Below are 72,089 nucleotides of genomic sequence, written 5' to 3' on the forward strand. Positions count from 1 at the left end.
TTGTCTTTAAGGGCTGACTTCGCTGACATTTGTGGCATGATGATATTACATCCCTAATTATGTTTCGATTGATTATGCAAAAATTATTTTTGCAATACTCTTCCATTTTATTAAATCCATAGTGATAAATTGAATGAATCCTTTCACAATGCAGTTTCATGGATTCGAAATCATTTGAGGCAATTACCAATATTTTGTTTCCATCAGATTGTTTATAATATAGCACACCTATCATTAGATTTAATAGTACCTCCAGAATTTACGAAATTTCTACATTTTTTGAGAAAACGAAATCTTTTTAGTCTTGAAAAATCTTCTGGTATTGTATTATTTATTAAAAAATCAAGAATATTCTTATACTCCTGATCATCCTTTACAATGTTGGCAAATCTCATTTCGATAATATTATCTCAAAGTGCGCAATCATCTTTAATATTGACTTGATAATTGTCAAGAGCTTAATTGAAGGTTAAATTCAAGGTCACGGCGTTTCACTTTAGGCACGCGTTTCATTTATGGCGCGTGACAATAATTTATATTTTATAATTAAATCATTTATCTCAAAAAAAGATATGTAAAAATTTAAAAATCGATAGGGGGTATGCGGGATCCATTTTTAACCCCAAGGAGTACAATTTATCAAAAATTTGAAAAAGGTTAAGAACCGCTGATCTAGGTGCTACCCAAGTTAATGTGAAGGAGTTGATCAAACTTCAGAGGGAATCGCTAATAAAAAGATCAACTTAAAAATCATTTACAAGACTCTTTTTAGAAGTCTGGGAACCCCCCACATTGACGTATCGTCGTCATCAACATGGCTGAAATATGGGAATAACTCTCCCCGATCAGAAGGGTTATTCTCATATTTGCAGGATAGAAACTTTAAATGGTCAACAGAAAAAATGAAAACCACTGTAAAGAAAGCCGATGACCGTTTAGCCATGATAAAGAATTTTTAGCTAATCTTGAGAATGAACATGAAGTTTTCCTAATTTTTCAATTAACAAATTACAAAGCATATATTGGAAAATAACAATTAGAAAGCACATTTTATTTCAATTAGACTAAAAGTCATTTTTGTTCATTAAAGCCATTTTTTTAATTATTTATATTCTAAAATTATTGATTTGTTTTTTCAAATTGGCCACAAAATTTTAAGGGCCAATTTCTTATCTACATAAGAAGATATCAATTATAAGAGATTAAATTTTTATTTAATTAAAAGTAATTTCTTGAACTTATTTATTCTTCATTTTCGCGATTCCCCAAAAAAATCGACACTCGGTCGCGAGTTTCTGATTGATTGTGAGACTTCTGCAAAATAAAAGCGGGGCTCAACCATGTGTACAATCTCAAAAAACTGCACAAAAATTGATGTAAATAAGGACAAAACGACGTACATAAAAAAGCATATAAACACGATCTGATAAATGTCCGAAAATAATCTGACGCGTGAATCCTCCGTTGACACCATAAGATCATTAATTATATCCCCGTTCATTATTGCAAACAGAGAAATAGCAGATGAGTAGAGAGTTTCAAACTAAAAATAATTGACAAAACTAGCATTTTCATTATAGGGATGAAGAACTATCCACCCACAAAATACAAAGCCCATATACACAATGATTATGCAGGACATGAAACGGAGGACCAAGAGGGCCGACCTAGTCAAAGTCATCATCAGAATCTTAAAATTATTTAAGCGGAATATACGTTAAAACCCGAAAAGAAACTAAGATAGCGAAGGAGACCAGTCCAAATGAGAAGAATGTTAATTCCATAAGCAATAGCGAGATAAGGAGAATAAAATTGCTAAAAAATAAGCTACAGAAGAACGTGAATTTGAGGAATGTAAATTCCAGTGACAACAATATTACTTATGTCAGTGAAAATAATTATGAAATTCCATATGTCGAAGTATATTGATAATTCTGAATATGACAAACTTTCTCCCTCTATGCGAGAAAAGTGAGAATTTGTAATCTTAGCCAAATAAAAGGATTTTAACACAGAACGGACACATGTGATGAGAGATATAAAACTCACCAATAATGCCAACGAGGATACTATAAGGTGCACCGTGCGGGTATAATTGAAGACTATGGTCGAGGTATGACACTTACGATAATATGCATAAGAACGACGTTGTGCCGAACTATCAATTTGGTAAGCTTCGTTCAAGTTTGATCGAATTATGTTGACCTAAAAAGTAATTAAATAATATTACATTGTATTCAATTTGCTCATTCACGATGTGCCCTAATTTATTCATCCAAGTTGTTGACATCGACATCAATTCCATTGTAAGACTTATTTTGAAGGTTCTTTAATATTCATTGTTTATCCTTACTTTGATATTAATACATTGTCAGTAAATTTTGTTATTTTTGAAACGTCAAAAGTAGTCATATTGGACAATATATCAATTTCCTCACATACTTGAATTTATTCATAAATTAAAATCAACCCCATTTAAAACTGACTTTCAAGAAATTGTTCTCTAAGTCGAATTTTTTGTTTTTATCATCGATATGATAGTAATTTAGACAAATTAGAACAGGAGAAAGATTGGTCGAGCTCAGTTTTACGGGATTATAACCAATCACTGAGTCGTTTCCAATACTGATATACTATGAATACTCATTAAATAGTTTGTCACTTTATTTAATGTGTAGTTGATATTATTCAACATTTGAGGTAAGCTCACCACAAATGGCAAATGTTCATGTGAATAAGACGGATGTTTAACAAAATCTTTGATAAAGTAACGATCAAGCGACAAAGTCGGAATATTCGGCAGTCGAGATTGACCATAAATATAAATCTACAATATTAAATAAATTTACTTGAACGGTGAAGATTATGACTTTGGCCAGTTGTGCAAACATTTTTATTGGAAGCTTCCGCCTTTCATTCCATTTTCCCACCGGATCTTTTAAATAGTACGAAGCATAGGTCTTAAACTGATCGACATCTTCATTTAAATGAATTTTTTCTTCTAATTAGACATATTGCACAATTAGCTCACCATTGGGTAGTCCAATGAATGCGACATAGTTGTTTTTTTGTGTTTTTTGACTTGACATATTTATATTAGAAAGCGACTAATGGAATTTGAATTTTATTATTAAATAAATTGAATTTAATTATTTTTATTTAATATATCTTTTTATTAAAAATTAATCTCATCACTTCAATTTTTGAATTAAATTTTATTTATTTAGCCGCCAAGACCACGGTAAGAGTCAAAAACAAAGATCACGTGATCCCGATGCACTCGACCAGGGACCTCATCTTCGCCCGATGATCTTTCCACGAGCCCACACAAGATCGCACCGGGCGGCAGCCCGTTTTTGGCGGAGCATTCGCTGACGGGCCGAGGTTCAGCTTGATGAGGTCTTCCATAGGTAGAGTGCATCGTCCTGGTACGAAAATGTCACCAGGGGGACGAGTTAGATTTTATAAGAAGGTGTATGAGAAAAAGATTTCTCGATAGTCAAATTTGCAATCACTAACACCGATTTAGTTCTCAATTTTACTTTTTGAACAAGTTTAGATGATGCTCGAAATTCATAAATATGTAATATTCCCAAATTCGCATTCTGATATTTGCCTTTTAAAAAAATCTAGTTTTAATAAAAATTCGCCCTTCTATGGAATGGGTTCAAGATAAACAATTTGAGGATAGCAAACGAAACCAGTTGTGAGTTTGTAACACTCAAGTTATTGTATCGGCGAAGACTGGATACTGATTGGAGATATGTACTTTAAAAAATTAGCGAAAACAAAAACTTAATTATTGATTTATTCAAACGCAACCAATTTTCATCAATTTCATGTGACCTAAATTCTTAATCCCTATCTTTTGGCTGTCCAAAGAAAACCGAGATAGAAAGAACAGATGAGTACATTAGAAGTCTGTTGAGAAATTTCACGGAGAACTTTGAAAAATTTACTCAAAACAGAAAATCCAAATTACTCCCGGAGTCTATGAAAACCATTGTCTTTAAAAAATAGACTCACGTTGAAGCTCAAAAAATCTTAGGATTCCCTAGACAGAACTTTAATGAGTGAAAGAATAAATGCTATTTCCAAATTACTTTGTTATACAACTCAAATCGGAAAAGAACGTGCTTGGTTACGACAATTGAAAATGCTATATCCAAAACGTCCCACATTTTAGACACCTTATAACAAAGTAACTGGAACTCAAACGAAGGCTGAAGTAATTCGCCTACAACTTCCGAGAGGATCCCTGTCCAGTCAAGAGGCGACAACCGAACTTGCAACTGTTCTGGAAGCAAATCCATCTGCCTCCTTACTAGAGCCTCCTTCTGTAAACTACACATGCATATTGAGACCCTAAAACCAATAAAGACAACTAAAAATGTGTCCCCAGAGTATGACAAGATTCCAATGGCCTGTTTCAAGCTGCTGTCACAGCTTACAAACCTTTTCAATTCCAGCCTACAGAGATAATACGTTCCAAAATCATTGAAGTTCTGATGGTTTGAAAACCTAAAAAACCTAAAGAAGAGGTCTCAAGCTATAGGCCTATAAGCCTAATTTGCTCTACATTAAAAATAAAGGAGAAAATCATTTATAGAAAGCAAGTGTTGCACATAGAAAAGAATCATTCTAAAATTAAAACCTTTAGAATCATTATCACAAATGAAAATTATGACACACATAAAAAAAGCTATTAATGCATTGAAAGACAATTTTTAAAATGCTTTACTTCGCGGTATATTTACCGGTTTCCCTTTTTTACTAACAATTTAGATGATGACGATGGCATGAAAATCTGGATTTTCGGATCCAGCATTACCATCGAGTTTTCGGGGCACATGGATGTTTTTGACCATCTGATCAAAAAAATGATGAAAATATGTAGTAATTTTAATTTGCAGGTTTTATATTCAAAATTCAACTTAGATTTTCAGAAAAACATCCAGAACTTGAAATTGTTTTGAAAAAATTCCCATCGAATTTAAGAATTGGTCCCTGCATGTTAATAAAGAAAAGACCGAGCACATAAGAATCACAAGGGAATTAAAACATATTGATTAAAACTGAACAAAAAAGAAAATGCACAAAATATGGAGTCGACCAAAGCTAATCAAAACAAAGTTACGAATAATGTTATAAAACTTGTATATAATCCCAGTACTTGTGTACATCTCAAGTACATGGGGAGTCGCAAAGTTAAAACTCAAAAAATGGACACATTTTATCGAAAACTATTACGCGATTTACTCGGCCTAGATTGGCCAAAGAAGATTTCCAACAATAAATTGTACTCTATGACACAATCGGTTGCAATAAGTACTGAAATTATCGAATCAGAATGGAGGCTATTTGGGCTTAGAATGGACATAAACACCCCCGCAAACATTATAATGGACAATTACTTTGACAATGAAAAAAAAACATCGTTCAAAAGACGACCTAAGGGCACTCTATCTGTTGTTCTGAATGAAAATTCCGTTCATCCCCTTGTAAAAAGATCATAAATAGCCCTGCCACAAGACGTAAATGACATGTTGACATCTCGCTCAGGTCGGCCACACTTTTTTGTAAAGATTTCGGAATACTACAAACCCTTCAAGCACTACATGACCCGTTGTCGCCCTGTGTTCGTATTAAACTCGCTAATTTGTATTTAAACCATCAATTCACTAGTTTAACAATCGTTAATATGCCATGAAATACGTACAAGGCTATTCTGTTCTATAATCTGAAAAAATCTTTGGGAAAATAATGTTATAGAAATATAAGTAACAATTTAATCAGAAATTAATAATTATCTCAATGTATCAGGTCGCATAAACATTATTTCGAATTGAAATAATGCGTGATTACCTGAAGTTATATTTTTGCTGAAAATACGATCAAATAATAAAAAAATATCAGCATAAAATATTTAAAATGAAATGTAAACTTCCATAATGGAGTTATTCTAATATGGCCTTGCAACGGGGCTGTGAGTATACTGACAGCACAGATCAAGGCAACAGCTACCAGATACAATAAAACGTGGCGATTTTAATTATTTATTAAAGATATGATTTAATTAAATATAATAAAGTTATATATAATTAGTCAGATTTTTGATATACCATAACTTTGGAAGATCAACAAAATTAGTTAAAGCCAAGAAGTTGTAGTTAAAATATTTTTTGCGGATATCTGAGATTCTGAGATTAAATAGCAATTTTAGTTTGGAATTTTTTGGACTATATTGGTTTGATATAAAATATAGTTCTTGTTTTAGTTTTTGGTTTTTTTTATTCGTTAACAGTACTCTAATTATGATACTTGTTTTGTTAGCATGGAATTAGTTTGGAACAAAAAACGTGTTTCCATGCTATTTGAAGTTAATCCCTTAATAGTGACAATATTATAAGACGAATAACATTGAAAATATTCAAATTTTGTAAATTTTTGTTAGCTTATCAAGTCACTACGTTAAAGTCTTGGACATATAAAAAAGACAGTTAAAAATTTAACGAAAAAAAAGAAAGTAAACCCAAAATGAATTAGTATATTCTCTGGGAAGGACCCATAGTGGATTTAATATAGAGAGCGCCCACATTTTGCCACTGCTTCTTTGTAAGTGATACCAGAAAGTTAGTAGCCATGATAACATTCTCACAAATGTCTTTCTCACTCATACCAACATTGGCAACTGCAGTATTCAATATTTTGACCTTATAATAAACAAAAAAACAAACTTTTTTCAACTGAAACTTTATCGAAGCCCTCAGATCATTAACTCGAGAAATAACCGTCTCATTCGGGTTTATGGCAAACACCAATCTGCCATACCTCGAAGGAGTAGGACCAAGATGACGAGTCACTGTCCTCATCAAATCTTGAGTGACAATAAATCCAGAATATTTTTTGACTTGAATTATTTTTAATTTTAAACCAAATTTTTTTTTCTCTCTAGGATTTTGAGCGAGGAGACTTGTTTGGTTTACGCTCACACCATCAATCCCGAGTTCCTTCGCCTGTTTAATGTGCTCCTCGTCCCCGATTACACACACTCGTAGCTTTGGCCTTGGAACGTGTCGAAGTCTGAAGGAATGAATACTTTACATTACCTTACAACTCCTGAGAATCTCTTATCTCTCGTTGTGTCGTATCCTTTGAGCAGGACTTGAAGTTCAATGGTCTCCAGGAAGTTTCGCTTTTTTTCCTCGGACTTTTCAAGTACCTTGTTTACTTTTGATTTCAAGTTATTCAGATTTATTTTACTAAATTAGTTTAAAAAGGGATAAAATTAATAAATAAGACAATTTTTGCAAATGTCAAAAAAAACAAAACAACCTCATCAGAAAGTACACGTGTATTATTAAAATTCAAATTATATTTTAATAAATCACACAATTTTATTTAACTAAAATTATCATGACATTAATGGATTTATTTTTATACCTTATGATTAACAGACTTGTTGAGGCCGTGACGTCTATTTCTTGCACTATGTCTAAACACAGACATATACAACTGGATGAACTATCTTTTAGCAGATCAGATCTGGATTAATGCCTTCTGCTGTTTGAAATGCCACGTCTACCATCATTCACCTGGGTGCAGACAAATACGTCGGAAAACAGCCGCAGAATAAGCACTCTATCAGAATATGTCTTCGCTCTATCGTCTGACGAAAGGAAGCTGTTGATCGAAAACACTAAATACCATCCGCACATTGAATACCTGACAAGGTACTACTGAGAAACGGTATAAAATATGTCCGAGATATTCTGAAGATATTCTGATGATCCCTAAGAAGATTCACAAACCCGGAGAGATTTAAATCGGGTGAGGATAATGCGGCTCCCTTCACCAACAAACTGATAAAGTTCTACGCTGGGATCAGCAACATCCCCCACAGGAAATATGATGGACCATGCTTGAAGTCGTTGAAACCTCGAAGATGTCGGGACATGATAATCCTCACTCAAGAGGAGGTGTTTCAGACTATCAGAAATTTAAGAAGCACTGGCTCTTGTGGACCTGACGGAATTCCTACCATTCTGGTGAAAAACCTAGGACAGGTGGCAATATCAGCTCTTTGTCAAATTTACAACTTCTCTATAAACAACAACGCAATACCCACATTATGGAAAATGGCACACATTCGCCCTATTATGAAACCAGGGAGACCAAAAGACAACCCGGCGTCCTACAGGCAAATTTCTCTCCTCTGCGTCTTTTCCAAAGTTCTGGAAAAACTTATACTCGATCACATCAAAGAATATCTACCGGATTTGGATTTTCAACATGGATTTAAATGTGATAAATCAACTACCTCGTCACTTTGACGAACTTCATCTCAGATGGACTATCTACCAAACCGTATAACCAAAAAACGGTTATGTGCTCAGTGGATATTCATAAGGCTTTTGACTTTGTTCCCATAAAAATACTGACCAGGAAAATATACCTTATTGGAATTCACCCAAGGCTGAAAATGTGGCTAGCTAACCTTCTCAGCGGCCGAAGAGGCAGGATCCAACAATACAAGATTGATGTCACGATATTTTCCAAACGGAATCCCTCAAGGCTCACCCCTTTCACCAGCTCTTTTTAACTTATTCTTATCGGATCTCCCGCTACTAAGCGACAAAGACTCAATCGTATTATCACACGCTGACGACATTGTAATTGCTACCCGGAGCCGTGAGGTGAACACGGCAATACAAAACTGCAGAACTACCTCCACAATCTCGAAAGTTGGCTCTCGTTAAATCGACTATCAACGAGTCCTGAAAAATCGGTCACTACGCTTATGACTTCAGCAAGGAAGCTTGGGAAAATGGTGGTGAACTTATATCTAAACAACATGGAAATCCCCTTTAAAAAATCCCAGAAAATCCTCGGCGTGACTTACGATAGTCATATGTGTTTCTCCCAACAAGTTGAAAATGTTACTACTAGCTGCATGAAGAAACTGAACATCTTAAAAGTGTTTCTCCGAAAATGCAAACAATGGATCAGCTTCCCCACACGCCAATCAATATACCGGCAATCAATATATCGAACCCTCCATTAGTTATGCTTGTGTCGCGTGGGGAGGGTTTATCAGTGAAATCGAAAAAACTCAAGAAAATTTTCGGAAAGCACTACAAGGACCGAATGAGCATATATTCATCGCCCCATTTAAAGAAATCTTGGAAAAAAACCTCGGGTCTACAGGCCCTAAAACTCCACCAGCGCGCCTCACAGAAATTGTGTCGGGACTAGGGAGGAGCAGCGGGCAAATATGAGGACCCTCCTCAGAGAAGCCGGGATCACCTGATTAATTAGTTGTATGTTTTGGACGGTGATCTTGGTTCAAATAATAATTATCTTTTCAATTGATGCACTCTCATCTCTTTATTCATTTTCTATAATAAAGAGAATTCAAATCTACCCAAAGGAAAATCAAATTTTTAATCATTTTTTCTAAAATTATAACGCTTTACTATATGTTTTGGGGCTGTCTTTACCGTCTGGCCTTATGCTGCCAAGACTTTTATACTTGCACGAACATCAAACGCTCAATAGAATCGGATATGCTGAAAATCGCTCGATAGTTCTCTGAAGTTGGCAGCTGAAAAAATCTCTAACATATGCTTTGATGACGCTCGATGGACTTGTTGCAAATCATCTCTACACCCTGTTGAGTTGGACTACGTTCGCCACTGGACAGGACCTTTCCTGCCTTTCTCTCCTCACGCGCCAGCTCCCACGTCCTCATCACCCGAATCCTACGTTAATCTCGCGGATTGGAAGAGGACCGGGTTTTCTCTGGAGCTTGTGAACTCTGGAAGGGATCCAGATTGGCCATTTCATCTAACATCTTTAATTAAAAAAATGATTTATTGTTTGGATAAATTTGAAACAATTTTTAAATTTTTGGGTTTCTACCCAAGGAAGATTGTGTTTAGAATCGTCCTTCAACGTCATCATTTTTGAAACAACGGCATTCCTGAAATTTATTTATTAATAACAAGATTATGTCCATGACGCATATAATTGTTCTTGTGGTGTACGGATGGTTGGTTTTTCGCAGTCTGAAAAAGTCATTCCCATTGACGGATCCACAGAAATTTTAACAAATGGAACTCAAGAAAGTGTGGACCTGACAGTTCATGGTCATCCTGATGCCCTGGGCAATTGTAATTACAATAACGGACCTCCACAGACTCCTTCAACTTTGATTCCCATGAAAGCTATTTGTGAGTCAATCGAATCTTCCAACCCTGAAGAATGGATGTCATCTCTATTGATTTGTGTCAAAGACCGTCTTAAACGAGTCCCAGAGGAGGTTGACCGCTCATTGCTACTTATTTTAATTCCAAATTTGGAAAAAAGAAATCAGTCTATGAATTAAAAATACTCGCTTCTGTCTTCTGGAATAAAAGCGAAATTACCAAAAATGAAAATAAAACGAATAATAATTCCCCTGATTTGGCATTTTACAACAAGGTGCATGTGGAATTATTAATTCAAATTGATGCAAATAATTCTAAAACAATCGATGCGAGGCAACAGACAAGGAAGATACCGTCTCAATATGTAAATCACGAGTTAATCGAAATAATAAATAAATCATTGATCGAATATACAACAAACAACCTACCTACAAGTATTGAAGATATTTCAATGTGTGTATCAACAAATTACAATGAAAGATTCAATTAAAACGAATTGGAAGCAGAGAATACAAAATAAAATTGAGTCTTTGACTGAAAAAAATATATTAATATCAAAATACTTTATGTCTACTATCAAAGACGAAGAAAAGAAGAAAGTCTGACATTTTATGTTCTTACAATTACAAAAAATCCAAAAGGGGAGAATTTGAAAGAATCTCGACAACAATCACAGACCAGATCCGAATCCTAAACAAAAAGGTGTCTATTGCAGATTCAAGACGACAGTACGGAATTATTAATTGGAAGTTTGAGTTGAATCGATGGTCGTTCTACAGAAACCTACATTCTAACTCTGATAATGCTCAGATTGTTTGTTTCGACACATCTGATTGTCTCAAATTTTGGATGGACGTCTGGAAGAAAAAGGACAAAAATGAGTTAAGTTTTGGAGTGAATAAGAAAGTTACTGGTGCTGAGCACCATGACTCCGACATCAATGACGAGTTTATTTTAAACTTAATTGAATCCCTTCCTAACTGGAGAGCTCCGGGATGTGATTGTGTATACAATTTTTTCATCAAAAAATTGGATTCTCTCCACAAATTCCTATTTCAAGAAATCAGAAATATTATTAACGGAACTATAGTCACCCGCAAAGTTGGTTTTATACTGTAATCACTTACCTGATCCCAAAGAAAGCAACCTCTATTGACCCCAAGGACCTCAGACCGATCACATGTATGCCATGTTTGTACAAACTGGTTACAAAGTGTGTGAATGAAAAAATTGCAATATATGCCGACACTTACAATTTGATAACTGAGTACCAGCTCGGAACTAAACGACATTGTCAAGGAGCAAAAGAACTTGCACTTTTAAACATATGCGTCAACAGAGCGATAATAAATTATTTTGTGCATGGATCGACGTCAAGAAAGCGTTTGACTCAGTTAATCATGACTTTCTTGTTGAAATCCTCGAAAACTCTTAGCTGCCTAATTGGATAACTAGTTTTATTATGTCAATTATTCCAAACTAGAAAGTCTCTTTGAGATTGGGAAAAAAAACAGCTGGGAACTGTTAATATAGAACGTGGTATACTCCAAGGCGACTCTCTGTTGCCCCAATTATTTGTACTTGTTTTGAATCCGTTAAGTAGACTTTTATCTCCAAAATATCCAAATATTTCGATAAATTCTGGTGGCATTAATTCCTTAACCTTTTCTACAAATCACTTCCTTTTCATTGACGACTTGAAGCTATTGTCCAAAGAAGAGGAGACATTGGCGTGGATGATGGAAGATGTGAACTATTACTTTGAATCATCTGGACTGGAGAGGAATTTCGATAAATCAGCAACAAATAGTTACCTATTAAGAAATGATGGTAAATTGATAGATGGTCTGGACAGCTACAGATATTTGGGAGTTTTAGAAAACAGATGTAGTAAAGTACTCAAAGAAGACGTACTCAAAAATATTAAAGAAGAAATGCAAAACCGTATTGAAAAGTTATCGGAAACTAAATTGAACTCAGTCAATTTATTTAAAGCAATCAATGAACATGCTCTATCACCGTGCAATTATTATATTGGACTCATTGACTTAGAACCCTGTGAACTCGAAGAAATTGATAAATTAGTCAGAAAGATACTTATGAATTTAAATGTGCATATGAAACCAGCTTGCAAAGAAAGACTACTTACCGAGGAATATGTTTGGAAGGGGATTGATATCTATCACTTTCAAAGCTGAGAAAATGTTGCTTGATTTCAAAACAAGTCTGGAAAGGCGAAAATTTACTTCTCTGAGGAGTGCAGGAATTCTGTGGACTGAACAACAAAGAAAGTCACATATGGCCACAATCACAGAATTCTTGCGAATAAAATATGAATCAACCCAGCACATTGAACAGACACTAAAGAGTCTGTAGATTGAGCGTCTCTTATCAGCTATTAAAAAGAAAACTCTCCATTCAAAATTATTTGAATCACTTGATAATGAGACTTTCGATATACAGACATCCTCAAAATGGATTGTAAAAGGAAATATTTCTCCTAAATCTGAAGCATGTTCTTCTTTCTGCAGGACAGGAATATTTTCTTCCGCGAGCTTGGTTCGAAATGCCCACATTGCAAATCTTCTAATAAGACAGTCGACCATTTGGCAACTCGATGCAATAAAATTTGTTAAATGCATACACATGCACCTATGCAGAAAATTTGGATTCAAAAAATCAAAAGGTTAAAGACTCACTCTATCCAAAGCGTAATTACCAATGATCTTGCTGAATTACGAGTTGACACTACTATCTCTACCGAATCAAAAATTCAATATAACAAGCCGGACATTTTCCTATACGACAAAAAATTAAACCACATATGGCTAATAGAGATTGGAGTGACGTGTGTGGATAATTTAAAAGCAGTTGAAGTTGAAAAACTTCATAAATATGATATCCTGGCAAGTGAATTAGAAATCATTTACAAAGCCAAAATCAAAATACTTCCGATTGTCATTACCTGGGATGCGATCAGCTCCAAGTATTTTAAAATATACATGGATTTGATTGGCATTAAAGACAGTGTTCTGGCATACATCCAAACGATTGCATTAAAGAAGACGTTGGAAGGAATGTTCGTAGAATATAAACATGGTTTCGAAGACGTAATGACTTCTCAACAAAGATTATGCAGTGTAGAACACTCACCAAAGGGGAGCTAACTCGATGAAAAGGAGACATGATGAGGTGACAGAAAACGAATACTCTGAGGAAGGACAGAATAATAGCAAGAGGATCACGAAAGATGATAAACTTTCAACAAACTCAGTGAAATGACCCAACTTTGTTAGTTTTCTTTCACACGGAGGTCTAGACGACGAAGTTCATGGAACTCAAAACCAACAAGCTTACAAAAAGGGTTTGACCCACATTCCTTTTGGGTCGAAACTAACTAATTTGGATACAAGATTAGAGCTTAAATTAAAAAGCAGATTTTTTAAACATAAAAAGCGATAGGCTATGGACAATCCTAATTAAACCCCTAATTGTTGAAGACGTATTTGATACAGTTCCCTATGCGGCCTTCGGCCGCGGTGTGTTTGATACAGACTTTTAGAAAGCTTAAAGATGTGAGATTTCTAGCAAAAATTCTAAAAACAATCCTAACCAAAAGCCTAATTGTTTTCTAAATTCATCTTTATTTAAAGATAGTTAGTTAACTAGTGTTAATCTGTAATTTTTTTTAATCGGGAGATATGTACATTAGCTATTTCTTCACCGTTAAGGCTCTGAATCGTAAACAGATTATCCTAGATTTTAACAACTGTATATGTATTTCTATCCAACTCATCATAGTGCGGATACCTTCTTATATTGGCATCATTGTCCTATTTATAATAAATTTTGATAGAGACTTGTTTCAGTAAAACTTTCGATCCAACTATTATAGGGTCCTCATCGTATCTCCATTTTCGTTTATTTATCATTTTTTCTCCGGCAATAATTATATTCGTGTATGCATGTTCTCGTGCATCAGATATCGCGGAATCGATCTCATATGCCTTCATTCCTTCAAGATCCAGATCTGATATTGTATTTGGATATTCACAGCCCATAAAAATGTAAAAAGGAATTTGTTTCGTAGTATGCATCGTGTTGTTATAATCAAAAATTATATCTTTAATAATTTCTACATAGCGTCCAAATAGACCAGATGACGAGCTTGTTGAGGATATCCAACGTTTTACGCTTTGGTTTAACCTAAATTTTATTTAATAATTGACTCCAGAATTCGATGTCGTCAATCGTTAACTACTTAATCTTAAATCACACTAACAACCAGTTTTATTCTCTTATTTAAAAAAATGACTAATTCAATGTGCTGAGAAAATGGGAGGTATTGGTCAAAGATGACTCACAAAATTCTGAGATGTTTGACAACGGATAGTTTTTCGTTGTATATATAGATCAGGACTGACGTTGAACTGTCGTCGGTCGGGAGTGAATAAGGTTACATATGGTTTTGACGGGGAAGGCATCTTGACTCCATAGAATGGCATTGTCCTCATATTAGAGCCCGAATTCTGTTATTCTCGGCATTAAAACGTGGAATGGGGTATCTCTGCCAATGAAAGTCTATTATTATTAAAACCAAGATCAGCGTCCAAAAAATAGAACTAATTAATCAGGTGATCATGGCTTCTCTAAGGAGGGTCCTCATTTTTGCCCGGTGCTGCTCCCTAGTCCCGACACAGTATCTATGAGGGCGCGGTAGTGGAGTTTTAGGGTTTGTAGGCTCATGCTTCTTTTCCAAGATTTCTTTAAATGAGGCGATGGATAGATGTTCATTTGATCTTTGCAGTGCTTTCCGAAATCTTTCTTGAGTTTTTTCGATTTTTTTCATGGTTCGTTTCACTGACCAACCCTCTCCACGCCCCACAATCATAACTAATGAAGGGTTCGATGTATTGCCGGTAGATTGATTGGCGTGTGGGGAAGCTGATCTATTGCTTGCATTTTCGGAGGAACACTTTTAAGATGTTCAGTTTCTTCATGCAGCTGGTAGTAACATTTTCAACGACATATATGACTATCGTAAGTCACGCCGAGGATTTTCTGGGATTTTTTAAAAGGGGATTTCCATGTTGTTTAGATATAAGTTCACTACCATTTTCTCAAGCTTCCTTGCTGAAGTCATAAGCGTAGTGACTGATTTTTCAGGACTAGTTGATAGTCGATTTATCGAAAGCCAACTTTCGAGATTGTGGAAGTACAGTAAAGTCTCTTGAATCCGCCAATTTCGGGAATCGGTAAAATCTGGCGGATTCGAGAATTTGGCGGATTCGAGAGACTTATCGATTTTTTAATCCATTAATAATTTAAATTATTAAGCCAAAATAATTAATTAAAAACAAAAAAATCAGTAAGTTTCGACTTGTTTCTTCTTAGAGTTTGGATCATTGAAGATCCAATGTTTTCAATATACTCAAGATTTTCTATATTAAAGAATTCTTCTTGATTATAGAACTCTTTTAATTTGTTTAAAGCGATAAAAGCCTCGTTAATGGTAACAACTTTCTGACTTTGTTCACACGGTTCTTCGCTAATTTCTTGTTCTATTTTTTCTGAATTATTTAATTCAAGTTCTTCACTTTCATTATATTCAATCTCAATATAAAGACTTTCTTCTAACGCAGGGGTGTCAAACATGCGGCCCTCAGCGTACTTTGCCAAACATAAGTGCGGTCTGATTTAATGGAGCTCAGGAGTACTGTTGATGCACATAATGTAATGAATTTTTCTCAGTATGAAAGACAACTAGAATCGTTGTTAAAGGAATTTCAAGAAAGATTTAATGATTTTTCGTCTTTTGAACAACAATTTTCATTATTCGCATCACCATTCTCTTTTAATGTTTCCAATGCAGATGAAAGTTTACAAATGGAACTATTGGAAATCCAATCAGATTCTATACTTAAAGCTAAATATTTGGAGGTTGGAATACCTGCTTTCTTTTCATATCTTCCTGGAAAATTTAAAAACTTTAAAAAGTTTGCTACAAAAATCATTGCTATGTTTGGTTTGACATATGTGTGTGAACAGCTTTTTTCATTTATGAAAATGACAAAAACTGCTCAAAGAACAAGACTAACTGATGAACATTTATCCTCTTTAATAAAAGTCGGAACTACACAAATAGCTCAGCCTGACATATCAAAAATTGTATCCAAAAAAAGATGTCAATCCTCTGGAAGCAGCTCTCACCAAAATTAAAGGGCGATAATTGAATAATTTAGTTTCTCTTATTTTGGTTATTCGTCATAATAAATATCAGAATTAATCTCCCTTAATGAGAAATTATTATAAATGCGGCCCTCAAAGCGAAATGAGTTTGACACCCCTGTTCTAACGGATCAATAATATCCATTTTTTCCAAAATATTATCATAATTTTCAATTAAGGGATTTTCATAATTAATATTTTCATTGTTTTGAGTCCATTTTGCATGAATGAAACAATTTAAAATTAAGGAACTTTCTATTTTGTTCCAAGCATAATATGTAAATAATATTGAATCTTTTATGCTTAGTTGTTTGTGTGCAACATAGGGGTTTGTCCCAGCTTCAATTTTTTGAATTATATTAGAAAATTTTAGAGAATTGAATTTACATTTATACGATTTAATTATGCCCTGATCCATGGGCTGTAAAAAAGATGTTGTATTAGGTGGTAGAAATAACATCTCAATTTGTTTTAATTCAATCAATACCTAATGTAAATTTCATGAAATTCACCTTATGTGCAGGAGATTGATCTACAACAAGCAAAATTTTTCTATCTTGTTTTCGCAATTCCATTTCCCATTTTAATAGAAATTGATTAAAAATTCTGCTATCCATCCATGATCTCTTTGAATTTGAATATATAACATATTTTTTGATATCGAAATTCTTGAAACATCTTGGATTTTTAAACAACCCAATTAGTAAGGTAAAATATTGAATTATTTTTGTAATAATTTAATTTGTATATGTACTTTATGTTGTAAAAGAGTAAATTAATTAATTTTAAATCAAAGAGGGAAAACATAAACATTTATTGTTGGATGCATTACTTTGTTAAGTCTGAGGTATAAATAATATAATATTTTCTGCTCGGTTTATTTTGTGAATTGGATAGAAATATTTTATTCACATACAACTTATGCGACTTAATTCCAGATTCTCTTCTTAACGGGTTATACACGACTCAGTTTAATTACCAGGGAACATATCCTGGGATTCTCTATCTGTGGGAATTTCGTAATCTCTCTGTGCCCAGTCAGTCGGACAGATGATATATTTGAAACAGATTTTGCGTTTCACATTTGGGAATTCCGTTTTAGCGATCCAATGAAACTTGTAATTTGATTTTTAAAATGTTATTTCAGATTTTTACCACTTCAATAAACGTCGATTCAGATCACCTCGTGGAGGTGTACCAAGATATTAAAGGATCGAGAAATCTTGTGATCACAGCAAATCCATCCTTTGTGTACGAACAACTGAATATTAAAAATAAAAAGTTCTAGTCAAAACAATTCGGAATTAGTCGATTTTGTGTATATTTTTCTGACAAAGCCAATTCCATTGGAGTCTGGGTGCTCTAATGTTCAAAAAATTCAAATTTCGTGCAAAATGTTGCCCAGTCAAACAAAGCAGAGACAACCCATCATTTTCCACAAATATAAAAATTCAGAGTATTTTATTTGGGAGACTTATTGCGCTTTTTTAATCATTTCTGTGACCAATGGAGACTCCTTAGATTGTGCATTGCTGACATTTAGCAATAATTTATGGAGTTGTGATGACGATCAGTTGATGAATTATTCACGTTTTTTATTATTAAGTTGATTTTTTGATTTAGTCCAGTGGGGAGTTGTTTTGGACACAGTTTTTGGTGATCCTTCCAGCACATTGCAGATTTGGTATGTCCTCACCTCCGAAGAAGTCGTCACTTTATTAATTAAATTTTTTGGAGGTGGAACGGAAGTTGATAATGTCGAAATCATTCAATGATTTTTCTAGAGCGAGACGATAGTCGTCCCAGGAAGCTCTTTGTAATTCGTATAACAACGCCGTTGAATGTCGATGTTTGATTTTAGGCCATTCTCAATAATAATCGGGCTGTGATCAGAATTTAGGTCGTAAATGACCTTCCAAGAAGTAAAAGGGGCCAGAATTGGAGTACACAGCGAGATGTCAGGAGAAGAAATTGCGTCGCCTTTCCTTGACGGTGTTCTGATGTGAGATGAGAGATTGTTGAGGATAACTAAACCATCAACTTGGTCGAATAGTAGAGATCCTCTTGAGTTGAGAAATTGATTTTTTAGCCATATCGGGCTCTTTGCGTCCATATCACCACAAATAATAACATTGTTGAGGGACTGGAGGTTTTGAATAGAAGGGGTCCATCCATGAGGACATGACGAGTGAGGAGGTATGTACATATTGATGAGTCTCCTGGTTGATGACCCTGTAGAGACAGTTATAGCTGTCATTTCAATCACTTGGTCGTTGCCAATTAGCGAGTAAGCTTGGGAGGTACAGTTAGTGAACGGGATAGATTTTTTGATAAGAGTTAGTAGGCCACCCCCATTTACGGAGCCCGGTCTGTCCCGACGGATGTAAGAATAACCAGGGAAATCTGGCAAGCGATTTTTGGCCGAGAGCTTCGTTTCTTGCACCAAAGCAATGTCCACGTCGTGCTTCTCCATGAAGGAATAAAGTTCAGCAGTCTTCTGAGCAATTCCACTGATGTTGATCTACAAGATACGCAATAGGTTCTTCTTGTTGGGGCCAGGATTTGGTTCAATGTCTCCGGAAAGGAGAAGGGTGAGTTTGATAAGCAAAGAGGTCCTTGGAAGCAACGGCTTCGCGCCTGCTCTGCTGCCACCGACGTCGCGGAATCGATCCGATCCGAGTAGTTTTGGGTCTTTTCGTAGTATAAAACTATCATTTGCCACCGCAAGAAGGTGACCCACATCGACAGACTAATTTCTTAGCTAGCGTCTAATTTTTTTTTGGGACTTTCATTACCTCACTAATAGACAAGTCACTATAATTTCTATTTGAAAAATTATAAATAAATGTTTCTTCCAGGAAACACATAGAATATATCACAATCAGAAAACGCTGAAAAGTATCAAGCACAAACATTGGTTGAAAATGGAAACAAACTGTTCAGTAAATGAATATGAATTTATCAATTCAAAAAGTCAGTTTGTTCACTTTCTTGTCCAGGAACAATCATTTTTATAGTAAAATTCGAATTCATAAGCAAATTTAAAAAATAGTTGAAAAAGAAAACATTAGTAATTTCACGCACACATTGAGAATTAAACTAACTCACAACTGAATGTACATCAGTCTTGTTGTAAAGAAGATCAATTAAACTTGGCGAATTTATTCCACGCAAGAAATTCTATGAAATAAGGGGAACTGAGCACACATGAATATATGTAAACGTATCAGCCGAGTCATCCAGTTCATAATCGAAAATATTCATTAATTTAAAAAGCTTAATGATCAAAGCAGTCCTTTCTAATCTAATTTTGAACATAAATTTATCCACCTTTCAGGTCCACTAGATTGGAGAGTGCAGCGAAAAACGTCTTTTGGATCATTTACAAACAAAAGAATATTCGAAAAATATCGGGAAGAATTTAAAAGACTATATTCCCCCCGATTGATGATATCCTCGAAAATTTTCATCAAAAGTGGACCAAATCGTTCGTCTTCTGGCGAAAATTGAGACACAAGCCTATCTAAAACTCTGTTATGAAGTCGCATTTCGAGCAATTTCTTTCGAAATTATTTTACAGGAACTGACCTCGATTTTATACGGCAAAAACAGAGACGGAATGGGATATTGGTGCGAGGAATTGGGATAAAATATAGATTTATACCGATCCATCTCAGTGAGAGATGGAGTTCGAAGTGTCCCGTCAATTTCTCTCTTCACAATAAGAGGAGACTATTATAGTCATATTTACAACACATTCTCTTTATCGAGCTCAACAAACACACAACTGTGTTTTGAAAAAGACGAAATTTCGGGATCTTGAGACAAAATTCTGGGCTCGATTATATGAGGAGGGACGATAGGAACTGGCTGAAGCTGTTTTCTGAGTCTATTTTTAGCAGCAGCCAACATCTATAAATATTCACTTTCTACTTAGACAAACATTGGTGTAATCTTCCGACGACATCAGAACTAATTTCGACCGATTTTTTCCTCCCATTTTTCTCAATTTTGTGTAATCCACGTCGGTTTGGTTGATTTGGAATAATAGAGTATTAATTTCTTTATTCTTAAACCAATTGATGGCATTTTTAAAAGAATCCTTGTCCAGAGAGACGCCAATTTTGCAATAACTCCGAGATGTGTTCTTAACTGAGGTAAATGATTTTTATCAATTATTTTAATTAAAAATATCATTGGAAAGAATAATAAGAACCTAAAGTAAAAACACGCATGTACTAATAAATAAATTAATTTCAATTGATACAAAAATTAATATATATAAATTCCAAATTCAATATTTTGTTAATTTAAAATTAATTAGATTACAATATGTTAAACAAGGCCAAGCCCGAATGCTTCAATCTACTTACTAGCAATATTAGAGCGTATCGTTTGCAGAGTTTTGTACGTTTCTCGTCCTTGGCGTTTCAGATTCTAAATTAAAGAGAGAATTTTTATTTCCGGTTCCCCTCTGTCCTGCCATATTGTTTCCACGTCTATTCATTTAGAAGCCTTCTCCATGTCTCTTCTCTGTTGCATTAAACGAGTTTTCTCTCTTGCATCGATGACTGCGTAGTATAGTTTGATGAATCGTTTTCCCTATGAATATTCCATGTCAGTCAACATAGGTCTGTCCCATTATTCTTCGTCGTTGTTATACACATGCCTTCCTGTATGGAGTCAGTATATTTTGGTGTTGTTCTTGTTGGCGATAGACAAGTACTCTACCTCGAACATGTCCTGAAGTATTCGGTCCAGACTGGAAGTGCAGTTGATGCCTACAAAGAACAGACAGAGGATATGTTGTGAATAAGGAGATGCTTTGAATTGCTCGAACTGCTCAAGGCCCATAAAAAGTCAATTCGGAGTGGAAAATTCGATAAGAAGTCTCCAGTCCTCACAGCGTGGTGACCACTCTAGTCAAAACAGAATCGAGTTTGCAGTAGCATTTGCTATTGTAGCGAATATATGTTTTCCATTTACAGTTTTATCATTTTTGAACTTAATGGAGGCATTCATGTCTGTATGGCCAAGTAATACATCCAAGAACTAATGATTTTGTTCCAAGACACTCAGTTCAGTTATCCCCAGTTCAGTGCTGTCTTGGAATGCGCAATCACAGCCAAGGAATGCGGTGGGCATATTATTTCAGTTATAACTTTGATAATATATTTAGGATGGAGATTGCGTATGTCCTGGAGACATTGTAAAAGCTTTCTCCGTTGGAGCCAGCTTTGTTATGATTGGTGGAATGTTTGCAGGGTACGATGAGAACGGAAGCGTAACCGAAACTGCTAACTCTTCTACAAAAACGATGTTATACCATACAGATCTCCAGCAAACACAATAAAATATGGAATTGATTTAAGTGAAAAATTAGTTCCCACAAACAGTCACAATTGGAGAACGTGTCTTGTGTTAAGTACACAAAATGCCTTATAAGACTGGTGCTATGTCATATCGTCCGTTTCTTATAAAGTCCAACTTTTGCTCCCTGCAACTAAGCCAGTCAACACCCGCGAGTATTTTGGAACCAGAAATTGGTAAAAGAACATTTGTTTGTTGAACCCACAATGTAACGATCAGAAGATTAATGCAGTAGTGAAGGAAAACAAATATATTTTAGTTTTTTTAATACTTTTAGAGTAAACTTTGAATACTTATAGGACAAAGAAGGCTCTTCTTTTTAGAACGTATGGCCAATGTGGAACTACAATTTTGAGAATTACATAAAGTCAGTTTTTGAATGGACAATTGTTTCCAAATTACAATACTTAGATATTCCCAATTTGACCAATGATTCCTCAGCAATGGTTTCCTGGTAAATATTCAATTTATTCGGATCTTATAAAAATGATCTCATAAGAAAGAATTTTTTAGAAAAATGAAAAACAGAAATTTATAAATCAGAAAGAAGCATTCCAAAGACCATCCCCGAGAAAGTGAATCACCTCAATGGCAACTCCTTTATTTATTTTTAAACTTGAAATAATAAAAAAGAACACAAACATGTCCTGACTACTCATCCTGGTACGACCAATTGCAATCGAATATTCTTTGTCCTCAACTTTAATTGAATAAAAGTTAAGGAAATTAACTGCATAGTATTAAGTAATTTTAAATAAGTTTAAAGGATACGACAATTCTGCCCGCCGGCACATCAGAAATGGATCCCCCAGGAGAAGTAAGGCCAGGACACATGATATTTGCCCCAGCAAAAATAAAAGGCACAGCGCCGAGATCAACTTGCATTTCCGGCAATAAAAAAGGATCTCCTTTTTACAAATATAAAAATACATCTGTGGAGCAGTCTCAATGTGGGGTACAACTTGTCTCTTATTTTGAAAAACAAATGTGAGCCATCCTCGTCGATGATTACTTCCACGTGATCTGAACTAATTAAAACTAAATATTTATTCATTTTACCATTTTACGAGTTTTGCTTTTGATTTTTTGTGCAAAATTGTTTCCAAATCATCCACAAATGGAGGATAGGATTTTATAAGCTGTTCTCTTATCGACCTAAGAGTTGTGGATCCAGCGATATTCATGCTAATTACGCACTCCGAAGGCGAAAACCTGCGTCTTTATTGTAAAGTATATTAAATTTAGTGTTAAAATTTTATTTTTATATCACTTTTTGAACATGTTTCTGCTATATCCAAAACCACACAAGTCTTTAGTCGTCGAGACTATTTCTTATTATAAATTACAAAATAATTAAAACATTTCTAATTATAAAGAAACTGCACAAGATCTGTTTAAACAATCAGAAATAACAGAAAGAATTCATTCTCGTTAAACATGAGCTTTGCAGTCGTATTTATTGGAAGGTTAGAATCTGTTCCCAACATCTACCAGACATTTCAAATTCGCCACAAACTTTGACATAAAGAACCTTCCGTTAAAAGCCCGTGTGATCATTCACCACATGAAATCCTTTTAAATTTTACTCAAAACACGTTAACCACTTCATTCACCAACTTGATGATCTGCGTTGCCTGATAGCCCGTGAAATTAGACGGCATCCGAGTGTGACACCAGAATGGGGTAACAGATTCTTGGCTCCAAGTAGCCGAATGGTTACTGCTAAACGAGAGGAGGCGAATTAACGAAGACCGTCCTTCTACGACGGGAGAAAGCGCCTACATCTCTCCCCACTGGGCCAGTTCAATTTTCCCTCGCCGTATTAAGATTTGGTAAACTTTCAGAACAGCAACACCACAGTCGGAATAGAATATACAAAGAACTTGTAATGCGACAGCACGAACTAAACGACCTCATCAAAGTGACTAGTTTTATGAACAAACACAGCAACTGGAATATGCGGATAGACGGTTCGGGTACGATTATTACCATTGTCCTTTCCATTGCTCATATGCTCACGATGACCCGTGTTCTCATTTCGAGTGAGTTATTGTTTTGAGCCCTGAGAGGCACAAGTGTTGCCAATGTGAACATGATAGATGCTGTCAGCAACACCAGCAGGCTTCCCATCCACCAATCGTCAACACACCGAGAACTCCCCGTTCTCTTGTGTTCCACTGCAAGGAAGATTCATTCAAACGAAATATCAAAAGTCACACTGCTTACAAAGCTATCAGACTGCTGATAAAAAAGCAATACGGTAAAACCTCTCGAATCCGCCGATTTTGGTACCGAACAAAAAATCGGGAATTTAAATAATATTTTTTAAGAAGTCGCTATCTGAGAAAGCCAAATGGGTCACTGATTTCACAAATAAGCTCATGTTGCTTGATTCTCACTACGGATTTTTCGTGCTCAGAGCAAACCTCATGTTGCCAAGGCTTCTATATTTGCTGCGAACTTCAAACTGCTCAATACAATCCGACATGCTTCAATCGCTCGATACTTCTCTGAAGTTGGCCGCTGAAAAAATCCTAAACATATCCTTTGATGACGCTGGTTGGACTTGCTGCAAATTACCTCTACGCCTTGGCGGAGTTGGACTCCGTTCACCTCTGGACATGGCTCTTCCTGCATTCCTCTCCTCACGTGCGAGCTCCCAAGCCCTCATCACCCAAATCCTACGTAACTCTCGCGGATTGGAAGAGGACCGGGTTTTCTCTGGAGCTTGCGAATTCTGGAAGGGATCTGGATTGGCCATTCCATCTAACATTTCACGCCAATGGGAATGGGATGATATCTCCAGCAAAGCTAAAATGGAAGCAATCAGACCTACATTGGATCAGCATCGCCTCGCTTGTTTCGGTGCCGCTGCCAGACCTGAAAGTGGAGCGTGGCTTAATGCCCTCCCTTGCTCCCAATCTGGAACCCTTCTCGATAATGACTGTGTGAGGATTGGCGTAGCAATGCGCTTGGGACTTAATGTCTGTTCGGGAGGCCAATGCCGATGTGGGAGTAAAGTCGATACCAAAGGACTACATCCCCTGTCATGCAGAAGGAGTGCTGGCCGTGCTCCCAGACACTCCGCTATCAACGAGACTATTTCGGCTGCGTTACAAGCAGCTGGATTCCCGACAGAACTGGAACCCGTTGGGCTTGACCGTGGAGACGGTAAACGCCCAGATGGAGTCACCATTTTCCCGTGGAGTAATGGGAAATGCCTCGCGTGGGACTCCACGTGCACAGACACCTTCTCAAAGACCAATATAGTTGACTCCGCGATCAGTCCAGGCTCAGCCGCTGAGAAGGCTGAGGTACATAAAGCTCAGAAATATTCCAACCTGCTGGACAACTTTATCTTCTCCCCAATATCTGTAGAAACCTCCGGGGCCATGAGCCAAAAATCGTTTGAACTCGTCGTTAAAATCGGGAATCTGATCTCGAGAAGACGGAGAGAGCCTCGGGAGAAGCAATGGTTGTTCCAAAGAATATCCATTGCGATCCTGAGGGGCAACGTCTTCTCGATCATCAGCAGCTTAAGATTATGATAATCATTTTCACTCAATTTAAAATAAAAATTGCTCATTTTAAAAAACAAAAAAAAAATAATAATAATTATTTCACGGACAAAAAATAAGAAAGAAGGAAAATTAATTAAAAGAAATGTATTATACAAGTTATTCTAATGACGGCCAGGATCTTTGGTATTTTTTGCGAGCTTATTGAAATCCACTGGTAGGGTAGATATCATTATGCGTAAACATGACTCTAAGTTTGCATCCGTTATCCGAGATCTATATTGACTTTTTAAATATTTCATTTTGGAAAATGTAGACTCACATAAATATGTGCTTCCGAATAAAACGAGAATATTTCTTGCCATTTCACGTAAATTTGGATAATCTGTCGCTGATTTCCATACATTCAACAAATCTTTGCTTTCATTAAATTTATTTATCAAAATTAAATCATTTTTTAATTTCAATAATTCAATTTGAAATTCCAATGGCGCATTCTCAATCGAAACAGTATGTGGTGCTGCAGTTAATTGAAGTTTGAGTTCAATTTTTTTTAATTCGTTAAATCGCTCTTCAAATTGTTTCAAAATATAATCGACTGTAGTATTAAATGTATTTGGTGTAAGATCGTCATAATTAATTATTTTGTCATCAATGAGATCAATGAGGTTAACCATTATATAAAAATAGAATTTTATTTAATATGAATATTTTTAATTATTATTTAGGGTTTTTCTTGATTAATTAACACTACGAGCATTATATTTAAGATTAGTTGCTCGATGACCTAATTGTGCCCACGGCCGCACATTCATCGACTCTCGGCCGCATGCGGCCGTCACGGCCGCACTTGCGCACCCCTGCTCTAGAGCAGTGGTTCTCAACGGTGGGCGATTCGCCCCCTAGGGGCGATTTTTTCTGCCAGGGGGGCGATGGCTGATTGCTAATATTTGAAAAATTAAAATCTTATGTTAGAAGTCGATAATCTTTGAAAAAATAAAGATATATAATCGAGTCTAATAATATTTATTAATAATATGATATTTTTATTATATTTTATTTAAATTTCTAAGCGTGATTTCTAGTTATCTTTATGGGTCGTGTTCAAAAAAAAGTCAGAATGTATAAAGATGAATATATTTCTCTTGGATTTATTAAAGATCCTCAAGATTTAAACCACTTTGTCTTCAATGGTACAATTTTTTCGAATGAGGCAATGAAACCGTCTCGTTTGATTGAACATTTAAAGCGAAAACATCATAATTCAATTGGAAAAAAGCCAGACTTTTTTCTAGAATTAAAAAAGAATTTTGAAAATAAAAACACCTTACCGTCAATCTTTAATAAAAATATATCTCAAAATGTCTCTGGATTATCTTATTCATATAAAGTTGCAAAGATAATCGCAAAAACTGGTTGCATTATTATTTTAATTTATAGGTAATGCCCATTCGATTGCAGAAAATGTCATCCGTCCTTGTTTAAATTTATTTATAAACGATATCTTACAAAAAGATTCTTCAAATATTATGAAGACTATTCCATTAAGCAACGACACTATACGAAGAAGAATTGATGAAATTTCTAATGAAATTGAACAATCTTTAATTTTATTTCTCAGAGAACGCAAGTTTTCAGTCCAACTTGACGAATCAGTTGTCGTTGATAATCAGTCAATTTTGATGGCATATGTAAGGTATTACTTTTTATAAAGATATTTCGATGATGATTCTATTTTGCAAGAAGAGTTATTATTTGCAAGATCTTTAGTCACGGATACTACAGGATTGTCAATATTCAAAATGTTTGAATTTTATTTTTACAAATTTAATTTAAGTAATAGAAAATTTGGAAAATTCGATTTTTATGACCACACTTTTGATGACAACGATCTGAAAATTTATGAATTTCATTTAGAATCTTTGGAACAAGATTTGAAAAAAAAGATTTGAATATTTAATTAATTTAAACTTTTCTGATTGGATGATTAATCCTTGGTTGCCCATTCATTATGATTCTGATGATGAATGTCAAGAAGAATTAATAGAACTAAAAAACGACGAAGAACTGAAAATAAAATTTAAAAATGAAAACCTGACACAATTCTGGGGAGAAAAATCTATAAAAATGAAATTCCCGAAATTATGGGAAAAAATGATGCCAATAATATTATGTTTTCCTACGTCATACTGCGTAGAGAGAGGATTCAGCACTCTGAATAGTATGATCGGAAAAAAAAAGAAACAAACTAAATATAGAAGAAAGAGGCGACATTAGAATTACACTTACGAAAATAAGTACAAATTTTGAAAAACTTGTCAATCTTCATCAACCACAAGGATCTCATTAAAACTCTTATTTTTTAAATAAAAATTTTTACTAATGAAATAAGGGGGCGATACAAAAATAAAGGTTGAGAACCACTGCTCTAGAGCTCCGAAAGCTTCCGAAAGATTAACTCTTTTCTCATTTGATTCCTCTTCAATAATTGTTTCCTAAGTACAATTATTAAATAAAGTCACTAACTGATTGAACTTTTTTGACTGCAATGTATCAGCTTGTTCAGATTTTTCTAAAAATTCCATTAGCTCTTCATTTTCAGTATATCCATCAATTTCAATAAATTTGAGTTTCGGAATTTTCGTTATGTTTAATTTTTTTGATATCAGTCCTATTCAAAAGGTCCGATTTTGATTTAAAGTCTTTTATAGTTCTCGAAGAAATTTTCTTTTTTAATCGTGAAGAAAAAATCCTGGAAATTTGTTAGCTTATCAGGCTAAGTATGGTCTAGGTCAGGGTTTCTTACCCGGGGGTACATGTGCCTAGGGAGTACGCGAGAAGATCCAGGGGGTACGCGGAACAATTTTTGTCATTATTCAGATATGTTTCAATTCTTGCACACTTATGGAATTTTGGAGTAAAATGATTCCAAAGTATTCGTTATTTTAAACAAATCGGAACTTTCTGAAGTTTGTCGAAGTTTGTCGAGTATGCAATATTTAATTCCTTATCCAACAACATGCTTATGCGAAACTGCGATGTCTTGTTTATCATTTATTAAAAATAAATCTCGTAATCGATTGAATGTTGGAGATTATATGCGAATCGCTCTTAGCAACATGGATTCGAATATTAGAAAACTTGTTGCAGAAAAGCAACAACAAATATCTCACTAGAATTAAATCTTATACACTTTTTCGGCATAAAATATTTTATTGATTTTGTTTAGTTAGAAAATAATTGTCGCGCGCAATGGATGAAACGCGTGCCTAAAGTGAAACGCTGTGAACCTTGAGAAAACCACAAAAAACCTCGAAAATAAAATTAACAATCCTTTGATGAAAACAGGAATAAAACCGAGAAATCAATTTTTTATTATTATCGTTTGAAAGATTAACAATTTATTTAAATAATGGTTAGCCATTTTAAAATTACCAAAAAATTAAAAATATTTTAACCTGAAAATTTACCTGTCTAAATTTTTTTAACTTGTGATTTAAATACTATTTGTTCTGCCCGCGCAATTGGGAGTTGGAATCAGCGGAGGTTGTGAGTCGGCCGCCCATGCTGTAAGGGAACTAATGGAGACTCCAGAAGAATTTATTTTGGTTAAACTGGACATCTCCAACGCATTTAATTCAGTCAGAAGAGATTTCCTGTTGGAGTCCTGCTATGCTCTTGCCCCCTCGGCTTATCGTCTGGTCCATCTATCTTACTCTCAACCAAGTCTCCTCTTGTTCGGTAATTCTGTTATCGTATCTTCGACCGGTGTACAACAGGGAGATCCTCTTGGTCCTCTGTTGTTTGCAATCTGCGTCAACTCCATCGCCCACTCTGTCCTTTCCCCTATAAACATCTGGTATCTTGATGACGCCACAATATGTGGACCACCATGCTCTGTCCTAGAGGACCTTCGCGTAATTATCCCTGCCCTTTCATCTATTGGTCTTGAGATAAACTTTGCCAAATCCGAAGTTATAAATCTCAATATCCCACACGGAATTTTTGTCGAAACTATGGCCGTTCTGGAAGATATTTTAAAAGGCGTGCGGATCACTGATAAAAAAAACCTCCTCATCCTTGGCTCCCCAATTGGTCGCGAGGCTTTGTCTCAAACTCTTATTGACAAGGCAGCTGTTCTGTCATGCATTATTCAAAGACTCTCTCTCATCGACGCTCATGTCGGGTTCTTTCTTCTCCGTAATTATTTTTCAACTCCGAAGCTACTATATACATTAAGAAGCTCTCCGTGTTTTCACGAACAAAATCTCCTTTCCGTTATTGAAAATATTCTGAAGTCCGGAGCAGAGTCGCTATGCAACGTACGTTTCGACCCTCTTGGTTGGATTCAATCCACCCTGCCTGTAAGCCGCGGTGGGATTGGACTCCGTTCTCCCGTGTCTATCGCTCTTCCTGCTTTCCTTTCGTCAACGGCATCATCCCGTGTCCTCACTGACATTGTTCTCAGAAACCTACCCGAACGAAAAATGTCAGTTGATCACGTGGCCGCTTTGGACCTGTGGGATTCATTGTACAACAAAAGACCCAGTGACCCGTGTATCCAAGCTCAATGGGATGCCATTTCTTGTGAAGCTCTTGACGTTCATCTACGCAAAAATTTCGATCAGCACAGACTTGCATGTCTCCGCGCAGGCTGCTGCACAGGGAGTGGGGCCTGGCTGGATGCTCTCCCTGTCCCTTCCACCGGTAACCTATTAGACAAAGATTGCCTACGAATTGGTTTATCATTGCGTCTTGGATTGGAAATCTGCGAAATACACAAATGTCGTTGTGGTGCTGTCATTGACCGTTTTGGTCTACATCCCCTTTCCTGTCGTCGCAGTGCAGGGCGCGCACCACGCCATGCAGCACTTAACGACGTTATTCAGAGGGGGCTCACGGCCGCTGGGATTCCATCAATCCTCGAACCCGTCGGGCTTGCGAGGGGAGACGGAAAAAGACCCGACGGCCTATCGACTTTCCCGTTTGAGTTCGGCAAGTCTCTGTTATGGGATGCGACGTGTTCAGACACTTTCTCGGAGCTCAACCTTCCTTCTTCAGCTGTCGAGCCTGGCTCAGTCTCTCGCAAAACCGAGAAGATGAAGATTGGAAAGTACAAGGAGCTCTCTGAACGGTATCTGTTCACTCCCATCGCCGTCGAGACTTCCGGCGTCATCGGCGAAAAGTCTCTTTCCTTTCTAAAAAAGCTTGGCCGCATGATCTCCCATAAACGGGGAGACCCACGCGAGTCCAAGTGGCTTTTCGAAAGGATTTCCTTGGCCATAGTACGTGGAAACTGTGTTTCCATTTACGATGCCGGGAATTTAGTTAGTTAATAACTATTTGTTCTTACTTAAAAATCTTAATAATAAAATGGTATGGTGTGAAAAAAAAAAAAAAAAAATTTGTTCATTTCCATCTTGATCTTTTATTTTAACTCTATTATTTGAAATTAAATCTTCAACAGTAAAGATTTGTTGATGATAAAAAGATTCTAATTTTCGCTTCTTCGTCCTTTGATTTGTATCAAAATCTTTTTTCAGCAAAACATTATTTCCAATTGCAATTTCTATATCCTCTTGTTCGGAAAAAAGCCATAAATGGTGACATATTTATAGAAGAATGAATTGAAATATTGTACTGATATACAATTTTTTCTAACACATCCACCCATTTTTTCTGTTTGTCTGTGAGTTCTTTTTGAATCCATCTGCAAATGGTTTGATTGCAACGCTCCACTTGTCCCTGTGATTCTGGATGTCTTGGACGTCCCCTTTTATGAATTATTTTAAATTCTTCACATAATGACGTTATTTCTGAATTAACAAATTCTGTTCCGTTGTCAGACTGCAGAATTTTTGGTGGACCATAGGAAAGAAATATAGTTTTCAATGATTCCGAAACTGTAACTGCTTCTTTATTTTCTATTTTTTTAGCAAAGCAAAATTTTGAATAAATATCTATGACATTCATAAGATATTTATAGGAATCATTTATATCTGCATAAAACGAAAGATCGACTAAATCAACTTGATAGCTAAAAATAAGCTATTGAATGAACCGTTCTCGAGGTTCTTTGGCTACTATGTTGACTAGTGGATATTTTGTCTTTAAGGGCTGACTTCGCTGACATTTGTGGCATGATGATATTACATCCCTAATTATGTTTCGATTGATTATGCAAAAATTATTTTTGCAATACTCTTCCATTTTATTAAATCCATAGTGATAAATTGAATGAATCCTTTCACAATGCAGTTTCATGGATTCGAAATCATTTGAGGCAATTACCAATATTTTGTTTCCATCAGATTGTTTATAATATAGCACACCTATCATTAGATTTAATAGTACCTCCAGAATTTACGAAATTTCTACATTTTTTGAGAAAACGAAATCTTTTTAGTCTTGAAAAATCTTCTGGTATTGTATTATTTATTAAAAAATCAAGAATATTCTTATACTCCTGATCATCCTTTACAATGTTGGCAAATCTCATTTCGATAATATTATCTCAAAGTGCGCAATCATATTTAATATTGACTTGATAATTGTCAAGAGCTTAATTGAAGGTTAAATTCAAGGTCACGGCGTTTCACTTTAGGCACGCGTTTCATTTATGGCGCGTGACAATAATTTATATTTTATAATTAAATCATTTATCTCAAAAAAAGATATGTAAAAATTTAAAAATCGATAGGGGGTATGCGGGATCCATTTTTAACCCCAAGGAGTACAATTTATCAAAAATTTGAAAAAGGTTAAGAACCGCTGATCTAGGTGCTACCCAAGTTAATGTGAAGGAGTTGATCAAACTTCAGAGGGAATCGCTAATAAAAAGATCAACTTAAAAATCATTTACAAGACTCTTTTTAGAAGTCTGGGAACCCCGCACATTGACGTATCGTCGTCATCAACATGGTTGAAATATGGGAATAACTCTCCCCGATCAGAAGGGTTATTCTCATATTTGCAGGATAGAAACTTTAAATGGTCAACAGAAAAAATGGGAACCACTGTAAAGAAAGGCGATGACCGTTTAGCCACGATAAAGAATTTTTAGCTAATCTTGAGAATGAACATGAAGTTTTCCTAATTTTTCAATTAACAAATTACAAAGCATATATTGGAAAATAACAATTAGAAAGCACATTTTATTTCAATTAGACTAAAAGTCATTTTTGTTCATTAAAGCCATTTGTTTAATTATTTATATTCTAAAATTATTGATTTGTTTTTTAAAATTGGCCACAAAATTTTAAGGGCCAATTTCTTATCTACATAAGAAGATATCAATTATAAGAGATTAAATTTTTATTTAATTAAAAGTAATTTCTTGAACTTATTTATTCTTCATTTTCGCGATTCCCCAAAAAAATCGACACTCGGTCGCGAGTTTCTGATTGATTGTGAGACTTCTGCAAAATAAAAGCGGGGCTCAACCATGTGTACAATCTCAAAAAACTGCACAAAAATTGATGTGAATAAAGACAAAACGACGTACATAAAAAAGCATATAAACACGATCTGATAAATGTCCGAAAATAATCTGACGCGTGAATCCTCCGTTGACACCATAAGATCATTAATTATATCCCCGTTCATTATTGCAAACAGAGAAATAGCAGATGAGTAGAGAGTTTCAAACTAAAAATAATTGACAAAACTAGCATTTTCATTATAGGGATGAAGAACTATCCACCCACAAAATACAAAGCCCATATACACAATGATTATGCAGGACATGAAACGGAGGACCAAGAGGGCCGACCTAGTCAAAGTCATCATCAGAATCTTAAAATTATTTAAGCGGAATATACGTTAAAACCCGAAAAGAAACTAAGATAGCGAAGGAGACCAGTCCAAATGAGAAGAATGTTAATTCCATAAGCAATAGCGAGATAAGGAGAATAAAATTGCTAAAAAATAAGCTACAGAAGAACGTGAATTTGAGGAATGTAAATTCCAGTGACAACAATATTACTTATGTCAGTGAAAATAATTATGAAATTCCATATGTCGAAGTATATTGATAATTCTGAATATGACAAACTTTCTCCCTCTATGCGAGAAAAGTGAGAATTTGTAATCTTAGCCAAATAAAAGGATTTTAACACAGAACGGACACATGTGATGAGAGATATAAAACTCACCAATAATGCCAACGAGGATACTATAAGGTGCACCGTACGGGTATAATTGAAGACTATGGTCGAGGTATGACACTTACGATAATATGCATAAGAACGACGTTGTGCCGAACTATCAATTTGGTAAGCTTCGTTCAAGTTTGATCGAATTATGTTGACCTAAAAAGTAATTAAATAATATTACATTGTATTCAATTTGCTCATTCACGATGTGCCCTAATTTATTCATCCAAGTTGTTGACATCGACATCAATTCCATTGTAAGACTTATTTTGAAGGTTCTTTAATATTCATTGTTTATCCTTACTTTGATAATAATACATTGTCAGTAAATTTTGTTATTTTTGAAACGTCAAAAGTAGTCATATTGGACAATATATCAATTTCCTCACATACTTGAATTTATTCATAAATTAAAATCAACCCCATTTAAAACTGACTTTCAAGAAATTGTTCTCTAAGTCCAATTTTTTGTTTTTATCATCGATATGATAGTAATTTAGACAAATTAGAACAGGAGAAAGATTGGTCGAGCTCAGTTTTACGGGATTATAACCAATCACTGAGTCGTTTCCAATACTGATATACTATGAATACTCAATTAAATAGTTTGTCACTTTATTTAATGTGTAATTGATATTATTCAACATTTGAGGTAAGCTCACCACAAATGGCAAATGTTCATGTGAATAAGACGGATGTTTAACAAAATCTTTGATAAAGTAACGATCAAGCGACAAAGTCGGAATATTCGGCAGTCGAGATTGACCATAAATATAAATCTACAATATTAAATAAATTTACTTGAACGGTGAAGATTATGACTTTGGCCAGTTGTGCAAACATTTTTATTGGAAGCTTCCGCCTTTCATTCCATTTTCCCACCGGATCTTTTAAATAGTACGAAGCATAGGTCTTAAACTGATCGACATCTTCATTTAAACGACTTTTTTCTTCTAATTAGACATATTGCACAATTAGCTCACCGTCGGGTAGTCTAATGAATGCCACATAGTTGTTTTTTTGTGTTTTTTGACTTGACATTTTTATATTAGAAAGCGACTAATGGAATTTGAATTTTATTATTAAATAAATTGAATTTAATTATTTTTATTTAATATATCTTTTTATTAAATATTAATCTCATCACCTCAATTTTTGAATTGGATTTTATAAGTAGGTGTATGAGAAAAAAATTTCTCGATGATCAAATATTTTGCAATCACTAACACCGATGTAGTTTTCAATTTTACTTTTTTGAGCAAGTTTAGATGATGCTCGAAATTCATAAATACGTAAATATTCCCAAATCCGCATTCTGATATTTGTCTTTCAAAAAAATGTAGTTTTAATAAAAATTCGCCCTTCTATGGAATGGATTCAAGATAAACAATTTGAGGATAGAAAACGAAACCAATTGTGAGCTTGTAACACTCAAGTTATTGTATGGGCGAAGACTGGATACTGATTAGAGATATGTACTTTAAAAAATTAGCGAAAACAAAAACTTAATTATTGATTTATTCAAACGCAACCAATTTTCCTGTGACCTAAATTCTTAATCCCTATCTTTTGGCTGTCAAAAGAAAACCGAGATAGAAAGAACAGATAAGTACATTAGAAGTCTGTTGAGAAATTTCACGGAGAACTTTGAAAAATTTACTCAAAACAGAAAATCCCAGTTACTCCCGGAGTTTATGAAAACCATTGTCTTTAAAAAATAGACTCACGTTGAAGCTCAAAAAATCTTAGGATTCCCTAGACAGAACTTTAATGAGTGAAAGAATAAATGCTATTTCCAAATCACTTTGTTATACAACTTAAATCGGAAAAGAACGTGCTTGGTTACGACAATTGAAAATGCTATATCCAAAACGTCCCACATTTTAGACACCTTATAACAAAGTAACTGGAACTCAAACGAAGGCTGAAGTAATTCGCCTACAACTTCCAAAAGGATCCCTGTCTATTCAAGAGGCGACAACCGAACTTGCAACTGTTCTGGAAGCAAATCCATCTGCCTCCTTACTAGAGCCTCCTTCTGTAAACTACACATGCATATTGAGACCCTAAAACCAATAAAGACAACTAAAAATGTGTCCCCAGAGTATGACAAGATTCCAATGGCCTGTTTCAAGCTGCTGTCACAGCTTACAAACCTTTTCAATTCCAGCCTACAGAGATAATACGTTCCAAAATCATTGAAGTTCTGATGGTTTGAAAACCTAAAAAACCTAAAGAAGAGGTCTCAAGCTATAGGCCTATAAGCCTAATTTGCTCTACATTAAAAATAAAGGAGAAAATCATTTATAGAAAGCAAGTGTTGCACATAGAAAAGAATCATTCTAAAATTAAAACCTTTAGAATCATTATCACAAATGAAAATTATGACACACATAAAAAAAGCTATTAATGCATTAAAAGACAATTTTTTAAATGCTTTACTTCGCGGTATATTTACCGGTTTCCCTTTTTTACTAACAATTTAGATGATGACGATGGCATGAAAATCTGGATTTTCGGATCCAACATTACCATCGAGTTTTCGGGGCACATGGATGTTTTTGACCATCTGATCAAAAAAATGATGAAAATATGTAGTAATTTTAATTTGCAGGTTTTATATTCAAAATTCAACTTAGATTTTCAGAAAAACATCCAGAACTTGAAATTGTTTTGAAAAAATTCCCATCGAATTTAAGAATTGGTCCCTGCATGTTAATAAAGAAAAGACCGAGCACATAAGAATCACAAGGGAATTAAAACATATTGATTAAAACTGAACAAAAAAGAAAATGCACAAAATATGGAGTCGACCAAAGCTAATCAAAACAAAGTTACGAATAAGGTTATAAAACTTGTATATAATCCCAGTACTTGTGTACATCTCAAGTACATGGGGAGTCGCAAAGTTAAAACTCAAAAAATGGACACATTTTATCGAAAACTATTACGCGATTTACTCGGCCTAGATTGGCCAAAGAAGATTTCCAACAATAAATTGTACTCTATGACACAATCGGTTGCAATAAGTACTGAAATTATCGAATCAGAATGGAGGCTATTTGGGCTTAGAATGGACATAAACACCCCCGCAAACATTATAATGGACAATTACTTTGACAATGAAAAAAAAACATCGTTCAAAAGAAGACCTAAGGGCACTCTATCTGTTGTTCTGAATGAAAATTCCGTTCATCCCCTTGTAAAAAGATCATAAATAGCCCTGCCACAAGACGTAAATGACATGTTGACATCTCGCTCAGGTCGGCCACACTTTTTTGTAAAGATTTCGGAATACTACAAACCCTTCAAGCACTACATGACCCGTTGTCGCCCTGTGTTCGTATTAAACTCGCTAATTTGTATTTAAACCATCAATTCACTAGTTTAACAATCGTTAATATGCCATGAAATACGTACAAGGCTATTCTGTTCTATAATCTGAAAAAATCTTTGGGAAAATAATGTTATAGAAATATAAGTAACAATTTAATCAGAAATTAATAATTATCTCAATGTATCAGGTCGCATAAACATTATTTCGAATTGAAATAATGCGTGATTACCTGAAGTTATATTTTTGCTGAAAATACGATCAAATAATAAAAAAATATCAGCATAAAATATTTAAAATGAAATGTAAACTTCCATAATGGAGTTATTCTAATATGGCCTTGCAACGGGGCTGTGAGTATACTGACAGCACAGATCAAGGCAACAGCTACCAGATACAATAAAACGTGGCGATTTTAATTATTTATTAAAGATATGATTTAATTAAATATAATAAAGTTATATATAATTAGTCAGATTTTTGATATACCATAACTTTGGAAGATCAACAAAATTAGTTAAAGCCAAGAAGTTGTAGTTAAAATATTTTTTGCGGATATCTGAGATTCTGAGATTAAATAGCAATTTTAGTTTGGAATTTTTTGGACTATATTGGTTTGATATAAAATATAGTTCTTGTTTTAGTTTTTGGTTTTTTTTATTCGTTAACAGTACTCTAATTATGATACTTGTTTTGTTAGCATGGAATTAGTTTGGAACAAAAAACGTGTTTCCATGCTATTTGAAGTTAATCCCTTAATAGTGACAATATTATAAGACGAATAACATTGAAAATATTCAAATTTTGTAAATTTTTGTTAGCTTATCAAGTCACTACGTTAAAGTCTTGGACATATAAAAAAGACAGTTAAAAATTTAACGAAAAAAAAGAAAGTAAACCCAAAATGAATTAGTATATTCTCTGGGAAGGACCCATAGTGGATTTAATATAGAGAGCGCCCACATTTTGCCACTGCTTCTTTGTAAGTGATACCAGAAAGTTAGTAGCCATGATAACATTCTCACAAATGTCTTTCTCACTCATACCAACATTGGCAACTGCAGTATTCAATATTTTGACCTTATAATAAACAAAAAAACAAACTTTTTTCAACTGAAACTTTATCGAAGCCCTCAGATCATTAACTCGAGAAATAACCGTCTCATTCGGGTTTATGGCAAACACCAATCTGCCATACCTCGAAGGAGTAGGACCAAGATGACGAGTCACTGTCCTCATCAAATCTTGAGTGACAATAAATCCAGAATATTTTTTGACTTGAATTATTTTTAATTTTAAACCAAATTTTTTTTTCTCTCTAGGATTTTGAGCGAGGAGACTTGTTTGGTTTACGCTCACACCATCAATCCCGAGTTCCTTCGCCTGTTTAATGTGCTCCTCGTCCCCGATTACACACACTCGTAGCTTTGGCCTTGGAACGTGTCGAAGTCTGAAGGAATGAATACTTTACATTACCTTACAACTCCTGAGAATCTCTTATCTCTCGTTGTGTCGTATCCTTTGAGCAGGACTTGAAGTTCAATGGTCTCCAGGAAGTTTCGCTTTTTTTCCTCGGACTTTTCAAGTACCTTGTTTACTTTTGATTTCAAGTTATTCAGATTTATTTTACTAAATTAGTTTAAAAAGGGATAAAATTAATAAATAAGACAATTTTTGCAAATGTCAAAAAAACAAAACAACCTCATCAGAAAGTACACGTGTATTATTAAAATTCAAATTATATTTTAATAAATCACACAATTTTATTTAACTAAAATTATCATGACATTAATGGATTTATTTTTATACCTTATGATTAACAGACTTGTTGAGGCCGTGACGTCTATTTCTTGCACTATGTTTAAACACAGACATATACAACTGGATGAACTATCTTTTAGCAGATCAGATCTGGATTAATGCCTTCTGCTGTTTGAAATGCCACGTCTACCATCATTCACCTGGGTGCAGACAAATACGTCGGAAAACAGCCGCAGAATAAGCACTCTATCAGAATATGTCTTCGCTCTATCGTCTGACGAAAGGAAGCTGTTGATCGAAAACACTAAATACCATCCGCACATTGAATACCTGACAAGGTACTACTGAGAAACGGTATAAAATATGTCCGAGATATTCTGAAGATATTCTGATGATCCCTAAGAAGATTCACAAACCCGGAGAGATTTAAATCGGGTGAGGATAATGCGGCTCCCTTCACCAACAAACTGATAAAGTTCTACGCTGGGATCAGCAACATCCCCCACAGGAAATATGATGGACCATGCTTGAAGTCGTTGAAACCTCGAAGATGTCGGGACATGATAATCCTCACTCATGAGGAGGTGTCTCAGACTATCAGAAATTTAAGAAGCACTGGCTCTTGTGGACCTGACGGAATTCCTACTATTCTGGTGAAAAACCTAGGACAGGTGGCAATATCAGCTCTTTGTCAAATTTACAACTTCTCTATAAACAACAACGCAATACCCACATTATGGAAAATGGCACACATTCGCCCTATTCTGAAACCAGGGAGACCAAAAGACAACCCGGCGTCCTACAGGCCAATTTCTCTCCTCTGCGTCTTTTCCAAAGTTCTGGAAAAACTTATACTCGATCACATCAAAGAATATCTACCGGATTTGGATTTTCAACATGGATTTAAATGTGATAAATCAACTACCTCGTCACTTTGACGAACTTCATCTCAGATGGACTATCTACCAAACCGTATAACCAAAAAACGGTTATGTGCTCAGTGGATATTCATAAGGCTTTTGACTTTGTTCCCATAAAAATACTGACCAGGAAAATATACCTTATTGGAATTCACCCAAGGCTGAAAATGTGGCTAGCTAACCTTCTCAGCGGCCGAAGAGGCAGGATCCAACAATACAAGATTGATGTCACGATATTTTCCAAACGGAATCCCTCAAGGCTCACCCCTTTCACCAGCTCTTTTTAACTTATTCTTATCGGATCTCCCGCTACTAAGCGACAAAGACTCAATCGTATTATCATACGCTGACGACATTGTAATTGCTACCCGGAGCCGTGAGGTGAACACGGCAATACAAAACTGCAGAACTACCTCCACAATCTCGAAAGTTGGCTCTCGATAAATCGACTATCAACGAGTTTTGAAAAATCGGTCACTACGCTTATGACTCCAGCAAGGAGGGTTGGGAAAATGGTGGTGAACTTATATCTAAACAACATGGAAATCCCCCTTAAAAAAATCCCAGAAAATCCTCGGCGTGACTTACGATAGTCATATGTGTTTCTCCCAACAAGTTGAAAATATTACTACTAGTTGCATGAAGAAACTGAACATCTTAAAAGTGTTTCTCCGAAAATGCAAACAATGGATCAGCTTCCCCGCACGCCAAACAATATACCGCCAATTCATCGAACCCTCCCTTAGTTATGCTTGTGAGGCGTGGGGAGGATTTATCAGTGAAACGAACCGCGTTAAAATCGAAAAAACTCAAGAAAGTTTTCGAAAAGCACTACAAGGACCGAATGAACTTCTATTCATCGCCCCATTTAAAGAAATCTTGGAAAGAAACCTCGGGGCTACAGGCCCTAAACTCCACCACCGCTCTCTCACAGAAATTGTGTCGGGACTAGGGAGGAGCACCGGGCAAAGTTGAGGACCCTCCTCAGCGAGGCCGGGATCACCTGATTAATTAGTTTTATGTTTTGGACGGTGATCTTGGTTCTAATAATAATTATCTTTTCAATTGATGCACTCTCATCTCTTTATTCATTTTCTATAATAAAGAGAATTCAAATCTACCCAAAGGAAAATCAAATTTTTAATCATTTTTTCTAAAATTATAACGCTTTACTATATGTTTTGGGGCTGTCTTTACCGTCTGGCCTTATGCTGCCAAGACTTTTATACTTGCACGAACATCAAACGCTCAATAGAATCGGATATGCTGAAAATCGCTCGATAGTTCTCTGAAGTTGGCAGCTGAAAAAATCTCTAACATATGCTTTGATGACGCTCGATGGACTTGTTGCAAATCATCTCTACACCCTGTTGAGTTGGACTACGTTCGCCACTGGACAGGACCTTTCCTGCCTTTCTCTCCTCACGCGCCAGCTCCCACGTCCTCATCACCCGAATCCTACGTTAATCTCGCGGATTGGAAGAGGACCGGGTTTTCTCTGGAGCTTGTGAACTCTGGAAGGGATCCAGATTGGCCATTTCATCTAACATCTTTAATTAAAAAAATGATTTATTGTTTGGATAAATTTGAAACAATTTTTAAATTTTTGGGTTTCTACCCAAGGAAGATTGTGTTTAGAATCGTCCTTCAACGTCATCATTTTTGAAACAACGGCATTCCTGAAATTTATTTATTAATAACAAGATTATGTCCATGACGCATATAATTGTTCTTGTGGTGTACGGATGGTTGGTTTTTCGCAGTCTGAAAAAGTCATTCCCATTGACGGATCCACAGAAATTTTAACAAATGGAACTCAAGAAAGTGTGGACCTGACAGTTCATGGTCATCCTGATGCCCTGGGCAATTGTAATTACAATAACGGACCTCCACAGACTCCTTCAACTTTGATTCCCATGAAAGCTATTTGTGAGTCAATCGAATCTTCCAACCCTGAAGAATGGATGTCATCTCTATTGATTTGTGTCAAAGACCGTCTTAAACGAGTCCCAGAGGAGGTTGACCGCTCATTGCTACTTATTTTAATTCCAAATTTGGAAAAAAGAAATCAGTCTATGAATTAAAAATACTCGCTTCTGTCTTCTGGAATAAAAGCGAAATTACCAAAAATGAAAATAAAACGAATAATAATTCCCCTGATTTGGCATTTTACAACAAGGTGCATGTGGAATTATTAATTCAAATTGATGCAAATAATTCTAAAACAATCGATGCGAGGCAACAGACAAGGAAGATACCGTCTCAATATGTAAATCACGAGTTAATCGAAATAATAAATAAATCATTGATCGAATATACAACAAACAACCTACCTACAAGTATTGAAGATATTTCAATGTGTGTATCAACAAATTACAATGAAAGATTCAATTAAAACGAATTGGAAGCAGAGAATACAAAATAAAATTGAGTCTTTGACTGAAAAAAATATATTAATATCAAAATACTTTATGTCTACTATCAAAGACGAAGAAAAGAAGAAAGTCTGACATTTTATGTTCTTACAATTACAAAAAATCCAAAAGGGGAGAATTTGAAAGAATCTCGACAACAATCACAGACCAGATCCGAATCCTAAACAAAAAGGTGTCTATTGCAGATTCAAGACGACAGTACGGAATTATTAATTGGAAGTTTGAGTTGAATCGATGGTCGTTCTACAGAAACCTACATTCTAACTCTGATAATGCTCAGATTGTTTGTTTCGACACATCTGATTGTCTCAAATTTTGGATGGACGTCTGGAAGAAAAAGGACAAAAATGAGTTAAGTTTTGGAGTGAATAAGAAAGTTACTGGTGCTGAGCACCATGACTCCGACATCAATGACGAGTTTATTTTAAACTTAATTGAATCCCTTCCTAACTGGAGAGCTCCGGGATGTGATTGTGTATACAATTTTTTCATCAAAAAATTGGATTCTCTCCACAAATTCCTATTTCAAGAAATCAGAAATATTATTAACGGAACTATAGTCACCCGCAAAGTTGGTTTTATACTGTAATCACTTACCTGATCCCAAAGAAAGCAACCTCTATTGACCCCAAGGACCTCAGACCGATCACATGTATGCCATGTTTGTACAAACTGGTTACAAAGTGTGTGAATGAAAAAATTGCAATATATGCCGACACTTACAATTTGATAACTGAGTACCAGCTCGGAACTAAACGACATTGTCAAGGAGCAAAAGAACTTGCACTTTTAAACATATGCGTCAACAGAGCGATAATAAATTATTTTGTGCATGGATCGACGTCAAGAAAGCGTTTGACTCAGTTAATCATGACTTTCTTGTTGAAATCCTCGAAAACTCTTAGCTGCCTAATTGGATAACTAGTTTTATTATGTCAATTATTCCAAACTAGAAAGTCTCTTTGAGATTGGGAAAAAAACAGCTGGGAACTGTTAATATAGAACGTGGTATACTCCAAGGCGACTCTCTGTTGCCCCAATTATTTGTACTTGTTTTGAATCCGTTAAGTAGACTTTTATCTCCAAAATATCCAAATATTTCGATAAATTCTGGTGGCATTAATTCCTTAACCTTTTCTACAAATCACTTCCTTTTCATTGACGACTTGAAGCTATTGTCCAAAGAAGAGGAGACATTGGCGTGGATGATGGAAGATGTGAACTATTACTTTGAATCATCTGGACTGGAGAGGAATTTCGATAAATCAGCAACAAATAGTTACCTATTAAGAAATGATGGTAAATTGATAGATGGTCTGGACAGCTACAGATATTTGGGAGTTTTAGAAAACAGATGTAGTAAAGTACTCAAAGAAGACGTACTCAAAAATATTAAAGAAGAAATGCAAAACCGTATTGAAAAGTTATCGGAAACTAAATTGAACTCAGTCAATTTATTTAAAGCAATCAATGAACATGCTCTATCACCGTGCAATTATTATATTGGACTCATTGACTTAGAACCCTGTGAACTCGAAGAAATTGATAAATTAGTCAGAAAGATACTTATGAATTTAAATGTGCATATGAAACCAGCTTGCAAAGAAAGACTACTTACCGAGGAATATGTTTGGAAGGGGATTGATATCTATCACTTTCAAAGCTGAGAAAATGTTGCTTGATTTCAAAACAAGTCTGGAAAGGCGAAAATTTACTTCTCTGAGGAGTGCAGGAATTCTGTGGACTGAACAACAAAGAAAGTCACATATGGCCACAATCACAGAATTCTTGCGAATAAAATATGAATCAACCCAGCACATTGAACAGACACTAAAGAGTCTGTAGATTGAGCGTCTCTTATCAGCTATTAAAAAGAAAACTCTCCATTCAAAATTATTTGAATCACTTGATAATGAGACTTTCGATATACAGACATCCTCAAAATGGATTGTAAAAGGAAATATTTCTCCTAAATCTGAAGCATGTTCTTCTTTCTGCAGGACAGGAATATTTTCTTCCGCGAGCTTGGTTCGAAATGCCCACATTGCAAATCTTCTAATAAGACAGTCGACCATTTGGCAACTCGATGCAATAAAATTTGTTAAATGCATACACATGCACCTATGCAGAAAATTTGGATTCACAAAATCAAAAAGGTTAAAGACTCACTCTATCCAAAGCGTAATTACCAATGATCTTGCTGAATTACGAGTTGACACTACTATCTCTACCGAATCAAAAATTCAATATAACAAGCCGGACATTTTCCTATACGACAAAAAATTAAACCACATATGGCTAATAGAGATTGGAGTGACGTGTGTGGATAATTTAAAAGCAGTTGAAGTTGAAAAACTTCATAAATATGATATCCTGGCAAGTGAATTAGAAATCATTTACAAAGCCAAAATCAAAATACTTCCGATTGTCATTACCTGGGATGCGATCAGCTCCAAGTATTTTAAAATATACATGGATTTGATTGGCATTAAAGACAGTGTTCTGGCATACATCCAAACGATTGCATTAAAGAAGACGTTGGAAGGAATGTTCGTAGAATATAAACATGGTTTCGAAGACGTAATGACTTCTCAACAAAGATTATGCAGTGTAGAACACTCACCAAAGGGGAGCTAACTCGATGAAAAGGAGACATGATGAGGTGACAGAAAACGAATACTCTGAGGAAGGACAGAATAATAGCAAGAGGATCACGAAAGATGATAAACTTTCAACAAACTCAGTGAAATGACCCAACTTTGTTAGTTTTCTTTCACACGGAGGTCTAGACGACGAAGTTCATGGAACTCAAAACCAACAAGCTTACAAAAAGGGTTTGACCCACATTCCTTTTGGGTCGAAACTAACTAATTTGGATACAAGATTAGAGCTTAAATTAAAAAGCAGATTTTTTAAACATAAAAAGCGATAGGCTATGGACAATCCTAATTAAACCCCTAATTGTTGAAGACGTATTTGATACAGTTCCCTATGCGGCCTTCGGCCGCGGTGTGTTTGATACAGACTTTTAGAAAGCTTAAAGATGTGAGATTTCTAGCAAAAATTCTAAAAACAATCCTAACCAAAAGCCTAATTGTTTTCTAAATTCATCTTTATTTAAAGATAGTTAGTTAACTAGTGTTAATCTGTAATTTTTTTTAATCGGGAGATATGTACATTAGCTATTTCTTCACCGTTAAGGCTCTGAATCGTAAACAGATTATCCTAGATTTTAACAACTGTATATGTATTTCTATCCAACTCATCATAGTGCGGATACCTTCTTATATTGGCATCATTGTCCTATTTATAATAAATTTTGATAGAGACTTGTTTCAGTAAAACTTTCGATCCAACTATTATAGGGTCCTCATCGTATCTCCATTTTCGTTTATTTATCATTTTTTCTCCGGCAATAATTATATTCGTGTATGCATGTTCTCGTGCATCAGATATCGCGGAATCGATCTCATATGCCTTCATTCCTTCAAGATCCAGATCTGATATTGTATTTGGATATTCACAGCCCATAAAAATGTAAAAAGGAATTTGTTTCGTAGTATGCATCGTGTTGTTATAATCAAAAATTATATCTTTAATAATTTCTACATAGCGTCCAAATAGACCAGATGACGAGCTTGTTGAGGATATCCAACGTTTTACGCTTTGGTTTAACCTAAATTTTATTTAATAATTGACTCCAGAATTCGATGTCGTCAATCGTTAACTACTTAATCTTAAATCACACTAACAACCAGTTTTATTCTCTTATTTAAAAAAATGACTAATTCAATGTGCTGAGAAAATGGGAGGTATTGGTCAAAGATGACTCACAAAATTCTGAGATGTTTGACAACGGATAGTTTTTCGTTGTATATATAGATCAGGACTGACGTTGAACTGTCGTCGGTCGGGAGTGAATAAGGTTACATATGGTTTTGACGGGGAAGGCATCTTGACTCCATAGAATGGCATTGTCCTCATATTAGAGCCCGAATTCTGTTATTCTCGGCATTAAAACGTGGAATGGGGTATCTCTGCCAATGAAAGTCTATTATTATTAAAACCAAGATCAGCGTCCAAAAAATAGAACTAATTAATCAGGTGATCATGGCTTCTCTAAGGAGGGTCCTCATTTTTGCCCGGTGCTGCTCCCTAGTCCCGACACAGTATCTATGAGGGCGCGGTAGTGGAGTTTTAGGGTTTGTAGGCTCATGCTTCTTTTCCAAGATTTCTTTAAATGAGGCGATGGATAGATGTTCATTTGATCTTTGCAGTGCTTTCCGAAATCTTTCTTGAGTTTTTTCGATTTTTTTCATGGTTCGTTTCACTGACCAACCCTCTCCACGCCCCACAATCATAACTAATGAAGGGTTCGATGTATTGCCGGTAGATTGATTGGCGTGTGGGGAAGCTGATCTATTGCTTGCATTTTCGGAGGAACACTTTTAAGATGTTCAGTTTCTTCATGCAGCTGGTAGTAACATTTTCAACGACATATATGACTATCGTAAGTCACGCCGAGGATTTTCTGGGATTTTTTAAAAGGGGATTTCCATGTTGTTTAGATATAAGTTCACTACCATTTTCTCAAGCTTCCTTGCTGAAGTCATAAGCGTAGTGACTGATTTTTCAGGACTAGTTGATAGTCGATTTATCGAAAGCCAACTTTCGAGATTGTGGAAGTACAGTAAAGTCTCTTGAATCCGCCAATTTCGGGAATCGGTAAAATCTGGCGGATTCGAGAATTTGGCGGATTCGAGAGACTTATCGATTTTTTAATCCATTAATAATTTAAATTATTAAGCCAAAATAATTAATTAAAAACAAAAAAATCAGTAAGTTTCGACTTGTTTCTTCTTAGAGTTTGGATCATTGAAGATCCAATGTTTTCAATATACTCAAGATTTTCTATATTAAAGAATTCTTCTTGATTATAGAACTCTTTTAATTTGTTTAAAGCGATAAAAGCCTCGTTAATGGTAACAACTTTCTGACTTTGTTCACACGGTTCTTCGCTAATTTCTTGTTCTATTTTTTCTGAATTATTTAATTCAAGTTCTTCACTTTCATTATATTCAATCTCAATATAAAGACTTTCTTCTAACGCAGGGGTGTCAAACATGCGGCCCTCAGCGTACTTTGCCAAACATAAGTGCGGTCTGATTTAATGGAGCTCAGGAGTACTGTTGATGCACATAATGTAATGAATTTTTCTCAGTATGAAAGACAACTAGAATCGTTGTTAAAGGAATTTCAAGAAAGATTTAATGATTTTTCGTCTTTTGAACAACAATTTTCATTATTCGCATCACCATTCTCTTTTAATGTTTCCAATGCAGATGAAAGTTTACAAATGGAACTATTGGAAATCCAATCAGATTCTATACTTAAAGCTAAATATTTGGAGGTTGGAATACCTGCTTTCTTTTCATATCTTCCTGGAAAATTTAAAAACTTTAAAAAGTTTGCTACAAAAATCATTGCTATGTTTGGTTTGACATATGTGTGTGAACAGCTTTTTTCATTTATGAAAATGACAAAAACTGCTCAAAGAACAAGACTAACTGATGAACATTTATCCTCTTTAATAAAAGTCGGAACTACACAAATAGCTCAGCCTGACATATCAAAAATTGTATCCAAAAAAAGATGTCAATCCTCTGGAAGCAGCTCTCACCAAAATTAAAGGGCGATAATTGAATAATTTAGTTTCTCTTATTTTGGTTATTCGTCATAATAAATATCAGAATTAATCTCCCTTAATGAGAAATTATTATAAATGCGGCCCTCAAAGCGAAATGAGTTTGACACCCCTGTTCTAACGGATCAATAATATCCATTTTTTCCAAAATATTATCATAATTTTCAATTAAGGGATTTTCATAATTAATATTTTCATTGTTTTGAGTCCATTTTGCATGAATGAAACAATTTAAAATTAAGGAACTTTCTATTTTGTTCCAAGCATAATATGTAAATAATATTGAATCTTTTATGCTTAGTTGTTTGTGTGCAACATAGGGGTTTGTCCCAGCTTCAATTTTTTGAATTATATTAGAAAATTTTAGAGAATTGAATTTACATTTATACGATTTAATTATGCCCTGATCCATGGGCTGTAAAAAAGATGTTGTATTAGGTGGTAGAAATAACATCTCAATTTGTTTTAATTCAATCAATACCTAATGTAAATTTCATGAAATTCACCTTATGTGCAGGAGATTGATCTACAACAAGCAAAATTTTTCTATCTTGTTTTCGCAATTCCATTTCCCATTTTAATAGAAATTGATTAAAAATTCTGCTATCCATCCATGATCTCTTTGAATTTGAATATATAACATATTTTTTGATATCGAAATTCTTGAAACATCTTGGATTTTTAAACAACCCAATTAGTAAGGTAAAATATTGAATTATTTTTGTAATAATTTAATTTGTATATGTACTTTATGTTGTAAAAGAGTAAATTAATTAATTTTAAATCAAAGAGGGAAAACATAAACATTTATTGTTGGATGCATTACTTTGTTAAGTCTGAGGTATAAATAATATAATATTTTCTGCTCGGTTTATTTTGTGAATTGGATAGAAATATTTTATTCACATACAACTTATGCGACTTAATTCCAGATTCTCTTCTTAACGGGTTATACACGACTCAGTTTAATTACCAGGGAACATATCCTGGGATTCTCTATCTGTGGGAATTTCGTAATCTCTCTGTGCCCAGTCAGTCGGACAGATGATATATTTGAAACAGATTTTGCGTTTCACATTTGGGAATTCCGTTTTAGCGATCCAATGAAACTTGTAATTTGATTTTTAAAATGTTATTTCAGATTTTTACCACTTCAATAAACGTCGATTCAGATCACCTCGTGGAGGTGTACCAAGATATTAAAGGATCGAGAAATCTTGTGATCACAGCAAATCCATCCTTTGTGTACGAACAACTGAATATTAAAAATAAAAAGTTCTAGTCAAAACAATTCGGAATTAGTCGATTTTGTGTATATTTTCTGACAAAGCCAATTCCATTGGAGTCTGGGTGCTCTAATGTTCAAAAAATTCAAATTTCGTGCAAAATGTTGCCCAGTCAAACAAAGCAGAGACAACCCATCATTTTCCACAAATATAAAAATTCAGAGTATTTTATTTGGGAGACTTATTGCGCTTTTTAATCATTTCTGTGACCAATGGAGACTCCTTAGATTGTGCATTGCTGACATTTAGCAATAATTTATGGAGTTGTGATGACGATCAGTTGATGAATTATTCACGTTTTTTATTATTAAGTTGATTTTTTGATTTATTCCAGTGGGGAGTTGTTTTGGACACAGTTTTTGGTGATCCTTCCAGCACATTGCAGATTTGGTATGTCCTCACCTTCGAAGAAGTCGTCACTTTATTAATTAAAAATAATTATTTAATTGACGGTCATGATCTGATGATGCATCTTCTTGACGTTAGACATGCTCGGGTTTATATATAAGATTGTAGATGAGGAAAGAACCGTCTATTTCATGTTTATTTACAAATCAAGTTACCTGCTATTTTTAAAATGGGTCCTCAATACTGGAAGTTTGTTATTGTATTGTAAACTTGTAGAAATCATTGTTTTGGATGGATGTAATTCTGGTTTAGGGTATTATAGTATATATATTTAGAAATTTAATTATATTAAAATCAGTGGCCCGTCTTCAAAAAATGAACAGCTGTCCTGTACTTAATAATAAACCATGGATTATTGGTTCATTTTGTAAAAATAATTACATTAGGCCTCTCGTTGAATTATATTTTGCATCCATCGAATCAGATTGCACTTGTCCTTTGAGTTCAATGTTGTTGATTGAATATTAAAAATGTTTTAATTTTAGCTTCGCGTGTCACGAATTGATATATTTTTTTGATCTTGCTAAAAAAACAATTTTAAAACCCACGTGGAAAGACATCTTAGCGGTAAAGAATTTTCCCAATATTTTATTCTTAAGCGAACAAAATATGAGTTATTTCTTTATTTAGATTACCGTCCCGAATTATTATTTAAGTACTCAGTAGATTTTAGAAGTTTTAGCTTTTTTCACTTAAACCGACGTAAAAAGTTGATCACAATGTTTTTCTTAGTGGCAGGAAAAGTCAAGTTTTAGAGTGATTCCAAAAGATTATGTTATTTGGACATTCTAAGAAAATTTGCTAAATATTCTCAAGGGACCCAAAATATTAGTCTAAGAGAAATCATGGTCGTCGTTCGGAAACTTACAAAATCATACCTTCGTCACCAAATATACAAACTCAGTTGAGACTTCCGGTTCCTTGAGCGGTAAGGCAATCAGCTTCATTCAGGAGATCGGGTCCCGCATGTCTGCTCTCACAGGCAACGCCCGCGAATCAAGATGGTTTTTCGAGCGGATATCCCTCACGATAGTGCGCTCTAATTCTTTATCGATCGCGTCGGTTTCCCGTCCATAAAGTTTAGTTTCGGATTACTTTTTTATGTTTTTAATAAGGAAAAAAATTGCAAAAAAAATATACAAATTTTAATAAGAGTGTCACAACTGCCGATTCGCTGACGTAATATCCCACATGCATATATAGACAGTACTGCTAAAATGAAAAGCATTAATGGCCTAATTTTAAAATAAAACTCAGAGAGAACATTCACAGATGCGTTTAGGATACCACATAATCTAGAAGGGTCTTTAGTGACGCAGGATTTTTAACGACAGCCTGACCATTTGTCAAAAATCTTAGTGATTGACTAACAACATTTTAGATACTGAGAAAGTCTGACATTCAAAAACAGAAAAAATATGAAGTGAGAAAAAAGGCCGATAAAAAGTGAGAAACGACTATTCGCTTTCTAATTTAGACAATTCACTGCCATGAACTGATTTCTCATGTTTCAGTCGAACTGCCGGATACTTGAAATACTGTCCACAATTGAAGCGGCAAGGAATATTTGGCTTATCGGGCTTCTCTCCCAAATGTTTGGTTCGAATGTGCTTTATCATATTCCCCTTGTAGATAGAACTGAACGAGCAACTCTTGCAATTGAACTGAGTTTTGCATTCAAGCATTTCATTCACATTCGAAGCAGAATTTTGAGGTTCCTCGTCCTCACTAGACGAAGGAAATTTGTTCGAGGACATTTTAATGTTCAAAGAGTCAGAATCTAAAAAATCCTCACGTTTCTCAGCCGCCATAGAATTATCGTCGGTAACGTCGAGTTTTTTCATGTCATCAGTCAAAGAACACACGTTATTCGTCTGGGAATTGTCGTCTTCTTGGTAATAATCGGCAATTTCGATTTTGATATCCTCCATTTTACGTTTGGCAGGAGATTCGACCTCTAACTTGACCTTTCTGGTTCTTGGATCCTTGGGAGTCGAACTCTTCTTAGGAGTTAACTTCGACTTGACAGGAGTCACGTTGTTGACATGCAGTGCTGACATAGGGCTCTCCATTTGATGGCTATCTGCTACATTCTCTGCCGTTGTAATCCCGTTCTGCTCGTGTTTTTCATATTCAGGTGTTAATTGCGCAGGGTTCTGGCATGTAGGTGTGTTTTCTGTGGGAACTGGACTCTGGTTTTGCATCAAAAGGGAGTCGCTCATTTCCTTTTTCTGAGAATAAACACACTGACTGTTCTCTTGAGCAGTACTCACGTGGTTATCTGTTGATTAGTGACAAGTTATGATAACTCATCAAAGAAGCCGCTCCAAGCTTGTATTCGGAAACCTTGATTTTAAGCCAATTTGAAAAATTGATTTTATCATCCAAATTATCCATTGCATTCCACTCTTTGAAAAAAGAAACGTAAGATAACTGCGACATGACAGAAATAACGAAAATGCGGCACAAACGGTTGTTTTATTACGATCAGAACGGGATTTCTCTTTGTAAAATACTGATAAATAACGTGTTCTTGTTTATGAGTTTTTTTGCATGTCTAATTAACTGCCCATTTGGCCTTATTGAAGGTCAAAGCTTGAAATAAATTTGTAAATTTCAAATGTTTGAAATCAATATTAATGGTAATTAATCGACCTCGACAAGTTTAATATGCTTATATTAGGCTCAAGTGATAAGAACAAAATGGTCTCTTCGACTGCAGATTCATTTGCACCGGGCCAGTCAAAATTTTTTAATGCTGCCGGGCTCCGCAGCCAACGTTTACCATCCTCCTGAACCAGGCTGACCGGTTCCAGCTGTGATTGGAATCTGGCAGTTTCAAGAGTTCGCTTGACTATGTCGTTCAAGGCAGTATGTCGAGTGAGGCGTCCGAAGCTTCTCTGGTACGATAATGGCTGCAGTCCAAGGGGGTCAACGGTCAATCCGCAGTGGCACCGGTGTTCCCGGCATACGTTTAGCCCCAGGCGCAATAAGACGCCGATCCTCAGGCAATCATCGTCCGATAAAGTTCCAATCGATTTCATTGGGATGGCTGTCAACCAAGCCCCGAATATGGTTGTGAGGCAGCCAATAAACAAACCAAGCGATGTTGATTAAGCTTAGGCTTGAGGTTGTTCAGCTTCTGGTCACAGAGGATCCTGTCCCATTGACACAAGGTTTGATGTTTTTTCTGATAAGATCGAAACGACACCGGTGTTAAAAATCGGAAAACCCAGAATCTTGGGATTACTGACGAGGTGACATGGATGTTAGGAAGTAATGACTCGATAAAACCATGGGTGACTGAGAAACGGTGAACATCATAACTGATGTTAAGAATTTCAGATTTTCGGGGATTGATTTCGAGGCCAATTGCGTGTAATGCTGGGATCGTCAAGAACTGATTCGAGAGTACCTCCGATAGTGGCATTGTCCAAATACTATGCTTTGAAATTTTTGTATCGAAATCTTTTCTTACGGTCGACATTCCCATCCGGCTCATCAATTGACTGGCCGTCTTGAATTTCTTTGATTATTTTTAAATCCGAAGCTTTCAGTTTCACAAAACCCATTTTGCACGCTTAAAAAAATAATTAAAAATATCCAGTCTCAATATGTGCCCAAAAAGTCTCCATCTGGCTGGATTCCAGGATGTCCATGGAGATCGGTCTCGAGTTAGATCTGTTTATAAGGCCGAGTTAGATATTTTTCTTGGGAATTGTATGTTCATAATTCTTCTCAGTTGATTTCGATGAAATTGGTTCAAACTGTTCATATCAGCTTTGGTGATTCCCCATGTCGACTGCGAAATTTGTAAATTTCCGTCAAGACAGAAACAATAAACGTGTTATAATATCTTTAGTTTTGTCTTTGTATTCAGTTTTCCTAACCTCCAAATATTCAGAAATTTGTTATACGCAGCGATCGGTAATATCTTTCTATGGGTGATGTCTTCAGAGTCACCCAGGAGTGATCCGACTTTTTAATGCTTTCTCCAGGGCTCATCGTGGGTGCGTTCAGCACGAACGATTTTCGTGTATTCCGTTTTATTATGATTGACTTTTAAAAACCATTTGGAAAATATATGTGGTAATATTTCAATAATGTACTGAAAGGTTTCTGCGTCTTCAGAAACGAAGTTGACATCGTCGGCATATATTATTTCATTGTATTTGCTATTGTCAACAAAAGGCCTGAAGTCTCTGAGTGCTGCTTCTAGATAGACGATAAACAGGACTGGGGACAGCAAGTCACCCTGCGGTATGGCCCGTGAAGTGTAAAAGTAATTTGACTCAGTTTTGCCAAGTTCGGTTGCCAATTGGGTGCCTTGTAGTAGTTTTATGATGATTCTGACATCGTCTTGATTTAGAAAGCTCGAAAGTACATCCACAAGTTTGGTTCTATGAATAGAGTCGAATGCTCTGGACATATCAATTCCGAGAATCTCAGTACACCGTTTATATTTTTGACATAAAGCAGCGGTCCATCTGTGCGTCCAGATAACATCAGCAGTGGACCTTCCCGTTCTGAATCCACTTTGCCCCAGAGACAGATAATTTTCCACCTTGATTCTTATCCTCTCCAATGCAACCAGTGACAGTGTTTTCCGAAGCGTCGTTAGTATAATAATAGGTCTTAAGTTGAGTAAAGGTCCTTTTTGTTTTCCGGGTTTCTGTAGTGGAATTAACCATCCTTTGCCGAAGTCTAGCTGGTTGTTCTGCTCAAATCCTTTGTTCAGAATGTATGCAATGATTTCAGCAAGCTTCACTGGTGCGTATTTTACTAGTTCAGGTGGGATATTATCTGGTCTCGCAGACCTGCCGATTTTCAATTTCTTGATTGCATCCAATATTTCACATGTGTTTATTGGGCAGCTTAGTGCCCCTGCAGTATGTGGGTAGGGTTTGTACCCTGACTCATCCTCCCAGTTAAGCATTTTGTAGTAGAATCTAGATATAGCATCTCCTTTACTTTTGTTGTTGATGATGATAGCACCCGTGGTGTCCCAGACAGTAATCGAGTTTTGTCTCTGCTTTTTCATTAACAGTCTCATAGCCATAAACATTCTTGTCCCGTCCTTTTGCTTTACTATGTTTTGGAGTTGTTCTTCTGTTTCTTTGTATACTAGCGTTTTTTGTATTTTCTTGATATTTAGTAATGTCAGGTTGCTTAATTTTCGAAGATCCCTTATGTCTTCCGGGTTTTTGGAGTTCTGTATTCTTAGCCTCAAGGCTTTCTGGTTTTCTGAGAGAGAGAAAATCTCGTTATTGTGAAATTTGTGTTGCTTTTGATTGATTCCAACAACATTTAATGCTGTCCTCTTCATTGAACTGGTCACTGCATCCCATATCGTATTTGCAGGTTTTGTTGTGTCAATATCGTCGAGTTCTGAAATACTAAGTAAAATTAATCCAGTCATTCAATACTAATTACGGGTTTTCAAAATTACTTAAATAATCCAATTAAAGTTAATTCAAAGGTTTTAATGATTTTGTTGTGCATTGAAACAATATACTCCCATGTTATTACACAACCAAAATAATATATATTACAAAAATAAACGCAGCATAATTCGTTAAAAATACTTTTTTATACTCAAAAATAACTATCACATCGAGACATTATTCTAAAATCATTTGTAAAACTGTAAATCGTGGGCGCTAAATATTAAAATCCAGACAAGTATATTAAGACACTCAAAAAACAGTCATATAAGGAAAACTCGGAATATACATTTACAGTTCAAGTCAGGATTATTTTGCATGTTAAATATCGCATTTTCCGTCGACATTTGGTTATAAAAACTAACAAAAATCAATATTTACAAACTTTAGGAAACCATACCTTTCTTCAATTACTCTGATTAGGGTAATACTTTCATACTCCATAAACATGTGGAATAAATCCATCTCTACTGCACCTCGTGTTGTTCATTTTAACCAAAATGCAGAAAATAATTTCTTAAATTTTTTTGGCGGGATTGATTTAAGGACCACATTATTGAGGATGTTCTTGATATGTAGTTTTTTGGGTGGAAGATTTTTGAAGAAGCTCATCATTTTGGACGTCTCCACTGCGATCAGGGCAAAGATATGAAGGTGCGATAATGCACTGTATTTTTTGACTTTTAACGTTTCTGCCAGGTTAGCTGCGGAGCCCGGCTCTGCGGCTGACGTAAAGATGTTTCCGGCGGAGAAAATGTCTGTAAAAGTTGCGTCCCATATGAAGGACTTGCCATTTTCGAAGGGGAAAGTTATTTTGACAATTATAATCGAAAATGATTTTGACAATTTATCTGTACTTTGCCAATTTGAAGTTGGTGCACACACAGACACATACAATACAATTTTATTATTAAGATTAAAAAAGTGGATTGATTGTTAGAAACGTGCACAAGTTTTTTTCCATTGACATTGTTTACACCACAAATGACGTTTTTCTGCTCCATACACTTTTCGACATTTCCCATTTTGAGCTTTATTGAAAATCTGTTTTCTTTCAGATTTATTTGCATTTTTAATCTTCTAACAAATAAAAAAATCAAATACCGTTTTTTTAGATTGCGTTTTTTTGGGTTCAATCTTTGTATTTTTTATAGGAAATGTATTCCAAAGAGATGATTCATATTTAGAGTTTTCAGTATTCGCAACTTGTTCAACGTGTTCATATTCAACCACATTTGAATCATCTTTCAATCTTTCGTCGTACATTTCTTTGTAATGCTTGGAATCACCATGTACACTATCTTCTGAAGAATCTGAAAGACACTAATAATAATAAAAAAATCACAATTACCGATGGATCAGATTCTTGTTTCAGAACTCGATTTAAATGTCGGAACATGTATTCCGACGTTGTCATAAATTTACGAAGTCTCGGATCACGTTCATGCTTTAAATAATCTAAAATGATCATTATGATCTACCTTGAAAACAATATTCAAAATCTTGTTGATATTGTTCTGATATGGACTTTTTTAGGTGCCTTCGGTATCTGGAATATATTGTTAAACATATTTAAATACCGATCAATCACAATTTTCAACATTTAGCGATTAAAAAAACTTCGCTATTTAATAAAAGAGTCGTTTTTATATTTCGGATACTTCCTAAACTTAGGTTTAGGAAGTATAGGAAATAACTTTTTACAATTCGGAAATAAAAGTGTCCAACGTTAACTTTAAAGTTTAGTAATGTCAAATAGTTAAAAAGCTATTGGAACATAAAAACAACCCGATAGTAGGTTCTACTGTAAGATAATTGAGATGATTACAGGAGGTATCATCACCTTTAAAAAACGTTTTTACTACAATAAAAACAAGATTTCAACTAAATTTCTAAGTAAGATTATTTTAAAATGTCGAATAAAATCCAGAAAAGTAAAAAAATCACATTCTATCTTGATAGTAGAATCATTTAATAATAATAAATTACATTTACTTTCACATTTGCGCGCCAGCGCTAAATTTCGGCTTAGTATAAATTGATTTCACTGCGACGAACTCATTGAAATGGATGAAATTCGTCTAAACTGTGTGATACTCAACTATATCACAATTTTAAAGAAAATAGTCCGAAATTTTGTGGAAAGTGTCATAGCTATTACACTCATGATTATGAATCAATTGATGGAGCTACTCCGCCAAATTATCAAAAAACAAGAAAAGTAACATTTTGTATTACCTATATTGAATATCCACAATTTTAATTAGTTGTTAACTCTGTCTGTTTTCATGATTTATTATTGATTTAACTAAAAATTAAATTAATATTTATTGTAGAACAGCTATAGTCTCCCCTTTCTCTTTAAAGTGCCTTTCAAAACCGATCTTTTACAAAATATTTTTACTTCTCGAATGACGACACCACTTGCTTCAAACGCATGCGGAACGAATTCTACACAGCCCAGGCAATGACCCGAGTGTAGCTCAGAAGAGAGAGTAAATCATGCTAATTCAAGCTGTCAACATAAGATCGTAGGTTCAAATAGCGATGCTTATTTTTGATAAGAACTTTTTTATTTATGAATTTTTTCAAATAGTAAATTATCCTTTTCAGGTTTTTCTGCCTTAAACAGCTTTTTGACATTTGGAATGCTTTTGTTGGTCAAAAAACTTTTAAGAGTGGGAAATTTATCGAACGATGTTAGATTTATTTTTATGAATTGCACCTTTAATTATTTTTATGATTGAAAATATTGATTTTAGGATTATTTTGATACAACACGTGTATTGATCGTCAACTTCTAATGACTCGCAGACTGCATCTCAAACCTGCAAATAAAGAGAGGTTATATCTAAACCGAAAGTCTTTGGGGAGAGAACTTGCTTCGGTTTCTTTCAAGAGTGAATTGATGCTCCTCCAGTCCCTCAAAAGTTTATGCTTACGGAGGAAGGGAATTCTGGGGGTGATAAAAACAAATAAATTGCACTTAGCTAAAATTGCAGGATTTCTAGTCTCCAAGTATGCAATTCTCGACATGGAGAATAGGAGATTGAGCTTATCAAAGATGCTCAAAGAAATTATTTGCTCAACAACATTAATTCTAAAGTGCTACATTTGGTGTTTTTCAAATTTATGAAAGAACAAAATGTTGACCTAGTCACGTCCTCGAGTGGTTATCTAAGGATCTGCGGAGTAAGGCATTGTACTGTCTTTTGCAGGACAGGAATTAATTCTTTGCACCCATGGGGTCCCTGTGCAATCAGTCCAAGAAATGCAGTAAAACTGTCGACCATTTGGCCACCCAGTGTGGAAAAATGTTAAACAGTGAATACTTCGAAAACACAACGAAGTTGTAAGGTGCATTCATCTATATTTGTGCCGAGCAGACAGAAAATGTTGAGTTGATATGCCAATTATGGCAGAGGCAAGAGTCCAATACAATAAGCTTGATATTTATGTCTATGACAAATTAAACCAAGAAACTACTTTAGCGCAGGTGAAAACTATTCCGGTAGTTTTAACATAAAAACGGAGTTGTCTCCAAATACTTAAATATTACATGTATAAAATAATAATCGAAAAAGCAACGAGAACCTACATCACTGAAAAGAATTTTTGAAAGTATGTTAATTGAACACAAACACGGGGTGAAAGTATCTGGTGTACAATACGCCTCAGTTACTGACCACTTCGTGGAAGTGGCATGATGTTGAGACACGTCAATTGAAGCTATGGGAAATACACTCAACCCTCTCAAATTGGCCATTTTTGGTTCCTTCAATTTTGTTGGCCAATTTGAGAAATGGCCAATTTGAGAATAAAATCGATATTTTTTCAAAGAAACTACTTTAATTCATCTTCAGTTAGCATTATTTTTTTAAATTTAAAGAAAATAAAAAAATCTTAATTTTTTTAAAAGTATAATTTAATTCCCACTTGTTTTTTTTAGATATCAGTATATTTTCTTTGTAACTTCTTATAGATGAGATTAGTTGATACTTTCCTCTGTTTTTCACCTCACGTAGAATCGATCGTATCAACCTGTATAAAGAAGATCAATTTTGTAAAAGCCTTCCTTTGGAACTGTGGGAGAACTTATCCGCCAGGGGTAGAGACCCTTTACAAGCAGTATATCGAGCCAACAATAGGCTATGCATGTGCTGCTTAGGGCTGTAACCTGGCGGCAACGAACCGGCTAAAAATCGAAAAAATTCAAGAAAGATCTATCAACCTACTGAAGGACCATACCGATAGGAAAATTGTCCATAGAACACTGGAGTCTCTCGTAGAGGCAAATGGGGGGGATCGTGGAAATGGAACACAAACCATTCACCGTACATACAGAAAGTGTGTGGGGTCACGGTCGGAACATCGTGAAAAGATGACTCGACTGTTGAGAAGTGTCGGAATCACCTGAACGTGTTAGTTAATGGTTAAGACGGTGATTTTGTTTGGCTTAAATAATAATAATAAAAGTAAGACATTATGCTCGTTTTCAATGTTTTTTAATAAATCTTCTTTAATTGTCTTTAACCTGGCCACAATGTCATTTTTATTAATTTCTTCCTCATGATTTATATTTTCATTATTTTCATCTTCAATATTTCCGCCATTGTCTATCTCTTCTATTATATCATTTTCTGCATATTCATATGGAAGAAATTCTTCAATATCCAACAGATCAAAAATATCTGTCCTTTCTATTGGTATACTATCTTCTGAATTATTTTTCACGTTATCATTATCTAGAATTCCGAAACAATTTGAAATGGTATGTTGCGATACATCTTTCCATGTTATTTTAACAAATATCACAACATCTTTTAATGCAGGGGTTCTCAACCTTTTTTTACTCGTCGGCCCCTTGATTTTTTTTGACCCCCCTAATATTTAATCGACCCCCTTAAAAATTTTATATACAACAGACAATATAATTATTTGAAAAGTCCAGATAAAATTGATTTTTAGTTATTGCGTCTGCTTTCAGTCGATTCTCTTCCTCTTCGAACCCGAGCAAATGCCCTCGACGGGTACACTTATCCATTTTACAGGGCAGGCTACTTTTGTGGTTGTTCTCGACTCCGATTTAATTGCATGCTTCGCCGCTGTAGGAAAGAGTTTATACTCCGGTCGCATCAAACAAAACTCAATGGAAAAACTTGATGCTAAGTTAGTATTTTAGCATAAATCTATACCAATGGGACCCCCTGTGACTGATGTTTTTTGACCAAAGATTCGATATCTGGCTCTATTTGTGTTATTTTTGAACGAATATCTCCTCTAATGAACATATCCAATCTGTTTCGTTCTTTATTTACAATTCGATGTAGAATGCTAAATCCACATTCAACACAGTATGATGTCGGAAAATAGAGTAGCAATTGTGCTACTTCGTTCCAAAATTTTGGATAAATCTCTTTCACTTCAATATTTTGCCAAAAAATAACTGACGTTTTTGAATCTTCATAGTATAGTTTTAATTCTGGATTGAATCTTAGAGTAATTAATTCCTCTTGAATATTTTCTTTTTCTTCATCTGGCTTCGACAAAAAAGGATTAATCATCCAAGATGTAATTTCTAATTCAAGAATATCTTGGAATTGGAGAATCAAATCTTTTTCTATACTTAATAAATTTTGCGAAAAGTTGTTAATATCTTCATCATCAAATGTTTGATAAATTGATTGGAATTCGGGAATGTTATAATAATTTCTTTTTCCAAGTTGTATTTATATACAGTCAACCCTCTATAATGAACAAAATGTCCACGTCAAAACATCATGTTCACTATTGTCTATAGTGAACAAAAGGAATCAAAATAACAATAAACAATATTGAAGTATAATTACAAAGATTATTTAGAGATTTTAATCATGTAATCGGTGATTTTTTGAGAATTATTAGTTTGATAATTTCTTAAAATTTTTCATATTTCGTATACTTTTCCTCTTTGTTCATAATCATTCTCAAGAAACCATAATTCAAGCGCCTTCGCATATTCACTAGCTTCATATTCACTAGCCATATGTCATCCATGCTTTTTTATTTGATTTGTATTCCACTTGTAAATTATTAATTAAATTTCTTCTTCCTTTAAAGCAGCGTGGATTTTTGGCTTTTCCAATAACAAATGGGTCAAGTTTTTCTCCCATCATACTAACGCAAAACATAACAGTTACTCTTTCTTTTATCGGTTTTTTAGACAGATTTTTGTCCGAGTCAACAGCTAATGTTCTCTTCGACAAAAATTTAAAAAACAATCCAGTTTCGTCCAAATTAAAAATATTTTTTGAACAATATTGTTCTAATTTTCTATTGAGGCTTTCTGTAAAATTTTCAATCACAGAGGTTTCAACAAATTGATTTTCCCCACATAAAGCACGGGAAGCAATGCAATATCAATTTTTAAATTTCTCAAGCCATCCATTTGATGCTTGAAATCCTTAAATATTACAAACTTTCGCCATTTTTAGAGACATGGACTTCAAAAGATATTCATTGATTGTAAATCCAAATGATCGTTTTTTAACGAACCATTCAAATAAATCTCTGTCGAATGGTTGAGACTTGGGCAATTAAATTTTCTTCTTTTTTTGGTCATCTTGAACATTAAGTATTCCTTCAGAATTTTTCAAAATTTTGTTTATGCAGCCCAGAGAAACATTGAAATAAAGGGATAAATCGCGCTGTGTGTAATGTCTATTTTTATGATAAAATTCGATTATTTCCTTCTTTTGAAAAAATGACAGGCGTTTTCGATTTTCCACCATGCTAACAACTGTAGAACGTGTAGTTTATTCATTTTAAAGAATTTTAAATATATATGTAAAAATATTAAATTTAATATTTTTATGTTCACAAAAATTTGACGTTCACTATTCTTTAATAGTGAACAAAAAAATATTTAAATAAATGATATTATACATTTTTAAACGTGGTATTCATTTTATAATAAATATATTAATGAGAATTACTAATATTTGTTATTGTAGATTGCATTAATATGGCCTGTTCACTATAGAGAGGGTTCACTATAGAGAGGGTTGACTGTAACTTAATTTTTTCGATAAATATTTGAATAATTCTTTTACAATCTATTAACTTTACATACTTTCCCTGAAGTTCTAATAAAATTTCATTAAATTTTCCAAAAATCATTTTTGGCAATAATCATGCAATTTTATAGGATGCAATTAGTCCTCCTATATATAATTTTAAATAATAACAACTATTGTTTCTTTCATTGCTATTTGTAAAAACAGTGTCAATCGTTTTTTGTTTACGAAGTGAATCCTTTAATTCTTCGAAGTACTCTAATGGTCTATCCTTTTTATCCGAATGTTTTCTTCGGAGATGATCCAACAATTTTGACGGTTTCTTTCCAAGTCATCTTAGCAGGCTAGGAGCTATAAAATTTGTGGCCAATTTGAGAATTGGCCATTTTGCAGAGGTTTTTCAATTTAACAGAAGTAAATTGTTAAAAATGGCCAATTTGAGAGGGTTGAGTGTTTAACAACTTTGTCCGGCGGAGAGATAGAGAGCAAGGGACTAGCAGCAAATTCTTCCCCTAAAGACTGCGACAATAATTTCTAAAATTCAGGAGATTTGATTTTGTTGTTGCGTAACCCCGATCTCACATTAGATTATGAGACCAGGAGCTTGCAGAAACAACAGCGTCCTACCAGGCTGCTGCCATAGGACCTCCGGGGAGTGAATGATAAATTTTTTGCGGAGCTAAAGAAAACCAGGACAGCGGAATAAATGGGCAGTTGTGTGTTGGTCAGCACAGAGAATGGAAGAAAAGGGGGAGATCGAGATGTCCACTTTATGTGCATAGTGGTTTAATGAGGAGTGATGGCCAGAACGGAAACGAGCCAAGTTTGTCTGAGCCGAGCGGTCGAGAGCAATTCAGAAAGGAAATTAGTTATTTCCATTAGATTTAATTTTAGAAATTGATAAAGGAAAATTAGTTATTTCCATTATTTTCGTTCTTCCTCCCTAATCATATAATCAATTTTTTAAATAAAACCATTTGTAAAATTAGTGAAATTAACATTTTGTTTTATTTTAAATAACAAAATTTGATCAGATCGTAGCATCCTATAAAATCAAAGTCATCGTTCAGACTCTAAATCAAAGGGTAGTGATTACTAGTTTAACAAAAAATAAACAAAATAAATCCTTATAAATCGAAATTATGTTACAATTGAATATCATTTTTGATCATTTCTTGGCAACTAAATTCTTGGGTAGAATTGGAGACCGAGAAGTTAACTGAGATGGAAATACGTCTCAGTTCCGAAACAAAAGTAAGATTAAATCCAAGGCATAAAAACAAAGTCACGATTTCACAAAATGCTGCAAAAGACCAAAATTTCATGTTCTAAAATAATTTGATAAAAACTCAAAACCTGAGAAAGTCCATCAATATCGACCATCGATGTCCCAAAAAAAGCTAAAATGTATAAAATATGCATACTTATAATACTTCCGAAAATAGCAAAAATAGTCAACACAATTCTAAGAGTTGTCACCTTGGTGTTCTGGCCAGACGCCTTCCCCAAAAAAGTTTGCAAAATACAGTAAGTGGGTTGACTGACAAATACCATAATTGCGGCCATGTAATGCCCAGTTTTCATAGAACTCGACTAAAGACTGAGAAAATGACAACAACTTTAAAATTCGCAGTCAAAAAACTTCCAATGGATATAATAAGGCCGACAATGAAAGCAAATTTGTTAATATTGTGAATTAGTTTGTTGTTCTTAGCAATTCGACTCTTTACGTAGATGTAACGAACAAAAAATATAAAAACACCTAAATTAAAAATTCAATTCCAACTTATTATAGAAATTATTATAAGAGAAATTGAGAAAAGAATGCCTTGAAAGCCACTGTCTGTTACTTCACTACAATTTTAATGCAAGTTTAGCACCTTAAATATGGAAAATATCCAGTCCATTTGTTAGTAGCTAAAAAGCTTGAATAGATCACTGTTATTGATGTGACGAGGATCACAAAAATCGAGAAAGGGCAAAAATGCAACTTTGAGGTTGAAAGTGAATGTAGATTGTAATTTGTCATTAAAGGAAGAAATATAAGGAAGAAAAGAACTAACAAATCACAAATGAAATAATTTATTTATTGTAAAATTTTAAACACATTTGAATAAAATTTATTATAATTAAAAAAATTTATTTTTATTTTTTTAAAAAACAGAAAAAGGGGATGATGTGGTGATAACCCAACCCTCTATTGCACAATGTCTGATATAACACAAGCAAAACAATCATACGAACTATCTATTATGTCTTTCAATGTAAGAGACCTTAAATCGACTTGGAAACAACATGGACTATGTGAGGACATGAAGAAATACAGGATCTCGGTACAGGACCAAGTCTATGGGGACTATCGCCTTATTCTGCTGCCCTCTGAATGCGGGCACTATGGCCAAGGCTTTGTGACACACAAACACTTATCTACTTGTATTCATCGCTGCTGGAGGGTTACCGATCGAATATCTGTACTACAAATAAGTACCGGACACTAATCCGGAATACTTTCTATCATTAATGTTTAATGCCCCTCAAAGTGGCAGGATTGCCAAGAATCTCGACGAACTAGACTCCTTTTACGAGGAGTTAGAGATCGCTCACAAGTCTGGAGGATTCGTCCATTCTATTCATCACGGGGTTTGGAATGCCAAAGTTGGCATCCGCTCTGAGGACGAGCAGTTTATTGGCAGATATGGCCGTGGGTACAGGAATCTTCCGGGGACTCTTCTGGCTCATCTCTGTGAGACCTTCTCACTATTTTTGTGTAACACGGCTTTCTGCCACGATCCACGACATCGGACCACATGGACTGGAAGTAGAACAAATGGGGTCGGTGAAGCTACATCAATCTACAACCAAATCGATTATATTCTTTGTCGACAGGCCGATAGGGCTGCCTTATTCGACTCCCGATCATATGGAGGACAGTGATCATAAAATGGTCGTTGGACGTTTCAACATCAAGAAACACCATACGCCCCTCAACGCGCGAAGACTCCTATCTGCTACAAGGAAAAGATATCTCACGGAAAAACTGTTGTACTCCTCCCTCACTCGGGAAAACTATCAAAAATCATTGGAGAGCTATATCTCTTGTATAGGAAAAGGTCTCTCCGATTGATTATTGATTTTAGATAGCCAGTAGATTCCATGTAGAGGGCTAGGTGCTGTTTCGAGCAGAGAGCCAAGTTTCTTCACAATACTAACACTAATTTCTATTAAGTATTCTCGGAGAATTTTTTAGAAGATCAATTAAACTATCTTTGTTGTCCGAAGCGAAATCAACATCGTCAGTGTAGACAATTTTGGTGATAGAGCTTGATGATGGAGCCATCGTAAAAATGCAACAGCACATCAAAAGATATAAAAAAAATTTATATCCAAAAGTTAAAATTTATTTTTTACCGTAACGATAAGCATTTTATCAGTTACAAATTTGAAGTAGAAAGTGTACATGTTTAGTATTGATACTGTCATTCCGGGAAAGGCTGACTAGGTCTAGAGTGAAAAGGAAACCCGCCGAAGTTTTATTTTAACGATGAAAACTGGAATTTTAATGCCTTCAAACAGCAATGGTATTAGAAAACGATATTTTAACTCCTCGAATACTTCCTGAATTTGAAATCGTGTTAATAAATTAATCGATGGGAGGGCCAGCGGCCTTACGGATTGCGCAACTGTTTCCTCTGAGAACAACGAAATCCAGTCCACCTCCTGAGGATCGTGAGTGCGCATGGAGATTTTGGCCCCGAGCTTGCGGAGGAAGTTTTCCGTTTTTAGGCCAAGAGCACCAGACGTCTCCACCGCTATTTACATCACGAAATGACGAATGATTCTGTCAGCTTTAAATCTTCAGCCTTCTTAGCAGCAGATTTAGCCTCCATAGCATACAAAGTTAGGTGTGAAGCAGAAGATGTATCCCAACAGGTTGCGTCCCATACAAGGCTTTTTCCGCCCTCAAAAACAAAAAGGGTCATCCCGTCAGGACGTTTCCGTCACCGCAGACAAGACCCAGTGGTTTGAAAACCGAAGGAAATCCCGCCGAGTCGAGGGCCTTCCGTATGATGTCATTCATAGCCGAGTGCCTCGGAAAACGTCCGACGCTCCTTCTGCACGATAAAGGATGCAGACCGAAAGAATCAACAGTTCAGCCACAACGAAAAAAGTGCGGGACCACTGCCTTAGCCCAAGGCGCAAGGAGATTCCGATCCTTACCGATTCATCATCGAGGAGAGTGCCAGACGGGGCGATCGGGAATGCGCAAAGCCAAGTTTCACTGGCCGGGGATGCTGCCGAAAGAAGGCAAGCGCGGCGGTGTTGGTTGGACAACTCGAGCAGCAGATTGAAAGTTTGCTTGCATCCAATTCGATCCTGGACCCGTTGAGACATTCGATCTTCCGGAAAGTCAAGGCCTTGTTTTCCCTCCAGACTTCGCTGAAATCAGCCAAATTTAGAAAAGGAGCGTAGGATTTCCATGACAAGTGTGTGGCTCAAGGCTTGTCTCCAACCTTTATCGTCGAAGGGGGAATTGTATATGTTTTGAGTACAAGTACGGATAAGGTGGTCAATGGCGGAAAGCCTCTCTGGAAAAGCAAAACACGGAGAAGAGCGTAGCAAATAAGTGAGCTTTTGGACTTTAAAGCAATTTCGCAGAACGAATAATGCTGTATGTGAATCCAACTGTCTAATACGTTCGAAAACTGCTTTGAGAAAGAATTCCTTTTTATGTAGGGCCACATCAATAGAATCGCCAGCAACCGGGGCTCCGAGGATAGAAAGTTTGTTAATGTGGGTGGATTGCACTCCCGGGATAAGATCACGAAATGAGCAAACATCGTCTTCAAAGGTAAATTGCCAACACTCAAAGTTAGAGATTTCACATTTAGAAAAATTTAAACTAAGGCTGACTTTCTCCAAAGCCGGAATAATTTCTATTATGTCACATGCCTCAGCGATTACCTCTGAGTTACCTCTGAGAAATAATTGATTAATGATTTTTCATTTTTTAGAAAAATTAATAATCAATCATAAGGTTACACAATTACAATTTATTTATTTTACTAGTTAGGAAGACAGGAAAAACTAGTCATTATCGACGACGGGAAATTTTAAAAAGAATGAAGCACCGGAGTGTCTCTACTGAGCAGCATATTTCCCTGATATCTGATGTCCACTACAAAAACAACCGCGCCTTCTCAAGGACGGACTATATTTTAGGGACGCAGGATTCATATGAGTTATCCAATTTTTCTTTGCGATCGAGAACGTAGGCCAACTTAATGGCGTAACGCCTCGTTTTCTCGAGTTTGTTGATTAGACAAACCCTCTCACCTGTTTCATACTAGCCCTCAAACCCGTAGGTGAGAATCGGTTGTACACATGTCCGTAGATGTATGTTTCTGGACTCAGATGAAATCTGATCAGACTTCGTAGGATTTTAACGGCTCTCTTTTTTTGGGTATCGATATGATTTTTTTTTAAATCATATATAGATCTCAAGTTTAATTAATTATTCTCAATAAAATTTAAAATTAATTATTTTGTCATTTTTTTGATTCTTTTCATGTGAACTATCTTGGTATCTCCATTCGAAAATTCTACATTAACGCGGTAATTAGGTAAGATTGATTTGATCGTAGCAGTATCACCATAAGCACTTCCAAATTTTTTCAATGAGAGAGCCGGATTCGTGCCATAATTTTTATGGATCCTTATCTATACATAAAATTTATTTCAGATACCTTATCTTCAACTGAAAATGAATATTTTGACACATGAACTCCCATTTTTTATTCATTTTTTGGAAATAGGGCTATTCAAATTTGGGGGTTCAAAATTAAAATCAAAATCTCCTTGTTTTTCATCACATTTCTCATCTTCATCGACATTCTCTGCATCCATGTCATCCGAAATTGCAGCATTAAACCCGTTAATTCCTCTGTATTTCAGAAAAGGAGACTTCCCTAAGAATTAAAAATAAAATAGATACCAGTTGATGAATTTACAGTAAGGTTATAATAATAGACTTTTGGAATTTATATGTAATTGACAAATAGTTATTAACTAACTAAATTTCCGGCCTCGTAATAATAGACAGCTTCACTTTTGTGATTTGTCCAATTTTTATCCCCTTCACGCTTCATCAGTTTCGATAAGGATCATGTTAAAGTTTGATTAAATTTTTTCACAATTCCTTGGCTTCTGGGGTTATTTGGCCTGCTGTGGACTTGCTTAATCTTGAATCTTTTGCACAATTCATGAATATGTGCATTTTTAAATTCAGTCCCATTGTCAGACTGCAATATATGACAAGGACCAATTTGTAAAAAAAATTCAAGAAGATTTTTGGACACTTCACGTCCACTTTTATTGACAAGATTACGTGTAAACACGAATTTAGAAAAAACGTCGATGACAACCAATATCCATGAAAATGAATCATTTAAGTGTTTAAACCTACAATAAACAAATGAATTACATTTTTAAGTCAATTAAATCCACCTGAAATCTTTCATTAGGAATACGTGCAGTTATATGGTTTTCCTCATCATATACCTTTAGAGGAGTTGAAAAAAACAAATTTCACATTCCGTAATATAATTATATTCATCAATATTCTTAACAAACAAACGAGACATTAAATGTACCGAAAGATACCGAAGATTTAGTAGGGAAGAAATATGTTTAGTCACCTTAGAAATTCCAAGACAGAAAAAGAGTGGCCCCAGAAGGTCTTCCTGTTGAACTCCCGTAGCAGACGGGATAGTGTAGGATTTGAAGATAAGGGAGGCTGATTGGGCGTATGTTTGGAAAGTTATGTCAAATAATGGAAGACAATACTCAGAGCAGGCATTCAAAACTCGGTCCCTTCGAATACTGTTGAATACATTTCTGATGTCCAGTCTGATCAATATGTTTGGACATGGGGATTTCCTGCACGCATCTGAAAATGTGTGGATAGCATGAACTGCAGATTGCAAGATTTAATAAGACCAATTTTTGCGAGATTTAATAAGATAAGATAAAACAGGTTTATTTTCACTATCCATTATGAATGGTATCCATACGGCTGCTGAAGAGTACATCGGGAAGCAACCAAATAACAATCAGTCTGGGAGATGCTGCCACCCGGATGTTCGGGCGGTAATCGTTGAGCAAAAGGATCTAAAGCTCAGAATCGAAAACGAGAACGATCATAATAACAAACAGGCACTGAAGAGGGAACGTGCCAGAATACAACGACTCATTAAGAAACTAAACCGTCAGCACACTCTAGACACTCTGGAAACCTTTCTAAACGAAATCGAAGGGCTCAAGGACGGCGCACAAATGTTTCAGGCCATGCGTCTTCTCAAAAGAAGAAAACCCACCAAACTCAAAATTACCGATGGCATGGGAAAAACCATCTACAAACCTGCTGAGCAAGCCGAAATAATTGCTGATCACTTCGAACATCAATTTAATCTGAACACTGACGATATTGACCCCTTTACTTGCACATCAGCACCTCTCAATAAGCCAATCGCAGTTGAGGAGGTCATCCAAGCTGCCAAGAAGCTTAAGAATTGTCGGGCAGCTGGACCTGATAATATCAATGCAGAAAAAAACTACTCATGGAAAAACTGACGACCTCGTTCAATGAGATGTTCTCAACCAATGATCTACTCCCACTGGGCTCAGGCACACTCATCCCGATACAAAAGGCCAACAAAACCTCCGGTCCGGTGGAAAATCTCCGTCCCGTAATACTACTAAACACTCTGAGAAAACTTTTCTCACTCGTTACACTCGGTCGCATAACCCGAACTGTTAATGAATATCTCTCTCCCAGTCACAGCGGATTCAGGGGTGGAAGATCCACAGCTGATATAGCCTAGAGTCACAGATGGCGCTGCGCTGTCCAGCAGAAATTTAAAAAAGCTACGGCTATCCTTGGCATCGATATGTCAAAGGCTTTTGACTGTGTCCGTCGTGACCTACTTATCGGGGTTCTGGAAAGCTTCCTAGAGGTGGATGAAGTGAGATTACTACTTGCTAAGAAAGAACTTTCTGTTCGTATTGGGTCAGTCTCCTCCAGGCGGTTCAAAACGAATGTCGGCACGCCTCAGGGAGACTCTCTCCCCCCTGCTATTTGTGATCTATCTGGAAGCCGCTTTGAGAAATTTGAGAACTTTCTATAATGATTCTATCACCGAAATTGTATATGCCGACGATGTGGACTTTGCCTTGGACAACATAGATGATCTAATTCGTCTACTAAACAATTCCCCAAGGGTGCTTAACAAATGGTTCCTGATAATTAACACTTCCAAAACTGAATTGACGGAGATTGTGTCTTTGAGACACAGGGAATCCTTCAACGTTCGCTTGTTCAATAAGAAAAACGATTGTCCGTCAAAATTTTGGGATCTCAGCACAGGAGCCACATTCCGGCATTTCGTAGACTCGATGTACTTTATCAAATTTTCACAGGTCGAGTCCCTTGGGTCTTTTAGTAGGGAATTTCTACTTTCCTCAGAAAGTGGCAGAGTTTGACTACATTCGATTTTTCTCTTAGGTTTGGAGTAGATCTCAGGAATTGAGAAATCTTTTTTACGTTTCTTGCATTTTGGAATTTTGGGGTTGTCTTGTTAATTTAATTTATTTAAATTTACATGGTAAACAAGGTTTTCCTGATAAATCGACGAGGGATATTAAATTCGGACAAACTTTTAACTTTAGACACAATTTGAGTAGAAAGTGACTCAGTTGTCCCGCAGAATCACAGATCTCAAACTTGTGAAAACTGTCGAATTTACTGTTTATTAAGTACATAAATTCAAAAATACTTTTTGACGGATATCTGTATTGAACTGGTTAAATCTCCAAAAACACTTAAAATTTTGTTCAGACGTTTAAAATTTGATGTAAATTTAAGAATATACTTATATAGTGACTTAAGGACCAAACAAATTGGCCCAGGTCCAATTATTTTGGGAATTTGAAGTATTTTTGACACATAAAGGTACTTCCCTGAGTAACAATGAGCATTAAGGAAGATCTCAGGACTCCAAAGATCATCAATTCTCCTAATGTCCACGTGGTCGTCAAACATATTTGATAAAAGGGCTTTCAACAGTTTTGGAATACAGAAGTGCTTTATACTTCTATCTTGTTCACATAGTGGTGGCAATTGTGGCTGACTGAGTGGATAACCGTTTGATTCAGCCCACCCAAAAAGGAGGACTTGACGATTGTAGACTGAATAGATCAAGGGTGATTCCTCGTTTATTTTGACAAAAATCAAATGTCCAACAACTTTGAGGATTGTTGCTGGGCAGACAATTTGATTATTTGTAAGATTAATCACTTGAAGCTTCATCCCGGGTTCGAATCAAGGCTTTTTCTTGAACTAAAAGAAATAGTTTTTTATTAATATTTACTGTTCTTGTAATCGATTTTGGAGCTCTTTCAAGTCCCTTTCCAATCCCTCTATATTTACTCCACTGAAAAAGTTTTCTGGTCCCTTTAACATGAGACCAGCAAGCACAACCATTAGAAAACGTAAGAGGCAGTTTGTGGCTCATAAAAAAACTCAACGGGAAGGATTCCATCAGAAAGAGAATAAAAAGATTCAATTTTGTACAGATTCGATTGAATCAATTTTAATGCACGTGTGGTCGATTATTTTGCTAATTTTTGCTGGAAATAGAATCTGTCTGGTCTTCGAATCCAAAACCTCGACTACCATTCCAACTTTCAGTTTATGAACGGTTACTTCAAAGGGAATCTAAACCAAGTTAGAGGTTTTCGGCTACCTCAAACAAAAATGCTGGCATAGAAAGCACTTCTGTATTTCAAAATAAAAACACACAAATATAAACCCCAAAGATATCTCAAACGTTTTGAATTTTCCAAAAATAAGTATACAGTCAACATACCTTCAATTTTGGGGAATCCATATTCAATATTATTCTGTGGACCATACCCAACAGGGCAAAGTTTCTGAAAAGTGCAAAAAATCCAAAATTCACGGAAATTTTTATTCGGACATATCCATTTCAACAATAAATATCCTCCAACGTTTTTTTATGATCTGTGCAAACCAAACCATAGACAAGTGCCTTCTCCTGTGCTTCACCTCCATGTATTTTCCCAAAAGACCCTGAGAGCTTCATGTGAATATATTTTTCTACGAATAATACGAGAGAAATGCTTTTATAAGAAATTCATTTTTAAACGAATAACAATTCCTCAAAGTCTGTGCAATCTCTTCTTGCATG

General features: G+C 35.3%; 8 protein-coding genes across 8 annotated transcripts; 6 read left to right on the plus strand and 2 right to left on the minus strand.

Annotated features, from left to right (window-relative positions):
• Positions 1-11,947: 11,947 nt before the first annotated feature.
• LOC115231668 lies at positions 11,948-12,406 on the plus strand. The gene has a single exon (XM_029801639.1). The coding sequence runs from the start codon at positions 11,948-11,950 to the stop codon at positions 12,404-12,406; it is 459 nt and encodes a 152-aa protein (XP_029657499.1).
• A 456-nt stretch (positions 12,407-12,862) lies between these two features.
• On the plus strand, positions 12,863-13,375 carry LOC115231669. The gene has a single exon (XM_029801641.1). The coding sequence runs from the start codon at positions 12,863-12,865 to the stop codon at positions 13,373-13,375; it is 513 nt and encodes a 170-aa protein (XP_029657501.1).
• Positions 13,376-15,908: 2,533 nt separating this feature from the next.
• Positions 15,909-16,427, plus strand: LOC115231670 (general transcription factor II-I repeat domain-containing protein 2B-like). Its single transcript, XM_029801642.1, has one exon. The coding sequence runs from the start codon at positions 15,909-15,911 to the stop codon at positions 16,425-16,427; it is 519 nt and encodes a 172-aa protein (XP_029657502.1).
• Positions 16,428-28,905: 12,478 nt separating this feature from the next.
• LOC115231671 lies at positions 28,906-30,950 on the plus strand. Its single transcript, XM_029801643.1, has 2 exons — positions 28,906-30,319; positions 30,868-30,950. The coding sequence occupies exons 1-2, from the start codon at positions 28,906-28,908 to the stop codon at positions 30,948-30,950; spliced, it is 1,497 nt and encodes a 498-aa protein (XP_029657503.1).
• Positions 30,951-44,042: 13,092 nt separating this feature from the next.
• Positions 44,043-44,564, plus strand: LOC115231672. The gene has a single exon (XM_029801644.1). It carries the CDS (start codon positions 44,043-44,045, stop codon positions 44,562-44,564), a length of 522 nt encoding a protein of 173 aa, XP_029657504.1.
• A 2,533-nt stretch (positions 44,565-47,097) lies between these two features.
• LOC115231673 (general transcription factor II-I repeat domain-containing protein 2B-like) lies at positions 47,098-47,616 on the plus strand. The gene has a single exon (XM_029801645.1). The coding sequence runs from the start codon at positions 47,098-47,100 to the stop codon at positions 47,614-47,616; it is 519 nt and encodes a 172-aa protein (XP_029657505.1).
• Positions 47,617-53,307: 5,691 nt separating this feature from the next.
• On the minus strand, positions 53,308-54,744 carry LOC115231674. Its single transcript, XM_029801646.1, has one exon. It carries the CDS (start codon positions 54,742-54,744, stop codon positions 53,308-53,310), a length of 1,437 nt encoding a protein of 478 aa, XP_029657506.1.
• A 5,214-nt stretch (positions 54,745-59,958) lies between these two features.
• Positions 59,959-60,333, minus strand: LOC115231676 (protein FAM200A-like). The gene has a single exon (XM_029801647.1). It carries the CDS (start codon positions 60,331-60,333, stop codon positions 59,959-59,961), a length of 375 nt encoding a protein of 124 aa, XP_029657507.1.
• Positions 60,334-72,089: the final 11,756 nt, after the last annotated feature.

The sequence above is a fragment of the Octopus sinensis genome, unplaced genomic scaffold (genome assembly GCF_006345805.1).
Source record: "Octopus sinensis unplaced genomic scaffold, ASM634580v1 Contig18749, whole genome shotgun sequence".
Taxonomy (NCBI): Eukaryota; Metazoa; Mollusca; class Cephalopoda; order Octopoda; family Octopodidae; genus Octopus; species Octopus sinensis.

Coding starts and splice junctions, on each gene's coding strand:
- LOC115231668 (XM_029801639.1), top strand. CDS start 11,948: ATGGAAGATGTGAACTATTACTTTGAATCATCTGGACTGGAGAGGAAT.
- LOC115231669 (XM_029801641.1), top strand. CDS start 12,863: ATGCAGAAAATTTGGATTCAAAAAATCAAAAGGTTAAAGACTCACTCT.
- LOC115231670 (XM_029801642.1), top strand. CDS start 15,909: ATGGAGCTCAGGAGTACTGTTGATGCACATAATGTAATGAATTTTTCT.
- LOC115231671 (XM_029801643.1), top strand. CDS start 28,906: ATGGAGACTCCAGAAGAATTTATTTTGGTTAAACTGGACATCTCCAAC. Junction 30,320..30,867: donor GACTTTCCCGTTTGAGTTCG/GCAAGTCTCTGT, acceptor ATCTTTTTTCAG/CAAAACATTATTTCCAATTG.
- LOC115231672 (XM_029801644.1), top strand. CDS start 44,043: ATGCACCTATGCAGAAAATTTGGATTCACAAAATCAAAAAGGTTAAAG.
- LOC115231673 (XM_029801645.1), top strand. CDS start 47,098: ATGGAGCTCAGGAGTACTGTTGATGCACATAATGTAATGAATTTTTCT.
- LOC115231674 (XM_029801646.1), bottom strand. CDS start 54,744: ATGACTGGATTAATTTTACTTAGTATTTCAGAACTCGACGATATTGAC.
- LOC115231676 (XM_029801647.1), bottom strand. CDS start 60,333: ATGATTAATCCTTTTTTGTCGAAGCCAGATGAAGAAAAAGAAAATATT.